The 61,196-nt window shown below is 39.4% G+C and overlaps 3 protein-coding genes across 3 annotated transcripts; 2 read left to right on the top strand and 1 right to left on the bottom strand.

Annotated features, from left to right (window-relative positions):
* The first annotated feature begins 2,385 nt into the window (after positions 1–2,385).
* On the top strand, positions 2,386–17,437 carry LOC149298773 (rab GDP dissociation inhibitor beta-like). Its single transcript, XM_089487191.1, has 11 exons — positions 2,386–2,430; positions 8,799–8,906; positions 9,685–9,784; positions 10,436–10,570; positions 10,893–11,091; positions 11,620–11,751; positions 12,860–12,959; positions 13,672–13,843; positions 16,304–16,448; positions 16,806–16,860; positions 17,288–17,437. The coding sequence occupies exons 1-11, from the start codon at positions 2,386–2,388 to the stop codon at positions 17,435–17,437; spliced, it is 1,341 nt and encodes a 446-aa protein (XP_089343317.1).
* Positions 17,438–18,734: 1,297 nt separating this feature from the next.
* Positions 18,735–45,632, bottom strand: LOC149298772 (protein TASOR 2-like). The gene is made up of 16 exons (XM_089487086.1): positions 45,547–45,632; positions 42,663–42,763; positions 41,982–42,085; positions 38,830–38,902; positions 37,569–38,261; positions 37,074–37,265; positions 34,015–34,942; positions 33,526–33,913; positions 32,159–33,055; positions 31,328–31,702; positions 30,590–30,712; positions 27,608–29,881; positions 26,748–26,873; positions 25,840–25,993; positions 23,745–23,856; positions 18,735–18,762 (listed from the first exon to the last, which is right to left on the bottom strand). Exons 1-16 carry the CDS (start codon positions 45,630–45,632, stop codon positions 18,735–18,737), a joined length of 6,654 nt encoding a protein of 2,217 aa, XP_089343212.1.
* A 5,819-nt stretch (positions 45,633–51,451) lies between these two features.
* LOC149298771 (ankyrin repeat and SOCS box protein 13-like) lies at positions 51,452–57,740 on the top strand. The gene is made up of 6 exons (XM_089487085.1): positions 51,452–51,518; positions 54,388–54,575; positions 55,123–55,273; positions 55,867–56,001; positions 56,815–57,006; positions 57,613–57,740. The coding sequence occupies exons 1-6, from the start codon at positions 51,452–51,454 to the stop codon at positions 57,738–57,740; spliced, it is 861 nt and encodes a 286-aa protein (XP_089343211.1).
* Positions 57,741–61,196: the final 3,456 nt, after the last annotated feature.

The following is a 61,196-nucleotide window of genomic DNA, read 5'->3' as shown; positions in this document are numbered from 1 at the left end:
GTCACACGACACCCCAATATGTGTTCAGCAACATCTCCTGAGTACAGTGATACCCCACATGCATGGGTTTGTCATTTTTGGGGGGAACTAAAAGGCCACATTTGGTACGTGTGCATTTTTCTAATTGGAAATTAGATGTGTGGCCATCCTTCCCCCCGTGTTATTTAGGACATTGTTGAATCCTGCCAATTCAATTTACCCCATCAAATCATACATTTTTTAAAAGTAGACACCCCATGGGCATTTAATATGCCAGTATTTTAACTCTTTCCATGCGAGAATTGTTTTAAGCTAATGTGCTAATTTTAGGACTTGCTCACAAAAATATATTTTTTATATATATATTTTAATTTTTTTTTGCCTTTTTTAAAACATTTTTAAGATTTTTTTTCAACTTGAAGGTTCCCCTGATAGTGACATCAGAGGGAAATTATTTTTACATTTTACTGTTTTTTTACTATTTTTTTTCTAATGATTATTAATTTTATTTTATTTTTAATTTATTTTTTTCTAATCACACTGTGATTAGAAAGCTGGGCTCCATTGACATGCAGTACCTGTATTCAACCTGCAAGTGGAGCCAGAGTTCTCTAGAGGGTCAGGAGACCGTCTAGCGAACTTTTTGGTCTTTATTATTTTTTTTCCCGGGTCGCCGCCATCTTGCTGATGGCGAAGATCACCGGCAGCTGCGGCTGTGACCGCTCTCCGGAGCGGTCACAGTCCATCAAGAGGTAAGTGTTTGGTGTCGCTGGATGCCTCCTGATCGAGGCATTCCAGCGACACCATTTAAGTTTAAGGAGGTGATCGTTGATCGCCTCCTAAACGCTTTTAAAACGGGCGTCCGCCGCCATACATTGTATGGCGGATGTTGACGCCCCGGGGAGGGGCCAGACATGGCCCCTGATTCCGATCCTGGCGTTGCTGAATGCCTCCAGGTCGAGGCATTACAGCAACGCCGTTTGGGTAAAAAAATCGATCACGGATCTATTTTTTTTACCCGTTTTAACAAATGACGGTCCTGGCACGTCATTTGTCGTTAACGACATGTTTTTCCGTGACGTGCCCGGACCGGCAATTGTCATCAAGGGGTTAAGGGACAGTTGATCAAATATACATTAATACACACAGATAAATCAGGAATTTTACATTTGCCTGTATATTTACAGTATGTTGCACTGCGTGGTGGGGAAAGTGTTAATACCAGCCTGTGCTGATTTTAATTCTTTGTGCAGAAACTGATGGCATCTCAACAATACCGACACCTATTATTTATGTTTTGATGGAGTGCCATCAAATTCTGTAGTGCTGTACAACGGGAACTACCACTTTAACTATATCAAGAATGGATGTGAGGACCGCAACGATAACTGCGCGCTAACTCGTAGCCTACAAGCCGGCGGTATGAAAGCGATGACCGCTGTGCTATAGCTCAGAGTAGTCGCTGTACCCTGAAATAAAATACGTATGGGAGCCCGATTTGCAATAGATTGTTGCTAGTAAACAAAAATACAACTGTTGGGCCCTCTCTGCAAATCCTTACCTTGAGATCATCACTTGGCAGCGATCATGTCAACAGGGCTGGGCTGGGTTTTTCTATAGATCGGTTCTGGGACTGGGACTGGGACAAGGTTCTACTACCATGGAAACAAACAATGTGTAGCTATTGATCTTTCCCTGATAGGAAGGGCATTCAGTATTACATATTGTACACATTGTGTGTGTGTGTATGTATATATATATATATATATATATACATACACACACATACACATTTTTATTACATATTTAAGCAGCTGAATGATGTGTTTTTACTCTGTATGTATTAATAGATTTTGTCCTCTCGAGCGCCAGCAGCGGGTAGTATAACGATTATTCAGTGCACCCATTTGTATTACACGATTTGTATTACTGTGATTTGTATTCGGATCAGATAGCTATTTTATCAATAAACAAAATCTGCCATGGAGAGCCCTGTCGCTGACACTGTCATCAATCTTATTACGGAACCGCCCCGGTATCGCGTTTAACCAATCACAACCCGCCAACTTTGCTGTCTGTAATCCTGTAGGTCAGAAGAGACCGTACCGTCCCCACCCATCGTTTTTATGCTAGAAGAGTCACATGACCCTATTCCGCTGCCAACCAGCGAGCTCTGAAAGAAAGGTGACGTAACCAGTTAGACCATTCTCGCAACATTCGCTGCTGTGTGCTGATTGGTTGAGTGAAGCTTCAGGCTTGTCCGTGCCACAAGGAGGCGGTCCGTACGTGCGCGCTCCTATCCGCTCTTTCTCCTGTCAGCGCTTCCGTGTCTGCCACACGCGCATTATTGGAGCGCGCTCCCGGTTTTCTTCCCGTTGACACCCGAATTACCTGCACCCAGGCACCATGAATGAGGAATACGATGTGATCGTGCTGGGTACCGGCCTGACGGTGAGAATAAGACATTTTCCTACGGCTTCTTGTGCAGGCCACACCCCCGCCTTCTGCTGAAACCTTTGACGGAGAGAAGCCGCCTGATCGCGGCCTAAATCCTGGGGACACTCCCTGCGTGGCCCTACGGTCTAGAATTCGTTATTGTCTTCACTGTGTATAGGGCAGAATAATGCTTTCGCCTTGCTTTTTAGTAACACAAACCGTAGCGATGTATTGATATTTTATTTAATATTATTGACGGACGTGCAAGGTGTAGGTTTATCTATCTCACGCCAGAACCTTTCATGAATCATTCTAGGAGGTGTGTGTGTATATATATATATATATATATATATATATATATATATATATATATAATATGTGTGTGTGTGTAATATACACATAGTGTGTATGTGGTTCCAAAATAATACCTGTTTGTTGGACTAACATTGCATTTAGAAGATGGGCTTTCAAGGATATCATCCAGCATAAAGCATTACTGCATAAAGGGAGGCTAATGCTCCGAAGAGCTCGTCTCTTAAATGCAATAATCCAATAAAAATAATTTTGCACTGCTATACTCATTGGGGGTTTGTATCTACACTACTGAACTAACATGGCTATAAATGTGTGTGGGTATATATACATATATAGTTTCTCTTCACCCTCTCTCAGTTTAGAATAGCTTTGAAAAACAATAGCCGGATCGCTGATACAAGTAGCCGGGTTTTATACAGGTTTGCTCCGGGCATCATATATACTTTAATGCATATGATGCAATCCCCCATGTGCGTCTCCTTTTTCCTCCCACGTAGAAGGTATTTTCGCTGGACGTGGGATACGGACCATCAGTCAGCTCCAGCACTGGCTCGCAGGTGACTTCCTAGGAGTTCGTTCCTACCGCCGATTAGTAAGCAGCCAATCTTTACAGTTAAATGAAGGAGGCGTTCCCCTGCAGCTTTTGAGCTGCAGCTTCTCCCTTAAGTAATTGTATTCATTTCCAGCCTTCCCCCCCTTTAATTGGCTTCACTTAACCTGTATAAACTTATTAGAAGCCACCTACATCCTCTTTTAGTTTGCCATGTTTTACCTCACTACCTTGATTTGTTTAGGGAGGAATATATAAACTTAATTTGCATCTGATTAGACTAATCATGTGCGGTGCTGGCGTTGTAAGATAATATGTTTACATAGTAATGTGGTTTATTAAGGATAGCAAACGAAGAGAGATAATCTGCATATTACACTCATAGCCAAGGTGCCCAGACTGGGGAACCACAGGAAAAAAGAGCAGCTCAAACTTATCGAAGAGAAATATGGAATCAACACAGAAAATAAAAACCTACATTGCTTTTAGTAGTGTGTTTCCAGGACTGCGTAAAACTCGGTGACACTGCTACGTTTTAACGTGACAGTCTCTTATTAAAGGACATCCTGCTCGGTTTTCTGGTTCTCATTCTATCTCTCTGATCGCACGCTTGGTGTGTCTGTTTGGTGTACCCCACCGCTCCTTCTGTTCTCTCTATACGCTGCCTTCATCTTGTGCTTCGCATTACGGTGCCATCTTGGTTGCTCTCCTTCCATTGTGTTACTACTTGCCTACCTTTGTTCCAACTGGGTGTCTTCTTGATTCCCCAAACTCAATCGCTCTAAAACCGAGCTTCTAATCTCCAGCACTGATTGCCCGGGTGTCGCAGTGACGTCCCTCTCTCATATACAAACCTTCCCAAGGGCTGACCCTGTCCTTTTGGAATAGCCTACGCTGGCTTATCGTACTACCCCTAGTGTCCAGCTAACCCCACTCCTCCATCCTACCTCAGCCTCGCTTCTACTGTCCCATGTCTCCCACCATCCGCTCTTATTCCTCCGCCAGTCTGTAAATATGTCCAGTAAATATAGTTTATTTCACATCTTCTGTGATATACCCCACCCCTTTTTGTTTCTACTTATGTCTAGATTACCCATTGTACAGCACTACAGGATATGATGGTGCTATATAAAGAGATCCAAATAGCGGAAGTTACCCCATTCTGTATAAAGGGCTGTAACGTTTCAGTGAAATGTCTCCTGAGGGTTGCCGGGGTGTGAAGCGAAAGTCCTTGTTTAATTTGCATATATATCGCAGTTGCTTGGTACTTTGCTCTGAATTTGTCTCCGTGTCTAATTTTGTTCTCCTCAATAGCCGGTTACTCCAGCCACTATATGCACTCCAATCAGTATTGTAGCTCAGCGTTTAACCCCTTCTTTATATTGTTTTTTCAAGGACGGATAGGGCTTCCCCTTAATACTATTTTTAGATGTATAATCCAACATTTAGTATGAATAATAAATACAATAACAAATATTGGAAGACAGAAAAACCTTTTTTGTAATATTTTACTAAGAGAATGCCCCCCCCCCCAAACCAAAATATATTGATGTATTAAAAAAAATAAAACCTGGCATGCATAGGTGAGGCTTGATTCTCATTTGGGGCTGTTTCACCAGCTCAAAATATCCCCACAAAAGAAAGACGACAACCCAAGGTATATCGACTAGTTGGTTACCCATCCCTGGCAAAAAGAGACTTAACGTTAACTTCTAATTTCATCAAACGTTCTATGCTTTTTAGGATATTTTTTATTTATCACAATAGTACAGGTAGTACAGGTCTTCTAAAAATTCAATCCTTTGCATTTTCCTGTTAAGTTTCCCAATACTACTTTTGAAGGTTATGGTAAATTTTCTTTGAGGTTTTTGCAGCCGAAAGTCAGCGTATTTCGCCTAATTAATTTGGTAATAAATCATTCATATCTCGGCAGCCTGTCACAACATTTACACGGCTTCTACATTTGGTGGAACGCGATTTAAGTAGCGTTACAAAAGAATAACTGAAACAGGGAAATAGTTTATTGAAAATACTTTGCATCGTATTCTCCTGGCCATTCTCACATAAAACCAACTCTAATTGCGTATTTGAGAAAAAAAAAATTATTAAAATAAAGTATTTTATTTTTTCTGCACGCGGGGATGGAAGCCTCTTGCTCAGCCGATCGAAGGCGTACTGGAACGGGAGGTGTACTGAGCATGTGCAGGAAGCACGCCGTGGTATAATCTCTGCTTTTAATTGATGAAGGCGAGGAAGTGGTTAAATGAGCCAGATGTCTCAGACAGAACTCTAAAAACAATGACTGCCGTAACATGGACTCCAATATACATACATACATGCATGCATGACAATAGCACTGGGGAGCGTCCTTAATTTATTTCCCCCCTTTTTTTTTTTTGTTTTTTTGTGCAAATACTGTAAGCGGTTTGTGACTTTTTTGGTTTCCCAGATTAGGTTTTTTGATTTACAAATCTGAGCGCGGCTACAAAAGCAGATCTGTACTAGAAATGTGTTTGTGGCTGCAGCCCCGCAGGGTGTTAATACAATGGCTGTCCTGTAAATATAAGGGCTTGCTTTGTCTTGACGCCCCATACGATGGAAGATAGAATGCGATCCAGAGAGAGAACCCATAGCACTTCACAATACTAAGCGTGCAAATCCTGCATCCCGTGATTACTTCTTCGCAATGTTAAATTAACGGGCAGCCATTTTTCCTCCTTCTGCTCTGTAATCTTAACAGTTTGGCAGTCTATATAGAATCCATGCATGGTCCAATCCATTATATAGTTTTCTTCTCTCAAGAGACTGTGTATTCACTGTGGCTTAATTCACTGAGCCAGGGCACTTAATAACTAAGCAGTGCTTTCCACGTCAAACCTCAGCATGTCTGTCCCTTTAACTTCCCGCGTCTGTCTGGGAGTCTAATCCGTTCTGTTGAGTCTCTGTTTCCTTCCCTTTCTCCATCCTGTTTTTACCACTGCACTATGCAAGGTTCTTTGTCTATGGCTGTTAGTGCTTCGCTAGTGTCTTCCTGATCAGGATTCAGACCTAAACTACAAAAGTCTTAAATCACCCACTCACTTTATTATAACCCTTTTTATTTTCTTTTTAAGTAAACAAAAATGTTCATGAAAGGCAGGTTATTATGTTTACCAGTCCTCCATATAACCAAATACACCTGACAAGAGAAAAAAGTGCTTTGCGTGTTTTCAGGTGTGGCTTTTCTTTTTGGATCGTGTTCTGGATCATACGTGTCTGTGTGAGCAGGGACGGTGTGGAAGTACTTAGCTGCTCGCTTGTCAGAAGGTCCTTTGACTATTCTGCATGTTAATACCTTGCTGGCTCTGCTATAAGTATACGCTGTGCTTGATAGTTATTTATAAGCCCCTTGCCTGTCGTCATTTTAATCAGTATGGTTTTTGTGACCTTTTTTGGCTTAATTTAGTTTCTTGACCTTTCGTTTCGGACTAAAACCGGAGGGCTTTCTACTTTTGGAAATTAAATTCATTGTCACTCTCATTTGCTCCTTCATGAGCTCTCTGAACGTCTCCCTACCTTCTCTGCCGCAACGCTTCTACCCTTTTGCCGAAGTAACCTCGTGGTTCTTTTTCTGTGTGTGTATATGGATGTAATATATTATTTTTATCTTGCTTTTAAAGTAGCCATGGTTATTAAACAAGTGTTATTCTCTAAAATCCATTGTCTATCACCACCTGTTCACCATGCATGGTTAGGCCAAGTTACCGTCATAATGGCTATCCGATACTCCGTAAGTTCATGTAATTGGAAGGACTTCTTGTTACCAGCTGCATGGTTACTGCACAATTGTAGCGTATAAGGAATAAAATGTGTTCTGTACATAGTATACATTTATAAGCATTTTCTTGTATTAACTTTAGGCTAGGTTTCCATTTGGTTTTTGTTTGCTAAAAACGCCTATAAAAACGCCAATAGCGCCACCTGGCGTTTTTTTTGTGAAAAACGGCTGCAGCCAGATGTTAGCTGTAATTCAATAGGAAATCGCAAAATGCCATTTCCACTTGGCGTTTTTCTGTTTGGCGTTTTTTCAGTCCTCCTTGGCGTTTTTCGGCTTTTTTGGGCTCTGTGGCAGTTTTTCAAAACTGCAGCATGTTCACACTCTGGCGTTTTTTGCAAGAAATCTTGGCTTTTTTTCTCCAATAGAAGTCTATGGGAGAGAAAAAACGCCATGAAAAAGCCATGTGGGTTTATTGCCTTGGCGTTTTTTATGGCGTTTTTTCCACAGTTACAATGCAGAGGATGGACCCAGTATCTGTGTGTCCTACGAGAAATAGGCTGAAAACAAACAGTTTCACACAAAACAAAGTCCTGGACTGGTTCATATTGAATTTTACACCATTTGGAACAAACATGCCATTACAAACAAACATACGCGACCGGATCCTGCGTGCCAAAAGCAACAGCAAACAATTTGCACCATCATTTGGGGCCAATCTTCCCAGAGGAGCAGACATTCGGAATAAAGCATGCCTTACAAACCACAGAAAAGTGACAAAAGGGTCTACCAAGTAAATGACATCAGGAGAGGGCAGATACTTGCCATTTATCCTAATCCCTTTTAGCTGGGTGAAACTTCTAACTTGTAAAGGCTGGAAAAACTGCCTAAGGTCAAAAAAAGCAATTTCCACAGAAAGGCTAAAACGCCAGAAAAAACTCCAGAAAAAAACGCCAAAACGCAGGAAAATGCAGTGGCAGTTTTCTTGGCGTTTTTCATCAAGAAAAAAAACGCCGGACAAAAACCCAAGTGGAAACCTAGCCTCATGGTGGTAAATAACTTTTGATTAGTCATCCAAATGCTTTTTTGTTCAGTAAATGCAGTGATCCAGCACATCTGCCTCTGTTAAATATTTCCAGGTTTTGTTGCAAGATGCTGGCTGAGGATAAAATGTAACCGATGTGTTTATCTGAGCCAGTGTTGAATGTTAAACGACAGGTTTCTGAAATTAAACTTCACAGATCTGCAGGCTGCCATTGTTTTCAGTTTCGTGATATTTTGGGCGGCTTTCCCTGCACAAGCACCACATTGAGCTGATTCTATATGGCAGTCCGTCTGAGTGATTAACAACGAGCCGTTCTTTTGTGTACCACAGGCAGTATGATAAGGAGTCTTGGGTAAAAGAGCTAGAAAGCATACAGAAGGCGAATGTGCACCTTCCTGAAACCGTTCTATTATGTACACACTAGCGCTGTTTAAAATAAAAACAAAAACACCATACTTCCAAAGTCGTTCAACATGACACGCTAGACGTTTTATCCTTTTGCTTATGTTCCTTTAACTATTAACCTTAAATATGTGACTGGAAAAGTAGACCCCTAGAACCAACCATGTGTCTGATAAATGGTGGCACTTTAGGGCTCCCTCTCCACAATCTCTAAAAGCATTTATAGAGGGGAAATTCTATAATGGGCTTTCGATTGACTTCTTCCGGTAGAATTTATAACCTTTTTATTGCTTTTTTTTTTTTTTTTTCCCATGTAGGAATGCATCCTATCTGGGATAATGTCTGTGAATGGCAAGAAGGTGCTACACATGGATCGCAACTGTTACTACGGAGGAGACAGTGCTTCCATTACACCTCTAGAAGATGTATGTATTTGGGTATTTCTGGGGCTCACAATCCCAAATCTGTTTAAGCTTGTGTAGTTAGATTGTTCATTTCTAGTTATTCATAAACTTTAATTTTTTTAATACAATAGTATGTATCATGCATTGGATTAACTTTTTTTCTAAAAGCTCTCTTTGGTTTGCACCCCTCCCTCGAAGTAAATATTAAAAACTATTTGCACTTGCGTGTTAATGACTGGTTAGACACATTGACCGCAATGCTGGCATTCATTATATAAGCTGGCTTATTTGACTATTGGCACCACAAACTCCTAAGGTGACACTTCTGCAAATCTTACTTTCAATACAAGATTAATTTTTTTAAAGAATTTTAGTGCCTCTAACTCCTTCAGGACCGGCGTTCACGTACTGCGTCTTCCCTTGAAGACAGCAGTTTTATTTAAATATTTTAATTCCGTGCTCGTGATTTGCTTCAAAGCGATCACATGCACGGAATTGAGTGGGGAAATCCAGCGGTCCGTAGCAGCCGCCCCTCGCGATCCCAGCGTTCGTAGCGACGCTGGATCGCGCATCATCGATGACGTACCTGGTACATCTCGGTGTGGCGGTGACGTATGTCCCAGTCTTGAAGGGGTTAAACATTTTGTAAATATAAAAGGTATGTTTACCAAGCAAGTTAGTGGGTTTTTTTGGTTTTTTTACGCTGTTGGTCTTGATCAGTGTTTGACACATGTCGAGTTCTCTTCTGCACATGGTAACTATACAGTGCTAATAGATTTGTAACTGTTTTTGTATTCAGCTGTACAAAAGGTTTAACATCCCTGGAACTCCCCCAGAAAGCATGGGGCGTGGGAGAGACTGGAACGTGGATCTTATTCCTAAATTTCTTATGGCTAATGGTATGTATCATAATTTGACTTATTGCACATGTCCTCTATTGTCATCTGTTATGTTGGTTGTATTCTGTTTAAACTCCTAATGACCAGTAACTTGGCAGACACGTCTTGCAAAAACAGTCAGTTAACGACTAATGACATGCCTGGCATGTTATGGCATTAAAGAAGCTTAGAAAGCGATTTAAGATCTTTCTTTGCTGTGTTGCTGTAATGCTTCAGTCACAAGTGCTAAAATCAGCAGTGTATCTTCCCAAAAATCTTGGCATGGAAAGAGTTAAGATACTAGCATGTGAAATACCCAAGGGGTGTCTACTTTAAAAATGAATAAATAAAAATGTATTGTTTGATAGGGTATATTGAATTGGCCTGGGTTCCAGATAAGGTATGGGCACAGACTGACCAGATGAAAAAGAAAAAAAAAAAAAAGCACACCTCCCAAATTTAGCCCCAGGGGACCTGGATCTTCCTCTCCGGCTGCCGGTGGACGTCTGTACGCAGACCAAATGCCAACACCACTGAGCAATAGATGAGGGAAAATACTTCCAGACTCTCCCAACGAGTTTTCTTTTTTTTTTTTTTTTTTTGCTTTAGAATATTTCTTAACTTAAGTATATATTTTTTTAAATGATTTGATATTCTTCTCCTGTTTTCCAGGTCAGTTAGTGAAGATGTTGCTTTACACAGAAGTTACTCGCTACCTGGACTTCAAAGTCATCGAGGGAAGTTTTGTCTATAAAGGTGGAAAAATCTATAAGGTGCCTTCAACCGAGGCAGAAGCTCTGGCATCCAGTAAGTCATTTTAAAGCATTGATTTAAGAACATTCTCCAGTTTCTATCTGGACATACTAAAACCCTTTAACATCTACAATATACATTTCTATTTGCTAAATGTAATCTTTCATATACGATGAAGGTTAGTTGGTTAAACACTTATGGTAAGTGTGCTTTTTTTATGCTGGTTAATGACACTATTAAAACTTTTTGTTTATGGGGCTAATTATTTATTGGTAGAAGCAATTTCTGTATATATTCTCAGAAATGTGAGCTCATATGATACATACAAATAAGACTCCATCTTCACTGTGACTAATTTCTAATCATCTGTACCCAGGTCTGATGGGTTTGTTTGAGAAGCGACGGTTTAGGAAGTTCCTCAGCTATGTTGCCAGCTTTGATGAGAATGATTCCAAGACACTGGAAGGAGTTGACCCCAAGAAAACCACCATGCGGGAGGTGTACAAAAAGTTTGACCTGGGGCAAGATGTTATTGATTTTACTGGTCATGCGCTGGCCCTCTACAGGACAGATGAGTGAGTTGAAGGGTTTATGCAGTATACATTTATTACTGTTCAGTTATCTAATATATAAATACAAAAAAGCCAACATGTTTCATACTGGTATTAAAAGCAGGTGTTTAAGTTGTGGGGTTTGGCTTAATGGACAGATACCAACCCAAGTAAGGGAGATTGTTTCATGCATGCGATGATTAAATATTTTATATACTTCTATGTGCTGTAGCCTCAGCCTACATTTGAAACATACAAAATGCAAGAACGCGTTGTAAGGGAATTCTCACAATGGAGAAGTTTAGCATGAATGTGTATGAGCAGCAACCATGTTTTTAACAGATCTCCTGCTTAGCCGTAGTCCCTGCTGCGACTACACAATCGCTCTTCTCTGCATTGTCACAATTGGCACTTCAGGAAGGGAATGGCTAACCACTCTGTCGTGGCACTTGCCACCAGGCTTGCATTTTTTTTTTTTATGTCATTATAGTACATCCTAAATAGTATTAAGTGAGATTCCACTTTTATATTTACATTTTTTTTCTTCCCCAGGTATTTGGATCAGCCTTGTCTTGAGTCTATTAACAGGATAAAGCTTTACAGTGAATCTCTTGCTCGATATGGCAAAAGCCCTTACCTTTATCCACTCTATGGCCTTGGAGAGCTGCCGCAAGGGTTTGCAAGGTAACGCAGAACAGAATTACCGTATTGGCTCGAATATAGGCCGCCCCCGTATATAGGCCGCACCCTAAAAGTTGGGTGCTTTTTTAAAGAAAAAGTTTTTTTAATAGACATTCTGCCACTCTGTCTTCCCCCCCCCCCCCCGAGATATGCTGCCACTCTGTCCTTTCCCCCCCGAGATATGCTGCCACTGTCCTTCCCCCTTCCCCCCCCCCCCCCCCCACCTTACCAGAGCAGAATCCCCGGGTGTCTTGCGGGGCCGGCGGGGGACATCTACGCAATACGCGTATACAACTTCCGGTGCCGGCACATCCCGCAAGAGACACCCGGGAGTCTGCTCTGGTAAGTCTTTGGGGCAGAGGTAAAATGCATCGTGCGGGCGTTCACCGGCTGTGGCGATGCGCATAAACAGCCTCCGCTGCCGGCACGTCTGCACAATCTCCCTTGCCAGGACTCCCTCCGTGGGAATTCCCGGCAAGGGAGATTGTTAAAGCACATCGTGCAGACGTGCCGGCAGCGGAGGCTGTTTACGCACATCGCTGCTGCCGGTGAACGTCTGCGAGATGGGCTTAGACAACCTCCCGTACCGGCACTCCCCCCATTGAAAGTGCTGGCAGGGGAGGCTGTCTGAGCGTATCAGAGAGTAGGATGCAGGTCCCCTGCACCGCTGCGGGGGATCTGTATCCTAACCCTGCTGCCTGCCCGGCGCCCGGAACTGCATGTCCCGGGCGTCGGGCGCTAGACCCCAAATATAGGCCGCACCCCCACTTTCAAGACTTAAAGTGGGAGGAAAAAGTGCGGCCTATATTCGAGCCAATACGGTACATTCTTTGCGTGTCACTGTTATATAATGTTACTACTTGGTTCTGATCTGTTCCATTCTATTTCTCATTCTGTATTAACTGCTAGTGCTACTTTTACCGGAAAGGCTATTTCACTTATCCTACATTGTTTTACATGCCCTTAACTCTTTTAGATAAGGCACATTCAGTCTTAGGGAGAGTAATTTCATAGTTTTCTCTGGACTTCTTTATGAATGACCAATAGTTTCTTTCTTGCGGTTGGCTCTTGCGTATCACTAGTGACCGGAGCCTGTCATGTTATTTTGCAGACTAAGTGCTATTTATGGAGGGACCTATATGCTAAATAAACCAATAGAGGAACTGGTGATGGAAAAGGGCAAAATTGTTGGTGTAAAATCTGAAGGAGAGGTAAGAAATTTTCTCTGCTTATCGTGTATATTTTCAGTCATAGATTTTAGTCACTAAAATGTAACTTGGGCCGGAAGACATTCCGTGTCAAGTTATTCCGTGGAGCTTATAATGCTCCTTGGGGATCAATATACAACTTTGCTTCAAAGAAATGCAACTGCTAGAGCTTTACTTCTGTATGTTGAATTATATAGCTATACTTCTATCCCGACAACGGTATAATTACAGTACTGTAAATTCTGACATGAACCCCCCCCCCCGTGTAGCATTGAAGAGGTTTCCTTTACGGGAAATGGCCAAAAGCCTAGATTTTATGGCTTTACATGCCAAAGATGAATAGTAAGAAAGGGTGCGGTATGGAGATGACTAATGGGTTTGATGCCATTGCAATACTTTCCTGGCATTTTTCTGAACACATTTCTAGAGTTTATTTTTGGTTTGTCTTTTTTAGGAAGATTCTTGTCTTGTGCAGAGTGTGATAAATAACCTTGACATTGGATGTACCCTACTTGAGTTAGTATTCCTCTAGATGGGCAAAATCAATCCCTGAATAGGTTACCTGCTATGGGAGAAAAATTACCCCCTAGACTTGTGACAAGGCCATCTCTGAGATCTAACAAGTATTCTACCTAGGACAATGTTGGACTGCATCTCACAATACCCACCAGCTTTGTAATAAAGGTATAATGCTTGTACCTTTTTTTTTTTTCAGATTGCGCGCTGCAAGCAACTCATCTGCGACCCTAGTTATATTCCCGATCGAGTCTCTAAAGTGGGTCAAGTTATCCGTGTAATCTGTATCCTGAGTCACCCAATAAAGAACACTAATGATGCCAATTCTTGCCAGATCATCATTCCTCAGAATCAGGTCAACAGGAAGTCTGGTGAGTACAGCGCTTTTCTTTTTTAACCCCTTAACGACAATTGCCGGTCCTGGCACGACACGGAAAAGCATGTGCTTTACGACAATTGACGTGCCAGGACCGGCACGTCTTTAAACAGGTGCAGAAAGCGATCTGTTTTCGCTTTCTGCACCCAAAAAACGTTGCTGAATGCCTCGACCTCGAGGCATTCAGCAACGCCGCGATCGGAACGAAGGGGCCATCTCCACGGCCTGTTTTAAAAGCGTCGATCGCCTCCTAAACTTAAATGGTGTCGCTGGAATGCCTCGATCAGGAGGCATCCAGCGACACCAAACACTTACCTTTCGATGGGCTGTGACCGCTCCGGAGAGCGGTCACAGCCGCAGCTGCCGATGATCTTCGCCATCAAGCAAGATGGCCGCTGCGCTGTAACAGGAACCAACAAATTTTAAAAGTTCGCTAGATGGTCCAGACCATCTAGAGAACTTTGGCTCCACTTGCAGGTTGAATACAGGTACTGCATTCACCATGCAAGTCAATGGAACCCAGCTTTCTAATCACAGTGTGATTAGTAAAAATAAATTAAAAAATAAAATAAAATTAATAATAATTAGAAAAAAAATAGTAAAAAACTAGTAAAATGTAAAAATCATTTCCCACTGATGTCACTATCAGGGGAACCTCCAAGTTGAAAAAAAATGTTAACATTTTTTTAAAAAAAAGACGAAAAAAAAATTATATATATATATATATATATATATATATATATATATATATATATATATATATATAAAAAATATATATTTTTGTGAGCAAGTCCTAAAATTAGCATATTAGCTTAAAACAATTCTCGCATGGAAAGAGTTAAAATACTGGCATATTAAATGCCCGTGGGGTGTCTACTTTTAAAAAAGGTATGATTTGATGGGGTAAATTGAATTGGCCAGGTTCAACAACGTCCCAATTAACACCGGGGGAAGGATGGCCACACACCTAATTTCCAATTAGAAAAATGCACACGTACCAAATGTGGCCTTTTAGTTCCCACAAAAATGACAAACCCATGCATGTGGGATATCACTGCACTCAGGAGATGTTGCTGAACACATTATGGGGTGTCGTGTGACAGCGGCATATACCAGGAGCTGTAAATTCATACATAAAGTAGGTGTGTGTGGGAAAAATACACACACAAAAATACTACTGCAAACTTTGAAAACATGCTGGTGGTAAAATGTGTGCATGCAAAGAGTTAAATTACCAGCATTTAAAATACCCTGTGGTGTCTAGTTTTGAAAAATATATGGTTTTGTTGGGCACACTGAAATGGCCTGGCTCAAAGATGTACCAAATAGGGCATGGGCAGTGGATCCCCAAATGCCAAAGTTCAACATTGAAAAATGCGCATGCCCCAAATGTGGCCCTTTTGCCCCCAAACGGCCAGGCAAAATCATTCATGTGAGGTATCGCTGTACTCAGGAGATGTTGCTGAACACATATTGGGGTGTTTAGTGACATATACGAGAACTTTTTAATTCATACCTGAAGTAAAATGTGTGTGGAAAACCAAATGCAAAAAAATGACTACCACAAAGTTTGACAAAAACTGGTGGTAGATATGGTGCATGGAAATAGTTAAAATACTAGCATTTGGAATACCCTGGGCTGTCTAGTTTTCAAAAATATATGATTTGATGGGGTAAATTGCATTGGCCGGGTTCAAAGATACCCGAAATGGCACATGGGGGGAAGAATTACCAGATTTGGAAAAAATGGCTTTGAAATAGCAAAACGCTACCTGTACTTATTGCCCCATAATGTGTAGAAAAAAGCAAAAAAACATAAAAACATTGGGTATTTCTAAACTCAGGACAAATAGTAGAATCTATTTAGCAGGTTTTTTCATTACCTTTTATAGATGAGTAAAAGATTTTTCAACTAAAAGTTAGAAACAGTCATTTTTTTCTAAATTTTTCACCATATTTTATACTTTTTTTAATAGTAAATAATATGATATAATCAAAACAATGTCATCTAAAGAAAGCCCTTCTTGTCCTGAAAAAAACAATATCTAATGTGTGTGGGTTCAGTAAACGGGAAAGAAGAAAATTACAGCTAAACACGAGCAGCGCAGAAATGTTAAAAAGGCCATTGTCACGAAGGGTACAAAAAGTAAAATCAGCCTTTGTCACGAAGGGGTTAAGTCAGATTGCTGTATATACTTTTAGACTCGTACAAAATATAACACTTCACAAATTAAAAAAAAAAAAAATCCATACAAAAATAAGGATCTATTTTTGTAATGCATTTAAAATCTTGATTTCTAATATTTTTGTATTTTTTAAATATCCAGTACAATGCACATGTTAAAGTATTAACAAAAGTCCTAAAAAGCACCAGTTTATTGTGACTGCCTTAGTGATCAGAACATCTGTCATATATTCTTTCCTATGTCATTTTCTGTTTGTTTTACATCTGAAGATATCTATGTGTGCATGATTTCATATGCACATAACGTGGCTGCACAAGGAAAATACATTGCTATTGCCAGCACTACTGTTGAAACAAATGACCCTGAGAAAGAAATCAGGCCCGCTCTGGAGCTCCTTGAACCCATCGAACAGAAGTAAGTGAAAGCTTTTATTAACCACTGGGAATTGCTTACGGCGTCTTCTTAGCCTTCTCGCGTTCTTCTTGATGATCTTCAATCTGCTATTGTTAGACTGGAATTGTCACATCCCAGATTATATCCAGTGCCAATTTTTATATCTATATACTAGAAATAACGTGTTTTTTCTTTCCGTGTCTAATATGGGCAATGGATCTGTTTCTAAAAAGCTGCTATCTGGGTTGCTTTGTAATTTTGTTATAATGTTAAGAGGGATAATTCTGGTGTATATTTTAATAGGGCTTTTTTATAATAATAATAAAAAAAAAATTTTATGAACAAGATTTATGTACCTTTTTTTTTTTTCTTCTTTAGATTTGTTAGCATTAGTGACATGTATGCGCCTACTGATTTGGGAACGGAAAGCCAGGTCAGTATGAGATGTTCATTTTTATTGATTTTGTTTCAAGCATGAATGCAAGTGGTGATCTAGTCTACTTACTACGCTTTCAGTGACATTGGAAATGTAATCCAATTTCAGGGTAATAAAATAGTTCTTTGATACTGTAATTAGCGGTTGGCACATTATGCTGTGTTCCTGTTTTCCGTTTGTAAGCCTGTTCACTTTACATCTGTCAAACTCTTAATGCTTGCTTTTTTTCTCTTATTTGGGTGGTTTTGACTCTCAAGAGGTTGGATATAAATGCTGATGATTTGTTCTTGATCATACAGCTAGCTTCACATAAAGTGCTTGTTACGTTCTAGATCCCCTTCCCAGGCCGTTGCGTTTTAGTCCTCTACGCATCATTATTGAAAAATAATTTTCTTTTTCTGTCTATTTTTTACGTACACCACAGATCTTCATTTCACGCACTTACGACCCCACCACCCACTTTGAAACCACCTGCAACGACATCAAGGATATCTACAAGAGGATGATGGGTTCTGAATTTGACTTTGAAGAGATGAAGCGCAAGAAAAGCGATATCTTTGGGGAAGATCAGTGAAGATTTGCATTAAGTTGAAGTAAATTCTGAATCTGCTACAAACATGTATTTCAGGAATTTAGGAACACTGTATGAAAATTCATTAATGTAAGGCGTGCTTTTTGTAAAACCATTTGAAACCCCCAAGTATTGCACTGTTAAATGCTCCTTTTTTCTGAGACATGCTTGGATTTACTTTTCTCATTTAAGGGGAGGCTGCTGTCCCAAATTATCTATTATTTTTGCTTACCAATAGTTGGTATCTAGAGAAAGCTTAGAATGATTCCGGATTGATCCAAAGTGATTATCATGCAATGAAATACATTAATACACTATAGGCATTTTATCTTTTTGTATTTTAATTTAGCATTCACTTTGGTTATCTCCATAATGAAGGTCTCTTTTGTTTAAGCCAGTCCATCATTCTAATAGTTTATAACGCATTATGTTATGGGCAGTATCTTTCTTGCTGCTTTTTTCCTTTTGTGTATACATGACACTTTGAGACCAGCTAGGAAAGTTGAGCTGTATACATCTTTGTTTTAATATAATAAATTAACAGTCAATAGTATTAATGCAGGCGTGACTTTTATGCATTTCTGTATTCCCCCTCACCACTTCATCAAAGGACCAAACAGAAGTGCAGTATCTGACAGAGCCGTACCCCTTGAAGTGTTGCTTAATAGGGTTGAAAATGATGTACTGCAAAGTAAAGCCAAATTATGGAAACTAATGCCGTGCTTGTGTTTTTGTGTTTAAAAAAAAAAAAAAAAAAAAAGCAATGCGCTTTCATGACTTGTTTATGAAATTCATTGTGCGACATTAAAACATCTGTCAGTTATATTAAAGGACAATCCTCTGCTTAGTCATTTTATATATAACCCGATGTGAAAAGTGGATAACAGTATCGGCTCAAGCAAAAAGGTTTTTTTTTTAATCGTGATATTTTATTAGTGCAAAATACGTAGTCAAATAAGACTCAAACAAATTCCCATCGGCCGAGACCTGAGGCTTCTGTAACATATCTTTTATGACACCGTATGCTGCTTCTACCTACAAGCTGGAGATCGATTCAAACAAGACCGCTTTTTCTAAAGCCTTCATCAAGACATACCAGCTTCTGTTAGATAATTAAGAAAAAAATCTTTAGGTAATGCTTGCTTATATCAAAATAAGACTTGCACAATTCTCAGAAGACCCTAAGTTTGATTTTAACACATTTGTCACTAAATGCATTAAAAACTACATTTTGTGTACGTTCAATGCCCAAACCCATCCTAGAAATAATTGTTGCCCTTAACATACAGAACCTTCCCTTTTAAGCATATTTTTCAGCTTCTATGTGACTAAAGTTATAGAAAAGATTATAGAAACAGAAGGCGTTAACATGCTTGCTTTGACATTCTCGAGCCATTGTTTTGTTAGACGGGTGCCTCTTTAACAGACAAATATTCTATATTTTTGGGGATGTGTGCTAAGAGAAGGCTTATCCGTGTAGTAAGGAAACCTTATGTTAAATGCCCCCTATATATAATCTGTATAATGTTGGGGGGGAAAGTTTGAGGTTAGTGTGGCAAAAGTTAGAACCAAATTAAGCACCCTTAAACCCCCAGGGGATAGATTCCCCTCTTTTTCCCATGACACACGTAGAGCTGCAGCAACTCTTGATATGAACCCCAAACGAGTTGCCCCCCTCACCCCACCTGTGTGCCGAGACGAGCAGATGAAAGGGATTGAAAGCACTTAGAGAGAGGAATGCTCAGGAGTGTGAAAGACCAGTCGAGGTACAGCAAAATGCACAAAGGTGAGCAACAAGCCCGAACAAAATGTCTTCAAGGGTCTTGAAGGGGGTATAAATACTCAAGGACCCTGCCCCTAAATATAAGCTGAAAACCGCCTTTACATTTGTGTAGATAGAAAGTTGAGATGCATTCACCCTCACTTCGCTATTCATTATAATGGACCAACACTGGTTGTTTAGCCGACCCTGTATAATGGTGAGGAGACCGACATCTCACTGGTTTGATTATGCATTATAAAGGGCCAGCATCACATCGAACCTCATGATCTATATTACCCCTTTCCTCTGTAGTTTTGTCTCTTGAATTGAGTAATTTTTCACAAATTGACTGGATTAACTTAATTGAGATCAACTTGGGGAGGCTACATGCCCAGGCACCACTCATCTTTATAGTTTTTTCCGCATCCCTATCCTTATGGGCATGAAACACTGGTTGACTGGCCCAAATCAGCGTACCTCTGACTTGACGAAAGCAATTGACAAATAAGCACGCGGAATTCCTGCTACATTTTACAAGCTTCTACATCAGGTGTACATTTCCCCATCCAGCAATTCCCTTACATTTTGGTGCCCCAATGCACCTACAAAAGCGCCGATTGGGTACACTGCCTGTGCCAAGGTGCCACCATCCAGACCTTCTGGCGATCTGGGTGGCGATACGCAATGAAAGATCTAAAACTCAAATTCCCTTTTACATGTTTATAATTTTGAGAATCACACGGGATATTCTTAAACAGGCCCCACTTAGACAAATCCTTATAGCCGCGCTCTAAAGATGATCTTGCATCATTGGACAGAAACCCTCAGGCCCCCCTAGGTCTCTCTTTACAGCAAAGTCGCTCTTTTCTTTTTCATATTTTGTGGCTCTCTGTTAAGTCTCACCCAGAGAGTAAAAGAAATTATTTTAAAAACCTGGCAACTACATCACTCCTTGCCACAAGGCTTTAGGTTAAACTGGTGTTTCAGAACTCTCCTTGCAACTTCTACAGGACTCTTCTGGGCTATGCGCCCCCCAATTTTACTTGTACGTTGGTGGACTTTGTTGACAGAGGTACAGTGGACTGACCTATATCAGAGATGCATTTCTTGATTTGCGGACTTGGACAAACGACTGGCTCTTGGCATCTTTGTTTTTTCCTTTGTCTCTACATGATACAATGATCGCAAAGTGATATCAAGGGATGATGGAAATAACATGAACATTTGCATGAAATGCTGTCACCACGCCTTAGACTGAAAGATGGAAGTTAGCCCAGAGATTAAAGAAAAAAGTAACTTTAAGTGATAAAAAGGCTCAGCAGAGACATTTATTACATAACGAAGATAAGCCTTAGTGTTTTATTTATAAAATTGTTTTACTAAATAAGGAAATGACACTAATAATTGTCCCACAACTTTCATTATATAATTTCCTGTACAGAAAAAAAAAAGGGAAAAAACACTGGTATCTGAAATAGAATTCCTTATATTCCATTTACAAAATATAACAACGCTGCCTTCTAATATACAATAGCTTTCATATCCTGCTTTAAAGCTGTTTAGAATAGATTAACGTTGTATAAAAAAAACAGCAAGCATAGATTTACATTTTAAACAAAAATAAACCCTTTGCAAAAAAAAAACTATAACCCAATAATCTAACAGTAAATAATTTAGCTACTAAAAAATAACATTTTCCTCTTTAAGAGAATGGGTTGTTGTACGAATTTCAAGTTCTGTCACTGCTGCGTGAGTTCAGATTGTGTGTGTCTGTTACCCATCGTTTCTGCGTGTCTTTTGCTATGGACTTGGTAGCTGCACATAAATTGCCGACAACTCTTTGAACCATTGAGAATAATAGAATTAAGCAAAAAATGGATAAACAAAAAAACACACACACACAAAACTGTTCAACCCAGCATTGTGTATCTTCATCATTGAGAAATCAAAGAGAATCTTTAATGCTTCACCATCTGGAAAAGAACAAGAAGTAATTGTTGATAACGCGGTCATATACAGCAAAACAATGTATACGTCAGTAGCTTTTATGGAAGCCTTTTGGAAAAGTATTTAAAATACAAAAAAATCAGATTTCATTTTCTGTACTTTGTACAGCAGAATAATAGACCTTTTACGATTATTATTATTATTTTAAGAGCATACAATTTTAGTAAGGTGGGTTGAGGTGAGATGAATTTTTTTTTTCTCAATTCTCCGTTTATTGATACACCGATTATCAACGATACGTGTGAAAAATACATATAATACGGAATGGAGGACTAAAGTACAAGATAGTTGCATGGCCACAAGCATCTGCAGGTAAGAAGTCAAATACATGTACCATCGCAGGGCATAACATAATGAGGTGCAATACCGTGTAGATCAATACATTCCATACATCACATGGATCATGAGACGAAAAATTGTACAACGTAGAGAATCAGTTCCATATGCGATAATCATCAAAACCAAGATAATAAAACAAAACAAGCCAAACCGGGGGAGAATATGTAGAGAGCATAAAAACCATAAAAGAAACGGTAAATACCATGCCGTCGAATATAAGGCCACGTGTGTGTGTGTGTGTGTGTGTGTGTGTGTGTGTGTGTGTGTGTGTAACGTGTAAAAGAATAAACACATTCAGTAATAGACCTATACATAAATGAGGTATAGGGGAGGAGTATGCCACCTAAGTTGTTAGCGGACAACTAGAAGCGCCAAAAATGGTTCGAAAGCCTGGGGATGATACAAAGTCATGCCACTAAAACCATCTCAGATTGTGTTGATGTCCTTTAACCCTGGAGGACCACAGCAATTCCTCCATTTGAGCCAAGCCTTCAAGAGTGGAGGATTGGGGGACTGCCAAAACTGCAGTATAACTGCTTTTGCCGCATTGAGTAAGTGAATTGTTATAGAGCGTTTGTAGGCGGCGTGTGGAAGGGGATTAAGATGTAGAAGCACGGTTTCAGGTGTGTACTGCATGTAAGGAGCACAAACTAACTCTATGACCTTCCAGACTGTACGCCAAAAAGTTTGGATCATGGGGCAAGACCACCAAAGGTGGTAAAGGGTTCCCTCACCAACCCCACACCGCCAAATTAATCATTTTAACTCACTGACATTATGACAGACCAATCCTGGGGAATTTCACCAGTAAGGGATTTTTACAGGCCATGTTGGATCCAGAGAGGTAACTTAATAGGTTTGATCTTATCTGATATATTTCAATGCAGCCCCCCCCATATAATACACTTTATAGCCAATACCTACATATCAGATCTAGACGGTTCCCCGGGTTAATAACTCACACTTTGTCTGTTGCAACCCAACAATATAGCTAAAACATTAAAATAATTGGAGCTGCAGAACGAAGGCATGTGTTACAGTATGTATACGCACATCTCATAATGAAACACACATAGTATAATTGCAGCACATGAAAAAGGCCATAAAATTGTAAAAAGCCACATTATACATGGACGGACTGCTCCAGTGTAGCAGAGTCTGAATATTCCTTTATACCTTGTCTAGGCAATGCCAAAAAAAAGTACCGTATTGGCTCGAATATAGGCCGCACTTTTTTCCCCCATTTTAAGTCTTTAAAGTGGGGGTGCAGCCTATATTCGGGGTCTAGCGCCCGACGCCCGGGACATGCAGTCCCGGGCGCCGGGCAGGCAGCGGGGTTAGGATACAGATCCCCCGCAGCGGTGCAGGGGACCTGCATCCTACTCCCCGATACGCTCAGACAGCCTCCCCTGCCAGCACTTTCCACGGGGGGGGGGGGGGGGGGGGGATGTGCCGGCACGGGAGGTTGTCTAAGCGCATCGTGCGGACCGTCCGCACGATGCGTTTTACCTCTGCACCTGCACCCGAAGTTGTATATGTGTATTGCGTAGATGTCCCCCGCCGGCCCCGCAAGACACCCGGGAGTCTGCTCTGGTAAATCGGGGGGGGAGGGGCAGAGGAGGACAGTGGCAGCATATCTCGGGGGGGCAGAAGGACAGTGGCAGCATATCTCGGGGGGAGGGGGAAGGGGACGGAGGACAGTGGCAGTATATCTTGGGGACGGAGGACAGTGGCAGCATATCTTGGGGACGGAGGACAGTGGCAGCATATCTTGGGGACGGAGGACAGTGGCAGCATATCTCGGGGAGGGAGGACAGTGGCAGCATATCTCGGGGAGGGAGGACAGTGACAGCATATCTCGGGGGGGGGGGACAGAGTGGTAGCATGTTTTTTTGGTGCTTTTTTAAAGAAAAAAACTCTCTCTTTAAAAAAGCACCAAACTTTTAGGGTGCGGCCTATATACGGGGGCGGCCTATATCTGAGCCAATACGGTAAGTACGAGTGGGTAGAGTAGTGTTTGGCAAAATTATATTCAAGTCTTTGCTTGGGTTGCATGTGACACTGAATAAAATGCCTATGAACTGTAACTAGTACCTGGTTATCAGACAATGTGTGGCATGTCTAGCCATTCCATACAATCCCTTTTACGAATAATATGTAGCGTATATGCAGCAGACGCTGATGGGGCTTTAAGTTACTCACCAGAAAGCATGAAGCTGTGCATCCAGTTTCTGGATTCTTCGGAGGAAGGTGTCAACCTCAAACACCAAGATTCCATTGTGCTCCAACTCCTCTACGATCGGGCAATGCTTGTCTACACAAAGAAACCAAAATCCATTACTTTCCAAGAACAGAGAAACAGATATATTGTCAATAATGTTTTTTTCTATCCCATTCCTAATAGAACAAGGTTTCTTCAGTGAAAGTTGGCACGTTGCCGACAGTACTGTTGTCTGCCATGGGGAGAGATGCACTCAGGTACAGACTGGTAACCAAGTGCCTTTTCAGTCATTCCTTAAACATGCAGAAATCTGAAAATAATTATTTTGTAAATATGTTGGATACAAAGGAGGGAACTTATAGGAACTTATAAAAAATGCTGTTCTAGAGTAAAAAAGAAGTCTGGGTGAATGTTGGTGATATATGCGTGTATTCTATAAGGGGAACTAATAATTGTTTTATGGTTTGGTGAAAGTGGTCAAGAGATCAGGAAAGTTAAGTTTAAGATAACATCACCTGTCAAATACACTGCAAGCCTTGAATGGATACGCTGACCCTGGAGATTAAGCATACAGCTAAGATTCTCCGTATGGCCATTTAACCGCGAGTCACACTGGTGATAAGGCAGAATTTCAACATTGTTCATTGTTTTGTGCAATTTCAGCACCCGCATCTTCATCTGAGAAACAGATTCCTCTCTGTTGAAACAAAACTTCACCTGGTCAGTACCTGAGCAGTTTCTTATAGCAAAAAGCTGGACAAACTACAGTTTTCCTTTCTCAATAAGTCTATATGCAACACAATGTAAAAAAACCAAAACAATATTACAAACAACTAATAGAATAACCTGGATATTGCGAGACAGGAGCTATTATTACGCTTTGGAGTGAAAGTTATACTATAAGAAGATGATACAGGACTATGCATAGGGCACGTGGTCATGCATTTAGACTGGAAGGAAGGAGATTTAGTCTAAGGCAGAGGAAAGGGTTTTTTTACAGTAAGGACAATAAGGATGTGGAATTCTCTGCCTGCAGAGGTAGTTTTATCAGAGTCTGTACAGACGTTTAAACAGCAACTGGATGGATACTTGCAAAAACATAATATTCAGGCATATAATTTTTAAGTTATGGGGAAATAGCTTCTTGATGCAAGGAGAGATCTGACTGCCATTCTGGGGTCAAGAAGGATTTTTTCCCCCCTAGTTTGTGCAAAATTGGAAAGAGCCACAAAGTGGATTGTTTTGCCTTCTTTTGGATCAACAGCAATTAACAGATATGGGAAAGGCTGAACTTGATAGACGCATGTCTTTTTTCAGCCAATATAAGTATGCAATACCTTCGCTAAACAGACAGACTGGAAACACACCCAAACCATCTTCTAATCCTTACTACATCTTGCAGCCATGTTAAGGCCAACCAGTCTGTGCCATTCAGGGGGCTTAACAGAAGAAGCACGTTATTCCTTTAATGAGACTTTGGATGCTCCGACATGTCAGGAAGTATAATCTCTCTACCGATGCCGTCTTACACATACTCCATTTTTTTTTTTTCAATCCATTTAAATACCAGTGGGGTGTTCTCTGGTTCAAGTTAGAACAGAAAAAGGTGCATGAAGACACGGGGATAGATTGTTACCTTTTATCTTCTTTCAGTTTTCTCTTCTCTCTAAAATGAATGAGCCACTTCCAAGGAGACGTTTGGTTCAACTTCTCCAGCACTGCAGCAACTTCTTTTAGTGTCCCTAAATATGTAAATAAATACAGAGGCCTCTGTTAATTGTGTAACATTTCATTATTGTTACTTTTTTTGTTTTCACCTTTATACCAGCTTTTCATGATGTCATGGTGCAAAATTAAATCTTAAACTCAGCACACAGGAAAATGTGTTCACCACAGGGTGACCATCAGCAGGGCTCACTCTTAATCAGACGAGAAACCTATTTCTGCTCCCCTATGCCTTATTGTGTAATACTGAGTATTCAGTAAGTATGAAGAGGAAGATAATAAACTTCATTGTTTAAAGAATATTATTGGTGTTATCTGCGGAGAAAGCACGAAAATTAAAAAAAGACTAACCTAAGGACATTGTTTCCAAAACAGATTGATCAGAAACCACAAATCCACCATCTTGCAACAATTTCTCATACAGAGAATCTGTCATGTCTTCTGGGCTGTCGACACCAGCGAACGATACGTTTGGGAGAAGCTTTAGCTGTAGCAAGCAAGGAATCTGCAGAGATGCACAGAAACACCATTACTGCACACAAATTTAGACAGAGATCACTCTAACGGCCATGAGTTTTCTATTGTAATGTGTATTCATCACATTAAACCAACCACCAGTCTTCTAGAAACTCAGTTATAGAACGAAAAATCTATAGAAATGCTGGTTATCCAGAGGCTAAGCTAAGGACTTTATATTCACACGTTACATCAGAACAGTTTGACATCCTACCCCACACATTAACATCATTTATTAATAGGAGTAGGGCATTGGGCAGGCCCTGAATGGTGAAGACAGTGTGGGAACACAGACTCCTAGACCTCTATAATGCACTGGTATACCACCCCTGTTTTCTAAATACCGTATCGTGTGTCCATGCCAGCATAAGTCCACACAACGGACTTATGCTGGCATGGACACAAGGATATATGTACAAACGTATTGTCTATGTCTCCAGAGTTATTGGGCTCTAGTAAGGTTTTAGAGAGGCACTCATCAAGTACAAACCACCACTGCTAAATGTGATTATGGTACAAAGTATGAAAAATGTTACTGCCATAGCAACCAAATGGAATGGTCCAACAAAATACTGTTTGTTGGGATAGTAGAAGGCCATTCTTAAAGCTGCATGGGAATAACTTGATCCCCATGGTTTCCTGCGGGGATCTGGCATCATTGTTAACAAACTGTTACAGTTTAGATTTCCAAGTATAAAATCCTGTGAATTTCAGATAGCGATATTAAAATTCACTTTGCATACCTTGTGAATATGAGAAGATATATCTTCATTCCTTATAACAATCAGTAGATTATCCGAGTCGGCATGCTTACTGTTACAGAAGTGCTGCAAATTCACCGTGGTGTAGCCTTTCTCCTCCAACAAACTCTGTGGAAATATCCGCACCAAATACTTAAAGCTTTATCTTAAGATGAAACGTGACACCTTTTGACTCTGGAATACCTGGCCAATTTTAATACTTTTCCTACTTTATCTAGGGAAACCTAGGTTAAACTATTCAAAAATGCATAATTTAAAGCAAACCATTCATCACATTACATCACGTGAAATAATGGTTCAGACCAAATAATAAAAGTTTCTGAAAACAGACTTACAGTTTTATCTTAGCATGTAAGGATTGTGGCCAAATTATTACATTCCCTGTTACAAAAGAAGATGCTGACCTAATTTTAGGTTGCCAAAATTCCATCCCTGGGCAATAGGAATTTTCCAGTAAAAATAAAATAAAAATATCAGAAAAACAGATAAACATTCTTCTTAAGAGTTGCAAAGCACTGAAGTTCCTACCTACCTATAGAGGAGATTTCCACAGGTACTCTGTAAACATTTCAGAAAAACAGATTGCCTTTTGGTACACATTGAACTCTTGTTCCAGGAGTTTCTGTGACAGTCCATGAAGAATTTTCTGCCCACCATTATGGCATGATTGTCAAAAAAAACCTTAAAATTATTTATTTCCCTCCACTACAATCAGTGAAATTGCTTGGGTAGGTGGACCTTGGTTTGTCAGGTTATATTTCCATATCATACACATACAATTATGCACACAAAAATAATTGTTGAACCTAAGCAAAATAAAAGTTAGTTAATATTTTAGTTACCTTTGTCGTAGAGAAGAAGGGGTCATCATTGGTTTCATGGATGTAAAACCCAAGATTCCTTCTGTTACATTCTTTTGCAACACTCTGTAACTTATAATGGAGACTGCTACAGACATCTGCAATTATGTTCCTAACAGCTGGAGGTTTTTGGTAAACCGGAACAAGTGTCTTTCTTGAATGTAGGAACGCATCTGCCAGCTCTCTGTTCTCTGTACACCCCATCGCAGAGTTACCCAAACTAACCCTGCTCATCTTTAACCGATGAGACTGAACACATTCCTTAAGTATCCCTGAAATGTCACTGTTAGATTTTGCAAATCCGTTATCATACTTTAACCGTCTGAAGTGGAAAGGTGACCATGTCCGGCATGTTCTGACTTGGGTACCTGAAGTTCTACTGTAGTATGCAGGTCTGTCCACTAGTTCTTCTTCATCCCTTGTGTGTGGATAATAGGTGCTTGGATGCCCTCTGTCATGTCTTCTTTGGTCTCTTCTCCTGCTTGAACAATGTATTGTAATGAGGAGGGGACTGGCTTTCTTGACAGGCCTGGAATAACCAGGAGTCCTCCTTGACCCAAAGATTGTATGACAAGGAGTTTCATTGTAAACATTTTCAACGTGGGCATTTCGTAAAACCCCTTTCAACCTATGAATAAAACGCAAGTGCTCCATATCAAGAGTGTTTTGTGTGAGGTCATCTGAAATAATCCCTCGATTGAAAAATAAACTGTCCAGGGTAGACTTGCCAGAAACGCATGTGTCCCTGTGTGCTGTATGTAAGGCTGTATTGGTGTCTTTTGCATTGTGAGTAATAGTGAAATTTCTATAACTCCTAGAGCAGCGATAATCTGAGCGTCTGTGGTACCTTCTTGAGTACTCATCTGTGTCCCACACAGATTGAGAATCACGCTGGTTTCCTAAACACTTTGGCTTTTTTGCATAGGTAGGTTCATATATATATATATTTTCAGTTGGTGAACTTGGACACAAAGTATCAAGTTCCCTAGGAGGTGTCATCCTAATTGTCCCCCCTGGGTCATTTCTATCCTCTTGATGATCCTCATAATGTTTGATAAACGTTATGTCCTTATGTGAAGTTTCCGACCAGTGTTCATATTGTTCCTTGCTTATACTTGCAGCGCTAGCTATGAAGCAAATATCCGAATGTTCCTGGATAATATTTTGTGCCATACTCTCGCAACATAGTCCTTGGGTTGGAGATGTGCCTTTATTTTGATCAGGCACCTCAGATGCGTCTGCGGGAGACTGTGATTCCTCAGGTGTACTGCTGTCTAGGATAATCACCTCACACGTGTTGCCGTCGATTGCATTGTCTCTATCGGGACTTGTACAGCCAGCAGACACGTCAGTGATGTCAGAATAACATTTATCACTATGAACTTCAGTCAGTTCTTCATTACTATCTTTCAGGTTGAATACTTCCGTGTGCTTATCTTCAACTATTTTTTCAGCCAACTCAATCGCTGCATTTTCATCGTGTTTAGCATATACTGGATGTGCATCATCCAGCATCACAGCGTTTAATATGATATTTTCACTTGGTGCTGTTGCCGTTGATCCACAGCTGCTACTCATTTCTGCACAACTGGTATCTAGTGGCCCATGACGGTCATGGGAATCAGAAATATTCTCCTTCAGATTGGAATCTACCGTACTGCTGACATCTTTCACTAAGCCATTGTCGAAGCAGGGTTCTTCGGTTAATGTATTAACGTCAGACTTTTCACTTCCAACACAAATTCCATTGTCTGATTTACCACTCTCAATAACGTCAACCTTTACCTGACAGAATGCATCCACCTGACCACTATTTGGTAGAACATCAGGTAGCTTTGATTCTTCGTTTAAACAGTACACCTGGACTTCACATTCATTATCTGTGAACACTTCTTCGTTTGACACATTTCCATAATTTCTTTGATAACAGACAGTTCTAAGCTTTGAGGTGTTGTCCGAGATCAAAGCAGCATCTCCTTGTGATTCTAGTCCATCATGACACATTACTTTCTCAGCTAGCTCAGCCTCCCTCTCCATAGCCTTCACACAGTGAACATCATTACTAACGTTTTCGACAGGAGATGCTTTAGATTCAAGCTTATTTAACGGGTCACTTTCACCATTGTCCATTATTTCCATGGAATTTACATTTTCCTTCTCCACGCTTGAAGTGTTTAACCCAGATATCTCAGGGCACAGAAGCTCCAAAGAGGTCTCAACTGATATTTCAGGCTCTTCTCTTGTTACTCTATCCATCTGTAATGTAAGCACACAGAAGCATTGAAAAGATGTAACTAAGAACAAATGTTTTATGCATCAAGTCTGGTTTTTATAATTTCTATGCTCTGATGAAGACACACTGTGTTAGGATTGAAACATCAACTATGATGATGAAATATTTGCATGTAAACAGAATATTGTAAGGGTATTCATTCTGTGCATTTATGAATCCCCATTCTTTTACTGGACTACTCTTTTCCAACTAAGAAGTGCGCTAGTTCCACAGAGATACCCTTTTTGGTATGGGTTAGGATCCAGGTGCCTCGCAGCATAGCTGCGATGCGCTCAGACAACCTCGCTTGCTGCCAACACGTCCGCTGGGGCTTCTATGGTGGAGCACCAGAAGGTTATGTCACGCCGGTGCTCCGTTATAGAAGCCCTGGCGGAAGTGCCGGCAGCAGCGGCATACCAGGGGGCATAAAGCATAACAGGGGGGCAGGGGCAGAGCCTTAAAATGGTTTTGTTTTTCCATATTTCTGTTAGATAGATACCAATGTTAAAATACATGTATTCCCGTTCATTTGGTAAAGTACTGTTTCAGCATAAAATATTTTTTTTTTTTTTAAATAGCACCAAACTTTAAGGGTGTGGCCTATAATCGAGCCAATACAGTATATATTTAGTTATTTTTTCCATCATGGTTACCCTAGTGGAATAAAAAACTGTTCCATCTCTTGCACATACCGAATAATCATTGACACTATTACTTGGCTTATCCTCATTTGAGGTAGATGCAAGGGGTTCCACATCCTTCTCAGAGATCCCAGATTTCTCACTGTTCTGAACTTCTTTTATCCACGCACTTTCCTATTAAGCATTTAGAAGAAATATTATTACATATCAGCACTGCTATGAGCAAAAAGTATGTATTAAGTTATCTTCCCTTTAATTATACTTAAGAATCAGCAATGTCTTGCTACATTCTGGTGTATGAATCATAAACTGTTTTACTTCAAGGAAATACCGTTCAGCTTTGCAAATTGATATTAGGAAAGATCCGATTTAACAGCTGGTTTCCTTATTGAATCAGGGTTAATTTACTTATCTAAATTTTCTTAGAAAAGGCAAAAAGCAGATGATTTGGGGGTAAGGCACATGGAATGTCACCCAGTTCTAAATTAATTTATGTATAAAAATAAATAAATAAAAAAAGACATGTATAAACCTTGAGAAAAGTGTTTTGGGATAACTCATCTTGAGCAAATCCCAAAGTAAATTGTCAAAATGCTACTTTTAGCAAACATGCAAAAATATTCATTTATCCATTAATGGATTTGTAGATTGACTTTTGTGAGATGGACTTGCAGTACTTTTGTCTTTCTATTTACAGTTCTACAGATGCATCAAACTACCTAACGGACATATCCCACCAGAGGATTCGACATGTAACTAAACAAAAAAATATAGAAAATGCTTTTTCACCTCCTGTTTCTCTTCTGCAAAACTTTTCGTTTGGACTGCGATAATGGATTGTCCCATAAAGTCATTGTGATTTTCCTGGGGCCCAATGGAGTCCTCTGCACAATTATCACATGCTTTCCCGTTCGGGTTAAAGTCTATTCCATCTTGTCCAGAAGCCTTAGCTTTTTTCTGTGCAACAGACAAGGCAGGCTCCTCGCTTTCACACAGAGAAGCCCCTTTGTGAATGTTAGGTGCGTCCATTTTTATAGTCTCAGATGATTCTGAATTTGCAGCAACGTTGTCACTAAGATTTAAGTCACCATTTTCCCCACTACCTTCTTCAGTATCCTCTTTAGTAACGATTGTCATATGGGACTCTCCTTGTTTAGTTGATATCTGTAAAGAGAAGTTGTATATACTATAGATATATATATACATATATATATACACACACTCGCAATTTTTAGTATTTGTTAGCTTGCACTCATACATACATTCAGCTAGTATGCAACAATTAGCTTCCATAGGATTTGGTCACAGTTGCCTGCCAAACTCTATGGTATGTTTCAACTTTTGAATGACCGTTTCCAACTATAGCCCCCAATAGGATACATTAGGCGTGCAATATGGGTGCAGACGTATGCAAGAAGTAAGTTGTGTAACTTATTTAAACATGTACAGTACATCTATGTTTTGCACTCTGTGGTCAAGCTCTGAAAATGTCTTTGTATGTTTGGTGTATAGGTCAAGATTTTTTTATTTATTTATTTACTTTGACTTTCTGCAAACAACATTTGCTTTCCAAATTTTTGTTACTTAAAATCAGGCTACACCAATAAGGAGTATGCTTACCTTTCCAGTAACCATAGAAACAATATCAAAAGAGTTAATGTCGCTCCCATTTTCAGCTTTGCCATCGCTTTTCGAAAAGTTACTGGCAAAGGGGGATATATCCAATGGTTCACGAACGACATCACTCAAAGAACTGGAACGACTAACAGTATAGTTGGAATCAATCCCATTCTCCAAGTCCATCTTTGAACTGGTTTTACAGACAGACTGGTTAGTTGCCGCTGCATTATTCTTAGTGTTCCATAATGAGACATCTTGAGCGTCATGCTTCCCATCAGTGTTTATGTCTATGTTTACTTTACATAAAGGCTCAACCTCACATTCAGTTGAAGGTGGATATTCATTGTCATTTCCTGATTCGGCCTTGTCCTTTTCATTTTGGGATACTAAAGATTCTGAGTTTTTGACATTCTCTTCTACGTGTACCAGAGTTTTGCTCTTAGATGAATGAGCGGCCGTAACAGCTTTGTCTAGTTCATAATCTTCATCAACCGGTAAAGATAGTCTCGTAGTTTTGAGGTCCCCATCAGCACTCTTACCCACATCCGGTAAAGGTAGATTATTGATATCAGGTACGTTCTTACATTTAGGAGAACCCGAGTAGCAGTTAAGCCTCTCCAATTGTGTTTCATGTCCATCAGACAGAAAAGCAGCTTTTGTCATGCTGATACGTGGCTTGCTCTTATTTGGACCTTTTAAAAGTACAACCTCAGCTTTGTGCAGATTCTGCAGACTAGAGATATTGATGTCTTCCTCGGCGGCCGACTCTTTATTGTCATGAACTGCATTTGTATTTAAAGCTGCTAAATGACCCGTTTGACAAGTGCTCTTCTGCTGCAACTTACGTGAACTGACAAACGTTTTTGGACACTCTTGTGGGCTTTTATCTGAATCCACCTAAGAGAGATTTGGCGTCAATTTTGTAAAGATAAATAAGACCAGTCTACAGAATGCATTAAAGGATTGTTGGGTTATTTTTCTTAATTATTAAATCTGAAATACAGCATGTAAAACATTGTAAAAATAAAAAAAAATCAGTCTACTGAATGCATTAAAAATAGTTGGTTTTATTTTAATTATTAATAAACTCAATTTTTAATTATATTTGAAATACGACACGCATCTCCACTTTATTGGGATAGACAACATACGTAAGGCATCAATTTAGGGGACTCTAATAGGGTTTTTGACAAGATCTTTCCTGTGTCTATAGGTTAGTGTCCTTCGGCACCCACACCTTTCAATATCATAGAACTTTTTTTTTTTACTGTTGGGATTCTGGATCTTCCAATTTTATCCCAATGATCCTTTCCTTTATACAACAGCGCAAAGATATTCAAAACACCAGCAAATGAAAAGTACCTCACCTGTTGTAGTACACCGCCAACATCACTTAACTCTTTCTTTAACGAAATCCTTTGTTTCTTTGCACCAGATTTGCGTGCAGTATGTGCCAGTGACCTTCCTTTCTTGACTTTATTTATTTTACCGAGAGGAAAGTTTACATTGGGATCCAGAGAACCTGCTTTAGGTGTCTGCCCAACTTCAACTGTTCCTAACTCCACATATTTATACAAGTCAAACGTGTCTACGATGGTATTAATAGACACATATTTGGCAGGGTTGCTGTGTTCCACCACTTTCCGTGAACTGCTGTTTAATTGCTTGTTAGACTTGCTGTAAAAAAGCGCTAACCACATATGAAGGATTATTTTCACGTCCTCCACCTTCTCCTTTAAGTAAGTATTCCATGGTCTGTAAATGTACATAAATAATATAATGAAACCATTATTATAAAGAAATCTTCCATGTGGACTGTATACCATATACATACAGAAATGCAGAAATAAACTTACCCATGCAGAGCTCGATTTATAGTCTTCTCCAAGGAATCACTTGTAAATTTGCTGTCCGACTCAAAATTATATTCTGCTTCCCAGTTGAAGGTAATCAGTAACTTATCCCCATTTTGCAACACAGTCCGTGATTCTTTATTAACAACGGAGGACAGATCCCGATTATCGTTGGTTAGACATACAACTTCGCTAGGGAAATGCAAGTTTCTGGGAGGATTGGGCACAATCTCTGCAGAAGGCTCATTCGACTCTACTGGGCTTGGGCTGGCAAATGTTTCTTCTAGAGGAAGCTGGGAGTATGAATGCTCAAGACAAATCTTGCTTGTGACGCTATTACACTTCTGTGCCTTGGCAAGTGGATCATGAACGTTTGATAAGATGTGTTTTTCACCACTTTCCACACTGGGCAGTAAAGTGCCGGTCACCTGGCTGGCATCACAGTTTTCAGGCTGGTCTTGTTTGGTCTCCAACGCCAACTCACGTTCCAAGGGTGGTGTAAGATGAGGAGGACTGCAAGGCACTGGAGTTGTGAAAGTCGTTCCTGGATTACTTTTGTGAACACCAGCTATTTCACTTTCCAGGTTGTCTTTTTTTTCTGCCAACATATGCTCTGATAAAACACCGTTCTCTTGGTCAGTGAGTATACTAGATAAACTGATGGTGTTCAAAGCCAAGTCAGCCAAGAGGTTTAAAGCATGCGACTCATACATGTTAATCCTCTTTTCAAAGATATTTGCTGTTGGAGAATCAGGAGAACGTAATGACGTCCTGGTGTTTTGCTCAGGTGCATCCTTTAAATCGTTAGATGAGTTGCATGGCTCACGTTTCAATTTTCTCGGCTTAGACTTTTTAGAATTCAGCGCTACCTCTGCGGGTTTTCTTGGGCTTTCCGACTTGGTATTAGACACAGACAGTTCATTTTCATTAGCTAAGTAGGGAATTGGAAAAGAAAAGATTTACAGCAAAACCCCCAACACATTTTAAATGAATGTAAATTTTTTCACAGCGCCACTTAATATAATTATACTTAGCTAGTGGAAAAATCTCAAATATTTGGTATTTATTTTGATTTTGGTATACTCGCGTACAATTTTAACATTTGTTTTGCTGTTTCTAGGACTGAAAACTAGACATTTTCAAAATCTGAAGAGTTGGGACTATAGCCTTGGCACTTAAGTGTAAACGTAAAGCTTCTACCTATAACGCAAGTTTCGGATGTAGACGTAAACACGCACGACTTCTGTTGGGTAGCAGTGGATGGTTTTGTTGTTTGGGTTAATCAATAAAAAGAGGAGCAGTCTGAGTGCCACTATGTATGGGAAACGCGGTGGTCACATAGGGTCCACACTAACAACCAAGTTGGTTGACAATGAGAGGAAGAGGTATCTACAGCAGTCTCAGCTAGGCCTAGCAGTTGAACACCAAAGTGTTAGTGGCATCATTTTTGGTTGCTATTTTTTAAACCTGCAACCCAAATTAATTAAGAGATGTAACTTTTTTGTTGTTGTAAGTTACGATAAACTACGGCTCGGTGAATCTGTAGTGTTTGGTGGCTGCTGGTATGTCTTTTTGTTCAAACAGACATAAGTGTATTGATTGCTTTTATGTAAATGCGTGCGTTGGAGTTACATATTTCCTCTAATCAAGTTGAATCATCTGCTGGAACGGAAAGTCCTTGTTTGAGAGCACGGTGTTCTGGAGAACTTGCATTCTATATGGGTTCATCTACATTCATTGGCTTCTATTGGTAGAACAGCGTCAGAGACCACATACGCATGAACTTCGTGAATCAATTTGCACATTATTCCAATTACCGTATTTGCTCGATTATAAGACGACCCCCCAAAATCTGAATATTAATTTAGGAAAAAAGAAAAAGCCTGAATATAAGACGACCATATAGGAAAAAAGTTTTACAAGTAAATGTTAATTCATGTAAACTATGTGAACAATTGTTTGAGAAAAATATTTTTGTTTTATTTCCTTTTTTTACAACCTGCCCCCCCAGGTATGCACATCAGCCCCCTGGCTTGCCACTCTGCCCCAGAAATGCCTTATACCCCCTATATGCCACTGTGCCCCATGATATGCCTTTTAACCCTCTAAATGCCACTGTGCCCCATGATATGCCTTTTGACCCCATATGTGCCACTCTGCCTCCAGAATTGCCTTATACCCCTATATGCCACTCTGGCATTTAGGGGGTTAAAAGGCATATTACGGGGCAGAGTGGCATATAGGGAGGTATAAGGCATTTCAGGAGGCAGAGTGGAGTATAGAGGGTTAAAAGGCATTTCACAGAGCACTCTGCCTCCAGAAATGCCTTATGCCCCCCCGTTTAACACTCCCTTCCCCTCTCTCCTCCAAACTTACCGGTGCTTCTGAGTCCCCGGTGCTTAGTCCGGGCAGCGTGTAGAGCTCTACGTGATTCGCGTACACAACTTGCGGAAGTTGTGTACGCGTAGAGCTCTACACGCTGCCCGGACTAAGCACCGGGGACTCAGAAGCACCGGTAAGTTGCGGGGAAGGCTCCAGGTGCCCTGCATCTGACTCCCTGGTGCTTAGTCCGGGCAGCGAGTAGAGCTCTACCCGATTCCCGTAGACAACGTCCGCTGCACGCTGCCCAGACTAAGCACCGGTAAGTGGGGGGGCATAACACAGGAGGATCCAGGTCCCCTGCATCGCTGCAGGGGATCTGGATCTTAGTCTCATAATCAGACCTATTTGAGGTCTGATTATAAGACGACCCTGATTATAAGACGAGGGGTATTTTTCAGAGCATTTGCTCTGGGGAAAAAACCTCATCTTATAATCGAGCAAATACGGTAATTGGACATTAGAACTGTTATTTAATATTAGGCAGATTTTGGATTGCTAGATTATCTATGAGAAAAATACAGTATAACAAATAACCTGGTATAGAATTAGATGGCTATATAAATGTTTGTTATGCAAGGCACATCATAGTATTATTCCAAGACTATTAGATAAATACTTAAATAGTTTTTGGCTCGTAGGTCCACTGTAACCAAAAATGTTATAAGAATTTGACATGTTACCAAGTTGTGAAGCCTTGCGTTTTTGAGGTCTAGCAGACGCAGTAGGTTGGTCTTGATGTCCTGTTCTTTTTCGTGTTTGTGCTGGCATTATCCTGGAAGGGAGCTCGTTTTTTCTCCTCTTTTCAGAAGCTGTTGTCTCTGTGAGTATGTCCTGTTTTTCCTGCACAAACTCAGCAGTAAGTGTTTCAGCTCCTGAAAGAACATAGGGATGAGTTTTTTAATACCAAAAATTCTTAGGCATACACCGATATCACAAAGGCATTTAGATCTCTGTTTAGGGCTGCAGGCAACACTGATATTAAAAGGTCAAAGATATCAACACAGTCCCAGATAGACACTCAATTATAAGTAGCAGAAAGGCTCACAGATTAGGCAAATATTTGATGCAAAATACAACTATTATATTAAAATTAGACCACATTGGTTACAGAGACCAAAGATGTCCACCATCAGATAAACTGTGGTTAAAAAGACATTAACCTGAAAAAAACATACCTCTTTTTCTTCTCTGTGAGTAGTCTACACTGGCAAGCTTAACCATTGTTTTGCTTGTAGTGCTGGCAGATTTTTCAGCGTCCTCTCTTCCCTCAGAGCGCAACAGAGTTGTGTTCTGTAAACTTTTACTTATGCCTTTTTTAGATTGGATTTCTACGCTTGCTTTCTTTTTGCTTTGGTGCAAGTGTCCTTTTCCCTTTGGTACATCCGCAATTTCAGCTTCAACTTTAATATCGGCTTCTAAAGACAGCTTAGATTCTAAGGCGTCGTTAACACCTGCAGCCCTAGAGACAGTATTATCATTAGAGTTGGACAGTTTTTCTGTAACAAGCGTATATGCTTTTAGCAGTGAAATACAGAAATTAACAGGGGATGAAAAGTAAGACTTCAGTTGGGCAAAGGCCGTTGGTTTGCACTTTTCCTGTGCACAGTCGCTTGTTTCATCACTGGGGAAATTATTTAAAAGAGGTGGAGTGTCCCCAAGATGTCTTTCAATCTCTAGAAGGGTGTCCTTTTTCCTCTGGGGAAGGGCATGCCTTTTAAAATATCGTTCTACCAAGGCATCCGGATAATGTTCATTCTCATGATGTGAATGGCTCGCCTCCCTAATGGCATACTGAAGACCTGGCAACAGTCTTGTTACTTTTAGAGAAAGTTCTTTTTTGGTAAACTTATTTTCACATTCTTCTCTTTCTGTAACAAGAAATAAAGGTATAGAAAATAAACTGATGCAATCTTTGCTTTTGTGTATGTAGATTCTAACAAAGTGTACTTTACTCTTTAGGTGTGAAAACAAAAAAATCCTGTCTTCTATGTCAACAATTCAGCTTCAAGCACCCAATCAGTGGCAACAAAATAGCACCATGGGAGGGGCACTGTAGCATCTCTTGAAGAAGGAAATTAATTATTATCATTTTTAATAGGTTGAAGAATGCATATTAAAGTACCTTCTTTGATGGTGAAGCTGCATGGGACACTGGAGTGTCTATTTAAACATACATCATTTTTAGTACACATACCCAAGCGTAAACTATACAACTGATGCGGAGTAATATTTATCCCCCCCCCCGCCCAACGTAAAACAAAAAATGGTTTACATTTATTTACCTGTCTTGCCTAATGACTGTGTACGAGGAAATAAAAACAGGGCGCAGAGACTGGAGGTATGGCTCTGACTCAGATCTGCAACAGATTTAAAAAGGCGTATGTTTTATGAAAGTCCAATTATTTTTTTATTACTTTATCTCAACAAAACAATTACCTTTGCTGGAATGGAATACAGTGGCTGGCATCAAAATGAGAAACCCTTGGTCATTTATGAACTTGATGACTGCCTACAAGTAGACAAATAAAAAAAAAACAATTTTAATGCTCCCTATGCATTTAACAGTTCATGGATTTTAAAAACAACAAATCAATTTTTGGACCAACCAGGGTGACACTTGGCTTTGCCAGGGCTCGACTGCCAATGATATCTGCAACGTGCCTAGGAAATGTTGAAGGGGCCATGTTCTCAAAGCCTTCCATTAGTATCTCATATTGAATACGCAAGTTTTGCATAAAAGGACTCGCTTAAAAATAAATTTGCATTATGCCTTTAACACAGTGAAGTTTATTGCTCTAAATGGCTCTCCAGTTCATCTCTATGGTAGAACAGATTGCCTGTCTTCTAAAGATAGGCCGATCTCTACGAGGTTAGGGGGAAGAAGTGTATGTATGTGCATACTGTAGCATCGGTCTGTGTGTATATGTATATATAGTGCTAAAGTCGGTATGTCTACTGTATTGTAGTGCCAGACAGTGTGTATGTGTGCAGAGTGTGTGGTTTTATATATGTATGTTGTTGGATAGTGTGTGCAGCATTAGTGTGTATGGTGTATGTTACAGTATGACATTAGCATTAGTGCATATGTCAGATTATAGTATAAGGTATGTAAGCATGCATGTTACCATAATGTGCTACTGTTTGTGAGAATACAACGTTAGCATGTTTGTGTCTGTTACTGTATGGTGCTAGTGTGTGTGTAAGTGTAAGAATAATGGTTAAACATACAGGCTTGCGTCTGCTGTACTGTACAAAACGATGCAGCACTGAAGAAAAGGTGCGTTTCATATCGTATTGCCCCAATAAACATCCTGTAACTACAGTCCAAAGGGTAATATATAAAAATAAATTCATGATTGGGGAAGAAAAACAAAAGCTGGATACTAGCTCCAAACCATATTTGTCAACCCTGTTCTAACTGTGTAAGTAGGCTCCGCTCCAGCATATCAGTCTGGCTCCTAAATTCTGCAACCCTTAATGCATTTAAGTGAGACTCATTGAGTGCTGATCTCGTGGAGAAAAGCGTAGACATAATATCTAGTAATTTTATACACAGGCTGTCCAAAAAGGACTGATAAAACTACATACATTATATACACTGCACAGTAAGAGTGTATAATGCACTACTATAATAATGCATTAATCTGTAAATTAGTTATATATTTATATCATAGAAATAAGATAAAAAGAAAGCAAAGTAAAACTGAACAACATATGCAAAATGATAAAAAATGCAAAGGGTTACAGAGCATATGTATTTTCACTTTCCATTTGAAACTGAAAGTGAAATCTAGATCTGTTACACAAAAGAAAGGGGTTTCAGAGGATTCATTGCTCTGATGTTTGGGGAAAAGAGAACATACAAGAGGGTTACTGTCGAAAAAAAAGATGTTTCCTGATTTTGTAACTCTTCACTTAATTTATACGCCTCTTCCTATGGATGTATCAAGAAACTAGACTCTTGGATCTGTACGGCCACCATTTGATCTGAAGAACCATGGAAGGACGGCTAAATATCTAGATGTAAGTGGTTTGAAGATCAGACACAGAACATGTTTACTGCAAGGAGATCTTGGCAAACTGGTCTATTATTAATAAATAAATAAAAAAATAGGTTAGAGTCTAGATTTCAGCAAGGTACTTGACACTCATAGATGAAGATTTATTGCAGTGTGAGTTTGGATGTTGAAATAGTTTTAATGTGTAAAGCAAGGTTTGAGTAACAGGAGGCAGAAAGTTTTTATTATTTTACATGCAAAATGGGACATAGTTGTGTTGCGTTTATTGTACATATGTGAAGTTGTGGAGTAGATTTTATGCACTGTAATCTGCAATTTTGCGTGGCCACACATAGGTCTGAGATAGTGAATACATAAAGAACATGAATAAGGTTTCTAGTATTGCATGCTTCTTATGTGACCGTTTAACAGTTCTTATCGGAAAGCGCTTAACAGTTTCACTTTCTGTTTCTGAGCTCATCCCAGATACACTAATTGAACTACCGATAGTTTCGTTTTAACTCAGTATGCATTCAACAGATGTAAGTCCATCCAAAAAGAAAGAAAAAAAAGTTAACCCCTCCATGACTAGGGCTTTTCATGCACTTTGTTTTTTTGCCATTATTCCTATTTTTCCATATTTAGCAGACCATACTTTTTTGTTTTGGATGGCCACGCGACTCTTTAATATTACCCTATTTTTAATTTCTAACCAGTTTGGATGGTTTTTTTTGTTTAATTATGTTTCTAGTTGTGAGGCATTATGGCATATTGGTTATAGATTTTATTATTTGTGATTTCTTAATTCTTCTTTTGTGGCATTGCTCCCAACATGGCTAGAGATCACCTTGGTGATCTCTCTTGTATCTTGTGGAAATTTCTTCCCTGCTAGATCTACCCTGGCAGAGCGCAGATGTCGAGTGCTGAAGCATGGTGTGTGTAAAATCACTTCATCACACACTACCACTGGACTCTGGCGCAGCAGAAACGCGTTCTCTGGGGCAATGAATCGTGCTTCACTATACAGAAGTCCAATGGATCTGGATTTGGTGGACACCAGGTGAACGATACCTACCAGAATGGATCCACTGTAAAGTTTGGTGGAGAAGGAATTGTGGTCTGGGCCTTTTTTTAGGGTTTGGACTAGCCCTCCACTAAAGAACATGTTCATGCTACAGCATACAAAAACATTTTAGACAATTGTATGGTACCAACTTTGTGGCACCAGGGAAGGCCCTTTCCTGTTTCAGCATGACTGTGCCCCTGTTTACAAAGCAAAGCCCATAAAGACATGGGTTGACAAGTTTGGTGTGGAAGAACTCAAGTGGTCTGCACAGAGCACTGACCTCAACTCCATGTTTGGGATGAATTAGAACGCATATTGCGAGCCAGGTCATCTAACATCTGTGCTTGACCTCACAAACGCTCATAGGAAAGCAGGAACAAAATGTCCTACATTACCACGTGTGCAGGCTCATTGATAAGGAAATCATTGATAAGGATACTAAAAAAAAAAAAAAGTAGCTACGACCCTTTGCCCGGACAAAAATCATAATTCACTACTGTCAAAACAGGTAATATTACCCTTACCAGGTCTTTATCTTGCATCCATATTTGTAACTTGCCTAACCAACTTCCAGAGACACTAGAGGTCAACACTTGATAAAAGCTGTAGTAGACATTTTCACAACATACTAAAGAGAAAGAAAAATTACCACATGAAATTAAGGCATACTATCAGTTTTTAAACATTTTTTTTAATATAATTTATGTATATATGTATGTATGATCTATAGCTGTAGTTATTAATGCCATTTAGTTATGATCAAACATGATAAGTCTAACATTCCCTAGAAAAAAATATTTTTTCATTAAATAAGGTTTTCAAGAGTGTATTAGGTTTGACTTCAAAAAGCATAATGGAGAGAAAGTTTAACATACAAGAAGTGGCGAGCGTGCTGAGTGTGTCACTGGGCTGCCTTGCATAATAGATGGGTAAATTCACTAGGTTAAAACTGAAACGCATGCTGATAAATACACCCCCCAATCTGTTATGACAAAGTTTGAACTTAATGGACTTAACTGGCAATGCGTTAGCACAGATCTGTATCTGGCCCGATGTGTTAATACAGGTTAATAAAATAGGAGATAATATTACGATTAGCTTGATATACAATTTCAGTTATAATATTGTATATTATATATATATATACACACACACATACATATATATATACATATATATATTAATATTTGTATACACACATTTACCTTCCTGCCCTGTGAAATCTGTGTTCTCAAATATGCCCTGTGGTAATTTTTTTCTCAGGTCATGCAATCTGATTACTTCTTTAATATGAAGCTTCGCTGACCTGCATGTGTAAAAAAAAGAATAGATATAAAGTGTTATCATATGTTACCATCTGTATGGTTCTTAGTGAGCAATTTAAGGGGAGGATTGGTCCTTTGGAGCAAAAGAATGCAGTTAAAGTGAGAAAGCTGTGAGTGAGAAGGTAAGCAAGTGTGTGAGTGAGAAGGTAAGCAAGTGTGTGAGTGAGAAGGTAAGCAAGTGTGTGAGTGAGAAGGTGAGTGTGTATGGTACACTGCATTTAAGTTAAAAATATATACAAGTTTAATTACATTTCAGATTTTAGAATGCACACAAATCTTCTGCCATGCTTATTGCCACAGGCCAGATGTAATGAGCATACAAGATATTGAAAGCACAGACAAAGGAAGTTGGTAAACGTATACCGGTAGTTTAGATATATAGACATGGATTCAAGAAATATGTCAGTGCTCCGCGCATACAAAAAAAAACAAACTAAAATACTTGCGTTACTGAAGTATATTTCATATGCAATAAGGAATCATCGTTTCATATAATATAATATACTGTATTACTGCAAGAGTATACTTTCTATTGCGTGTTTTAAATACACAGAAACAATGTAATGGATATTATGGAGACAACACAACATGCGTGCTGTCAAGAGATCACAGGATTCTTTGATATCTCAGCTTGGGTAAAAAGAGCTCAATCAAAATATCTCAAATTCATAATAATGTTCAAGCAATAATTTTGTCTTTCATTTTGTATTAAATAAGGTTAAGTAAACGGGTATTATTTGAACTCATTACTGGACAGTGGTCTTCTGAAAGGGCCCTATACGATGTTTTATTTAAAAGTTATATTGAATTATATAGCTATACCTTCTTATCCCATTTGATCCCTCACTCACCTGTATTCCAGAAAAGTGCAACTGACCAGTTTTATTTGTGAGTAACTAACAGAAACAGATTTAATTTTGAGATGTAAAACTTTTTTTCATGTTGTTTTCCATTCACTTAGTTAACCCACATATGCAATCAAAATTATTGTTTTCACTTTAAATGCATTAGGCATTTCAAATAGTTTAACTAGATTCAAGAAAAGCTCAATACACACATCCAAGAAGCAGAGGAGAAGAAACACAATTTGCGTGTTAGACTTTTTAAGTTGATAAGAACCATTGGTAAATTAATAAAAATATCTCACCCCAAATACTTACACCAGCGCTGGAATACAGTAACTGGAAGGTGACTGGAGTGCTATATCACACACTAGTTGGTCCTGGATGTATAACTGTCCTTTCCATGCAGTGTACAACACTACTCAGAAACATAAGAATAAATGGATGAATATAGCATGATAAATGTAGAAGCAGGTTAAGTGAGAAACATAGCAACAGTTCATTTTGCCTACCTTTGTCATGCAGCTGCAGCCTGCTAAAGAAAAATATGGAGAGGATTAGGTCAAGGACAATAAAAAAGTAATTGACAGACACCAATCTTAAAAGGGAAGTTCCAGCCCACCCCACCACCCCCACAAAAAAAACTTATATATTCCTGATGACCTTCAAATATACTACTTTGGTGAATTATATCAATTCGATGTTACATGGCAATGAAAATCACTATTTGATTTAGGGTGTCCTAAATAATGTAATTTTTTATGCTATTGTGTTATGACAAAAAATTAAGGTGAGAAAAATGGTATGAAGTCTACATGAAAGTAATCCCACTTCAACAAGAGGAAATGCAAAACCAAAGCAATGCTTACCTGAATATTTGGCATTTAAAAAAAATAGGATTCAACGTAAAGTATATAAACATATTTATAGAAATAAAAGTATAGTATAATCATTTTATATTGGTGTACTGCAGGCAGATGCAATCCCAGGAGTAGACTAACAAAAATCTATGGAATTACTTACGCATTAGACGCTTGGTTTTCTGGCATGTTACATCTAAGGCTGTGGCATGGAGAAGCTACAGTTATACATAAGAAGTTTCTTGTTCGTTGTAGACATTCATTTTGATGTTCCTACCCATAACACAATACTAAAAGAAGAAAAAATTGTTATTATAAGATTAGCATTTTCATTGTAAATGAGGGGTCGACAAGTTTTTTCCTTCACCAATAATGTTTTTATGTTCATTTATTACCCCCTGGTCTGCAGTTAAAATATATTTATTGGGACAATACAACATAAAACACACCTTTCTCCAGTGCTGAAGTTAACCCTTTCACGACAAGGGGTATTTTGTGCCATAAAGACTCAAGCTTGTATGTTTCACCATTATTCTTACAATTATACACGCTAACATCTTATGCTCGCAAACACTAACACTGTACAGTAACACACGCTAACATTTTACACTCATGTACACCTATGCTAACACCATATACTAATACCATACTGTAACATACACAACACCATACCCAAAACCCAAGTGGTTTCTAGTCGTCATGGCGACCAGGCCCCTGGAGTTTGTTGAGCCCTGTTGTAAGTAACAAAAAAATGATGAACCAGTGCACAGTGAGCTGGGGTTATCATATTGCCATAATTTGGACACTATACCTTTTTAATTATGTTTTTTTCTGTACTTTGAGTGGTTCAAATAACATGTTTTTGGGGTTACAGGGTGAACATGTCTGTGTTAAGGTATATAGTTTCTCTGTGCCTTGCAGGGAAAGCGACAGTGAGCCTGTGGGCTGTTTGTTCCCTTAACCCTTTTCACACCTATGTTCCCCTACCATCACATTAGAACTGGCAGGTAGCAGCCCTGCAAGTCAGTGACAGTCACTATGAAGCTAGCTCGCAACTATTACTTCAGGGCTTGAGAAACCCCGGGCGCCAGGTCACCATGGCGATTAGAACCCACTTCCTGGCGCCAAGGGTTTTGCAGGGTTGTCATCGTTGTTAACTCAGCAGCCTATGCTTTGCTGTGGGGCGCGGTGTAGTGCCTGCCATGAGGCTCCCAAAGGGGTGACTTAATGCACGCCATTCGCCTCACCATGCCCCCGCAGGAAAGCATAGGGTGCCGGGTTAACGATGGCAGAAGATAGGCAGCAGCATGGCTGGTCTCCACAAGGTTGGGGGAGTCGTGTATGTGAGTGTGTGTATACTATAGTGTCAGTCAGTATGTATATGTGTATATGTATAGTGCTACAGTCAGTGTATGTATACTGTCGTTTCAGAGTCAGTGAGTATGTGTATATTATAGTGTCAGAGTTGATGTGTATATGTATAGTGCTGGAGTCAGTCTGCGAGTGTTGTATATGTGTATATATGTATAGTGGTAGAGTCAGTGTGTGTGTGCGTGTAAATGTATAGGACCAGAGTTAGTATGTCCGCTGTATTGTAGTGCCAGAGTCAGTGTGTATGTGCAATTTTATATATGTATAGTGTTAGCCAGTGTGTGTATGTGTATAAGAGCGTGGTGCTAGCATGTATGATGTTGTTTATGTTACAGTATGGCATTAGCATGAGTGTGTATGTCAGCATATAGTGTTAGAGTGTGTGCATTAGTGTAGGGTGTCAGAATGTGTGTACATGAGCGTAGAATGTTAGAGTGTGTGTTACTGTAAGGTGTTATTGTGTGTAAAAGTATGTTAGTGTATGGCAACAAACCCCGGGTGCCAGGTTTAGTAATATATGAAAATAAAATATGATTGGGGGGGGGGGTAGTTGGCTCCTAACTGTATTACTTTGGGCCAAACAAAATCCATGTATGCTTGTTTTGTGTTAACAGAAAACATATGAGTTGCCAATCTCACTACAGCAAAAAATAAAATTAAAAACACCCTCTTGATAGCGGTCTCTCCAAGAAATAAAAGAAGAATGAGCATACATAAACCGTAAAGTATGTATAAAAATTCCATAAACTCATTACACTCTGCTGAGGTCTAAACAAATATTTGTATGTTTAAGGCGCTAGACAGAGAAGTATTTCAGTTATTTTTAAGATATCCCAATTGCAAACAAAATTCTGATAATTTACAAACCTTGTAACAATCTCATGGCCCAAACCCAAAGTGTATTCATCTTAATAAAAAACCCATGAAGGCTAACCTGACCTTGCCCAAAATCGAATCCCGTCTGATAAACTAGGCAGGCGACAGGCAGGCAATTAAAGACTGCTACAAAAAAAAATTGGCATCAAAGAGAAAAAAGGCAGCAAATGGAGGATAAAAAAGTAGCAGAAGCCATTCCCAGGCTAGCAAATCTAGTCATCAGAGCGGTCTAACAAAAAGAATTAAACAACACGCATAAAACATGCTACGTCTGCTGCGTCACTAATAATTATACTGATACAACATGAAATGCGGAAGCAAAACCTCTCAAACATCTGATGAATTCCAGCACCTCTGTAACAAAAATGACTTTATGAGATGTATCCACTGGTTTCAACCATGAATCCGCTGTACCTGTACCGTTGGTCTAGAACTGGTGTTCTAAATAAACATTGGGGTTTATTCACATAAGGGAGTGTTGACAGGAGAGTTGTGTTTCCGCTCATTGACTTCATTATATACTATTCTTTCATGGGGTTGATGTGACTCATCTTGAAATCTATACATGTATGAGAGTTTTGATAGTAACAGCAGGTAAACTAACTACTTGCCATTTAAACGATTCTTATGTGAAATATGTTATGTTATAAACCTCAAAGTCTTTGTTAGCGGATATTAGGATTTTTTTTCAGCCCCAAACGTTTTCGAAATCAGAGGCACACACGTGGCTTATTTGGGTGTCAGATTCCCGGATTTCATGATCCTGCAGAGCATCACGCTTCTTGGTTATTGCTCATTCGAGGTTGCGCTGTTAGCGAAAGCAGCTACATTGTTTGCTTTGGCCTATGGTTGGGCGGTCATTGGCAGTAGCATATGGGAAACAGCCGGTCCCCTGTGCCGAGCGCATTTTTTTAACCGTTACCAAAATATAAAGGATATACAAAGCCGATGGCAATCACAATTAATAAACATAGAGACAAAAAATTATGAAGAAGGCCATTCGTGGAGTACAGTCCACATATACCCTGTTCCCACTAGGTACTTTGAATATATCAACCCAAGTAACACCCTTTCACTGCTAAAACTATGCGACGGTCACAATTATATCTAAGCCACATTTACAAACTGAATAGACAACTTTTAAAAGAAGCATAGAAATGATCCAGCCTTTAGTCCTTGTTATTCTAGACACCCAGGAGGCTATTGGTGGAAGTGCAAGTAAAACACTTGAAAAGGTGGAGATAGTAGCCTAAAATGAGATCAAAACAGGGAAATTTAGCCCTGTACTTGCCATCCCTCCCCTGTATACGTCATGCCAATTATATGTTAAATCTTCATCAGTACCGACCTGTCAGATATTTCCATATTCACAAATGACCCCACCATCGCCTAAAACCTACACACGACTATGCTAAAAACATTTCCTATATAAACGACAATCAATATTTGTGATTTAAAAAAACAAAAACAAACTATAGAATCAGATAAAAGAGTTATTCGGGAACTTTATAGTCTACCCATAATTCCCAATGATTATAAAATAAGCTGTTTTAATCCTAGAAAGGCTATCTCGTTTACACATGTCTTATTGTCCTGTGCAGTAGAAATCAAACAATGCTTTAGTGGTAAAGAGGGCAGATTTGATTCTACATATTGATTGGAAAAAAAAAACATGTATGCTCTGAATAAGTTGCTACTTATTGTCCTTTTGGTAGCAACTGTAATCGTGATGATGCAAACAAATGTCTGCCAAGGTGAAATACCGTCATCACTTACAAAGCATGGAGACACAAGGCGTAATCGAGCAATCCTTCTTCCCTTTCTGTCTGAGGTTTCCAGCCACTGCTTCTCTCAGTATATGATGGGCTGCGCGTGATAGGTGTTTGAGCGCAGCCACGCGTACAGAGCTGGGCTTTCACTGTCACTAGTACAAGAGCAAGTAGGCGAACCAGATCAATGATCAAAACGAGAACACATGAACCAAATACGCTGGTAGGATCCTGGGACAGACAGAGTATTGCTCAATACTCTGAACTTACACGTAAACAATGACCAGCGATACATCCACACCGGTGCCAGCGAAGCCACTCAGTACCGATTTCACGAAACTTACGGTACCGCCGCGCTCTCCGTAATGCTCATTCCTCACCCCATCTTCTTATTTTTATTTAGCATTCAAGGCCGTTTACTGTTCTTTTTACAACCACACGCATTTGCGGGCAAGAAATTGTGTCCCTCGGACCCCGTCTCTGCCGTACGGCAGCTCCTGGCTAGTAAGTAAGGCAGACGTCAGCCGACAAGTAAAGGAACGGTCACTCGGTTCGTTTACTCACCTTCATACGCAAGAAATCCCCCAACCGCAGGAAAATGTCTGACGCGCACCCAGCACTTACTCCAGGGGCGCTCTCAACCCCGGAAGTCATTCCAGAAAAGAAAAAAAGAGAAAGTGAAAACTCACCCGGAAGGAGAATGTTTGTGGGTTTCTAGTGTCAGGTTACAGCACTTTCGCATTTCCGTCAGTCCCCACACATTGTAGTACGTGCAACGTTTTATTTGAGTTACACATACAGTGATATTATATGAACTAGCAAAATATTTATTAGTGGCATATCTCACAACATATAAAAAAATACCAATCGGTAAAGGGAACATACATGCTTTACATGTTTCACACACAAGGGGTGCTGTGTTTGAAGGACGAATCTAAATAAAAGCAGTGTAAATATATGCATTAAAGCTTCACACGCTGCGGTGCTTATTCATGTGTCTATGACCGATCACTTAAAAGATAATAAAACATTTATAAGTAGGGTGCATATATGTCTTAGAGCTTTCATGATCTTGTATGCTTAATCATAGGCCTATAGAACCAAGTTATCCCTGGTACTTTCTGGCTACCCAGAGCCCACCATTGTGGGATGCGGGTAGGAGCGGAACACGCTATTTTTCTTGGGGAAGTGGGCAGGGAGTGGGGTATGCCACAACGGCGCTCCCACGACCCAGACTTTCCCCTTAATGACCCGGAGAAGCGGTGCTTCCCAGTACTCCCAACCATCATCATAATCAAGCAATCTGAATAATCAACAGCTTCAACACATCATCGGAACCAGATCAACTCATCCCCATCCAAGCAGTCCTCTCCTGATGTCTCAATTCCCCCTCAACCACCAACTAGATTGTAAGCTCGCAAGAGCAGGGCCCTCTCCTTTGCACCAGTTTGTTATTGTATGTGTTATTGTCTGTGTTTCTAAATTGTTCTTCTGACTGTAACAGTGCTGCAGAATCTGCTGGCGCTTTATAAATAAATGTAATATAATGTAATTCCTCTGGACATAAGGATGCATATTCTGGACCTGAGACGTACTGTACCATTTTTATTGAGGTATTCTGTATAAGTTTGCACCAGTAGGAAGAATAGATAGGTGTAGATCATTCACTTATTTCCCATCTTCACTGCTGCATCACTCTTCTTGTTGGAAGTACAGGAGGAAAGTTTATTTCAAAGAAGGAGCAATTCAATGTTTCTATATTCAATCTTCAATCCTGCTGCTAGGGTGAAGGCATTAGGAGCAGATGTGTTCCCTCAATGACTGTGTATGTGCTCTGCCGTCTGCAACGCATTCTGCAGTGCCGCTTGCTCTTTCCTCAAAAAAAGGACATCAATGAAACAAACATTGTCTTCTGATGCCATAGATGATTTATAGTTGCACTAACCACCAAATGGAGAGCAGCTGTTGCAACTTCCTCACTTAACTATTCACAATTAAGAGCCAACAGATATAGGTTCCCTCCACCAAAGACTGAGCTGGCCCTGTGTGATGCATAATTCAATGGGTAAAGAAATCTCACTGATTTCACTACACATTTTGCAGGGCCAGACAGACTCTTCCTGCAGCAGAAGTTCATTGGGATTGGAAATTCATTCGTAAATTTAGTGAATAGACCCCAGTGAGCGAAAGCACTAGGACCACATGTTCAAGTGTGACTGGCCACTATTTTGCATAGCATTCCTGTGTACATTGGCTCTTTATTAATAAAGGCTAATAATAAAGTAATAAAAACTGTAAGCAAAAGATAGACTTCGTAAACGTTACTAATAGCAGACTTTAGAGTTTACGTATTGCTCAGGTTGATAGGAAGGTTAATAAATGCAAACACATCAGATACACAGCATTAGTGTGTGTGTGTGGGGGGGGACTAAATCAATGTAAACGTGATCTACTGCTAAAGAAACATATGCTCTGACGTTTATAAACCAATTTGAGGTCCATCATCAGATGTTCACCGATGTGGCATAGCCTAGTTGCCATGGAAACGGATCTCGACCGTACACTCATAGCCTGAAATCATATATAGCCTGGGCTAGATGCGTCGTTATTTGAACATGGCTATTTAGTAGATTTAAAACCCATCAACATTCCAACCTCCACGTTACATTCAAACAGTATGATTGCTTCGTATACTACAGCAGGGCATAATCCCCCACCCTCAGATATAACCATCGCCGGAAAGCAGACGGGATTCTATTACCGTATTGCTGCTGTTGCCTCCGGGCCCGACAACAGCACAGTGCACCGGCAGCACCAGCTGAAACTACTACTCCCGACATGCTTTGCAAGCGGCTCCTGTAACGGTCACGTGGATGATATCATCGATTGTGAAGGAAAACCGGGGCTGTTATTTTTGCGGTGATCACATCTAAGCTTCAGGTTGCGTTGTCATGGAAATAGGTGACCCACCTATAACCACCTCGTCGGCTCTCAGGGGCCCTGTAATTGGAGACATTGGTAAGAGGGTGTTTTAGTTAGAAAACACGGTCGGTGTTATCAGGTACAATTGCTTTGCCTTTGAGCTCACCAAATGTTCCTAAATATTTAGTATCCGACTAAGCAGCTTAAAAATGAGTTCCATAAATGAATACAATATATACCGCTTTTCTTCAGCATGAGTCCCACTCTTTACTATTTAGTCCACCCATGTGAATTATATAATGTGTTTTAAAATTAGGTGGGCTTTCTTTGTGTTCCATGGCATAGATTCTATGATTCTGTAAAGTCACCGTTTGTGCTGAAAGACATAAAAAAATATATAGACCTCAGAGATGTCATCGTGACATCATAAACCGTACAGACTGATCACTAGAAAGATCCCGAAATTTTAAAAAGAAAATCATTTTTAAAAAAATATCAAAATAACGACCTATCTGCCCCTGGAATAAAAACATTATATAACGTGTGTAGGTACAATAAACATAAAAAAGAGTGGTTAAACAAACTTATAATATGTGGCCAGAAAAAAAAAAGCTTGTCATTAGAATGAGAAATGCCTTTGTTGTTAAGAATCTTTTTTTCCCTTCATGAGCAGATTTTCGCAGTATATGCCAGAAAAAATATCAAGGCTTCCTTAACCTAATTGCCTAAATGAAAATGAATTCAATTCAACCGCTTGATTGTTTTTAACAATGAAAGTTGAAAGATTGTTGGCATTAGGCCCAGACAGATACATTTTATAATTGGTAAAGCCATCTGCGCTTCAAATAGTATTATTCAAAGCCGTATTATTAAATAGCTCTAGCTCTCATGTGGTTAGCTCAATTGATTTCTATTTATCATTTAATATTAGGTGTCAGAGACAATCACAGCATTTGCATGTCGAAACTAGCACTTGTAAACCGTTAAAGAGCCTGTAGCAGTTTACGCTGGAACTGATGTTCTATGCCATCCATCATGGTGAACATCATGATGGTGGAGAGTGACATGGGTGCGAAGGGGTTAAATCCTTTTCCCACTAAACTACCAATCTGCCATACATGGGAATCTGCTAGTTTTAAAGGTTTTTGTATAGTACCAGTTTATTAGAGCTTCAGGGATGGTCACATCTTAAAAAAAACCCAAAACACTAAGAATAGTTAATTCTGTTTGAAATAATTGACTACCGTGGGATTTTGTCACTCAGGAATTGGTAGTGTAGGATAGAGCAGATCTCCGTTTAGTACAGAACCCAGGGGCACGGTGCAATTCACTGGGGTTGTATTAAATGTATGCCATCTACACAGTGGTGGCGAATAACTCCGCAGAGCTTCTCATAGAAACAACTCATAAGCAATGTTCCCTCTAATTTTTCTTGGGTGGTGTGCGCAGAAAATTTCTGTTGTGCAAAATTTTCCCCAGAGCCAAAATTTTGTGCGCACAATATGCTTCTACAGTCCATATAAAGTTGATGGAGCTGAAAAAAAATCACATTGCAAGGGGGGTGGAGCTATATATTTCCAACTCCATGGTCTATTTTAAAGGTGAAATTCTTACTGCAAAAGTTAATTATGAGCGAATCACGAGCAGGGTCTCCAGGCTGCATAAAGGATCAATATATATATATGTGTGTGTATATATAATAATTTTTTTTATTGGGAAAAACTGCATAGCTTCTGTCGTTAGGCAGGGGTACAGTATAACACCTATCATTATATACTGAGGCACACATTGACAGTATTGCAGCATAACTGCTATCATTATATACTGAGGCAAATATTGACAGTGGTGCAGCATAACTTATTATATACTGAGGCACTCACTGACGGTGGTACAGCATAACTGCGATCATTATATACTGAGGCAAGCATTCATGGTGGGGCAGCATAACACCTATTACTATAAACTGAGGCACAGCACAACACCTATCGCTATACATTGAGCCAGACATTGCCAATAATGTAGCATAACCCTTATCACTATATACTAAGCTAAACACTGATGTGGTGTAGGCCTACCGCTTCAGTGTCTGGCTTATAAAGGGATGCACCGAAATGAAAATTCTGGACCGAAAATTCAGCATTCACTTGACCGAAACTGAAAATGACCCCCCCTTTAAAAAAACCCACTTTATTAAAAATAACACACCAAAATTGGACAAAAAAAAACTAGCAACAATATTATATATATATATATATATATATATATATAATTGCTAACAGCAATCACACTCCTATCATGCCCAGGCAGCCGGTACATGCTGGAATCTGGGCATCATATTAATGTGATTACAGCCTCCCTATGCCATGCTATCCCCCCCCCACTTACACATCCATGCTATCACACACACACTCATTCACAAACATTCAGCATAAACTACAGCATAACACCCATCACTCTCACACACTTACTAATCCACTCTCACTTAATGTTTTCCTACCCTTTCTCTGTTAGTTACTTTTCCTCCTCCTCTTCGTTCTTCCTCTTGACTCTTCTTCTTCTGTGTCCTGTCCTTCCGGTGCAGTGAAGGTGGTGGGCGGGGCTTCAGTGCTGTGCGCCTGGATATGACATCAAATCCCGACGCACAGCATCAGTTGCTTCGCGCATCGGAAGGGAGCAGGATCGGAGGTCTGTATTAACAGACCTCCCGCTCCCTTGATTGATTTTTAGCCGGTTGGAGGGAGATCCTTGATCTCCCCAACCGAGCTTGCTCCTCCATCGGCGGACATTACTGGACGGACTGCCCGCCCCCCCCAGCTCCCCGTTAGGTACTGTGCGCACAATTGTATGACGTGCGCGCGCACAGCTTAGAGGGAACACTGCTCATAAGTTTCAAAATTACGTTTTCTGCACAATGAATATTATCTTAATATATTTATTCCTGCTTGACGTTTGTTTTCTTAATTAGGCAATTGGGTTGACCGAACACCAATTCATGATGCTTCAAGACATGGCCACACATTACAACTTAAGCAGCTGATCGATACCGGAGTCTGCGTGAACTTGGTGACTGTGGACTCCATAACCCCCTTGCACGAAGCTTGTCTTCAGGGACACATTCAGTGTGTGAAATTGCTGCTTGCTGCAGGAGCCCAGGTTTTGTAACATTATATATTTTGTAATGATATTTACAACACACAGCCACAATTATCCATTTGCATTAACTGGGTTGCCAAGAGCATGTATTGGGCATAATCATAACACATGGTGATTTAGTTTTTGTATATGATACTAAAATAGATAAATATACATGTTCTGTGCTCAAAGCCACTCATTTTAAGATATGTTTCTAATAAATGACTGTACGATCAATCACATTCCTTGTGAATTATACGCCAGTCGAAACTCTCTTCTCTTGTGGACAGATCCGATTAACACACTAGCACTATTTTACTGATAACTTTATGTTTCACTTATACATATTACCATTACTACAAATATTGGCCTGCCCTCTCCTTATAAATTAAACAGATTAAGTCATAGTTTTGTGGCTGTTCGTAGAAAAAGCAGGATTATGAGCAATTTTTTTGCCCCAAGTAATTATAATTTTGCCGTCACTAGCATATTTTTGTAATTCTTTTTAATTTAGTTTCAACTTGCAGTTGCAATGCTTGAATGTATATATATTTCTTGTCTTTATTAGGTGGACGCTAGGAATGTTGATGGAAGTACACCACTTTGTGATGCCTCTGCCTCTGGCAGCTTGGAGTGCATGAAGCTGCTCTTGGATTATGGAGCGAAAGTGAATCCTCCACTTTTTACTGCTTCCCCTCTTCATGAAGCGTGTATGAATGGTATGTGACCCTGGAGTCAAGTTTTTTTTTGTTATTTATTGTAGAGCCATTTATTCCATAATTCGGATAGGTGTGCCATATGCATTTGTTTTGTTTCGCTGAGATTAGCAGTAACATGAATTGTACTGCACCTTACATTTAAACTTTATTCGGAAAGAAAAAAATCACCAAAAAAGGCAAAAAACTTTGCTTTAACATTCAAAATGATTAGGTATGTATTATGCTCTGTTAAAGAAAGTTTGGTTCTTTTTGCACTATGCATACTTTTTTCTTTCAATTTAGAGCACACCATTCTAGGTGCTTTATGGTAGAGTATAGGATTCCCTTTTTCAGGCAGTCTAAGTACTTTTGAACAGAGGCATGTAATGGCCTAGGCAGATGTAGGGGTTGGCTGCCCCTCTCCTGCAAAACCTGGCTCTTAGGTGCGTCGCTGTTAGTGTGCCAGTTGGTACGATTAGCTAATGCCTTGCAATGTTCCCTGCCACAATACAACAATGTTACATGCATTTTATAGGGTGCTAACAGTGAAAAGAAAATACACTGGAACCTCCTCTGTTTTGGGACATATTTGAGTACACTTTAAACTATTCCAGGTAATCCTGAATGTGTGAAATTCTTGATAGAAGCGGGTGCTAATCTAGAAGCTCATGACTGCCACTTTGGGACCGCACTGCATGTAGCCTGTGCCAGGGAGCACCTTGACTGTGCCAAAGCCTTACTCTGTGCAGGTATGTGCGAGACCTTTAACTATGAAGTGAACATGATGACAAGCTCCGTCTCATCTCTGCTCGGTCATTTCAAAGTAAGGCCAACACAGAAAGTAGTGCTAAACAAATAGCTTTGTAACTTTTCTCCTATTTAGTCTTATGTGTTGGCCAGATCTATGTATCATAAATGATGTTTTATTGTAGAAAAATAAAATTGTGATTATAAGGATAATTTCATAATAAAGCAAGAGCTATGAACAAAACGACCTTTGTATCAAATAAATTTGCTTAATTTTATTCAAATACCTAGGAGTATAGAAAAAGTTTGGTCATTTACACAATTTAATTTACAAATAAGCATATATTTAAAAAAAAAAACTGCAAATGATTCTGTTCCCATTCTGAAACTGAGCTCAAAAGCAAGGACTATTTGACATAAAATAAATCACAAAAACATTATGATTTTTTAACACAAATTTACTTTATTATAACTAGTCAACATGAATGCTAGGGCAACTGTTTTCCTCTTATTTTAAAAAAAAATGTTCAGCCTTTTTGTAATCATGTTAATTGTATAGAAACAGTCCATATATATATATATATATATATATATATATATATATATATATATATATAGTGAAATAGTCAAAACTTGCACCACTAGAGAGCCCTTTTTGTGTTCCTTGGTGCTAACTGGTCTTATCCCCATAGCTAGCAATGAAAAAGTCCTGTTGATGATTCTTCTTTTTACTGGTGTGAGAACGCATTAAAAACCTGGTACCAAGTAATATTTACACGTAGCCCCTCCAGATTCTAAATTTGCTGTGTTCTCAGGAGCTAATGTAAATGCAGCAAAACTCCATGAAACAGCCCTTCACCACGCCGCCAAGGCGAAGAACAAGGATCTGATTGAGATGCTTGTTGATTTTGGAGGAAACGTTTATGCCAGAGACAACAGGGGGAAAAGGCCTTCTGATTACACCTGGCCAAACAGCCCCACAGCAAAATGTTTTGAGTACTATGAAAGTAAGTATTGCTTTGGCTGAATTATTATGAATAATGTTTATGTTTCCAGTTAGTCCATTATAGTTTAGTTAATGTTGATCAGGAGCAATATTGTTCTTCGTAATGCTGTGAGCACCAGCTTTACAGATTTTTTTTTAGTATTTGGAATTGTTGAAAGTGTCAATTTTTAGTGATTTGCACACTTATTTTTTAGAAGTGTTTTTTCCTTCGGGTTCTTTTTCTGTTTCTGACATGACATTAAAATTCCATTCCAAGGAAGTTTAAACACATTACAAGTGAGATTACTTGGGTTTCCTCCAGAAAGCCCTTTATAGTTTACACCTACATCTGTCAAAGCTTCGCATTACATCATTGGGCCTGGAAACTACTCGCTGATAGCCTTGTATAGGCAACAGGTCATCGTCATGCCATTCCTGTTACATGGTTCTCTGAAGTTATTTATGTCCTCTGCTTATACGATTCCTAGTCTATCATTTACGATTACAAACAGCAGAAATAACTTCAAATAAATTGCGCTGTTTTAATTATTCTTTTGTGACTGTTTTGATACAGTGTGTGAATACCTGTGTTTTGTCAAAAGTATCTTAAAGTTTTCAACTTCTGCAGGGATGCCCAGAACTTTGGCGCAGCTTTGTCGGATCACAGTCAGGAAAGCCCTTGGACAAAAAGCAATAGAAAACGCCTCCAAATTAAACATACCTCCAAGACTTATCGAGTATATTTCGTATAAATAAACTAATTAAGAGGCTGTCATGGACATCTGTCCTCCCGAACTAGGTAATACATGCACACTTAATGCTGACTTTCAAATGAATATGTTAAACTGTTTTTATATTATTGCTTAAAATAAAGGTTTTAGCTAACCTTATTCCCTTACAGAATAGTTTACATCACATCCTTAACATTAGGAGTACAATTATACAGCTTACCAATTGCTTATAATGTCTTATAATATATGATCAATCATTTCTGTCTGCCTGCCTGGCTAGATTAAATAGATTAAAAACATCTTTCTTGGTTAACTAGGAGAGTCGCAAAACATTATTTGTTGAATTTAAATGTAATGTCTATGTATTTCTATGAGTAACTTCAAGTACTGTTATGGAAACATAGAATTTGATGGCAGATGACAGCCATTTCCCATAAACTATGTATTTTTTCCAGTTGTAAAAACCCCTGACATTTTCTAGGAGTAGGTGTTTACATGCTTTATTCCAAAAATGACTTACCCATTTTGTGATGCATACAATGTGTCTTCCTTGACGTAGAAATATTTGGCCAGCCTTACCGTGTATCCCTTAAAAGCAAACTTGGGCTACTTGCGTTACAATATATCACGAAGAGAGCACGTCCACACCTGCTAATATGTTGTTAATTAGATGAAATGATCAGTTTTAATTATAGTAGTAGATCTTCAGTAGAGATTGCTTATGCACCTTGAACGGATATAACTGGAATCTTGAAGTTTTAAGCAGTTCCCAAGTTGTGCAATCTATGGCAGACACATTATTAAATGAATTATTGGGCTGTCTCAAGGCTTTCAGTAAAATCGGTGTCTCTCTAAATTATTGAATAAATTATTGAATAAATTCAAACACAGATAAGGTAAGTAGGGCCCTAATATACACATTGTAATAAACATACTTCAGTGCTAAGATAACCATCCACAAAAGTACATTGTTTCAGATTGAACATAACTTTGTAAATTATATGTAATCTGTTTTGTTAAACTTAAAACCAAATGAGTCAGGATTGCTACTAATGTTTTCCTTCCCCCCCCCCCCCCCCCCCCAATTCACTTTCAGTCAGCTGTACGTCATAATATAATGGCTGAATAACTCGTGACGGAATACGCCAACTTGGAAGCAATGTATGCACACAACGTATATATGGGTATTTCTAACTCATGTTTGTAAACATGCATTATTGAGGCTCCACATAAGCGCATAACATGTATTTCCTACTAGGTAAAACTGGATCATGGAATAATGTAAAAGGGCAAGTCCCATCATACTTTTAAAGCATTTAGTTATTGTTCTATATTTCTAAGATATATATGTATTTGACGTTGTCATGTAAATATTTATGGCAAAAACAGCAAAATGCTTCTGTATGTATACTCGTTTCGTGTATGGTGTATCTGCTATTATCTTAGGATAGTACGACCCTTAGTGTCCGAAGTCTGGATAGGAAAGGCAACACAGCTGTAGCCAACACTGGGTTTCCAACAGGTAAATCACACTAAGAAAGCAGAAACAAAGGGACACCTATGCAAAACTTTGTGAGTTTTTTCCCCTCTGTTCTGCTTTAGGTAACAAAAGCCTTAGTGCACAGTGCTAGGTACGCTACTGGCAATGTAAGTACATCTACAATAAAAACACAGTGGGGGATTTTCTTTAATCTCATAGTCACTCCTCACATCCATGTTCCTGAAAGTAATATTTACCCAGTAATTTGTAAAATTATTTAATGCTTTAAAGTAAGCAATGTTTTTTTTTGTATGAGTTTTATGTGAATGAAAGAAACTCTTTCCGTGTCTAGTAGACCAACTCTTAACAAGAATACTTTTCTGTTGGATTGGGTTTTTGTTGTGAGCACTTTCATATGACAGACACATAGCTGGAGACTTACAAAAATCTTCAATATTCTGTTTAGTGCTTTTGTATATTGTTTACATCCTTTATCGTATCAAGACACTTTGTGCGATACACGTAACTGATGTATAAACAAAATTATGTCTACAAAGAGACAACTGCTGCTACACTCCTGATGTCACCAATTGTTCTCACTTTTATAACTTGATTATTGTTTCATTAAAGTTAGTGCCACCAAAGGATTGCTGCTTTTATTTTTATATTTAATATCTGTTCTCAAAATATTGTAAATCAACAGATGAGCTGAAAAGAACAGGGTATGAATGAGTTCTATACAGGCAAATTACCATTATGTGAAAAGAATGGATGTGATGTTTAAAGAGACCGCAGCAAAAATTATATCATCATACTTCATGTCTCTTATCTTGCAAAATACGAGCGGGAACCAAATATGTTCAGGAAAGTGGTTAACAAGATCACAAATGTGTCACAATGGGTAGGTCTCTTTTGAACATCAGAAATCAACAAGATAAAAATATGAAAAAAAGGTGTTTAACCCCTTAATGACAATTGCCGGTCCTGGCACGGCACGGAAAAGCATGTGCTTTACGACAATTGACGTGCCAGGACCGGCACGTCTTTAAACGGGTGCAGAAAGCGATCTACTATCGCTTTCTGCACCCAAAAAGCGTTGCTGAATGCCTCGACCTCGAGGCATTCAGCAACGCCGCGATCGGCACGAAGGGGCCATCTCTGGCCCCTCCACAGGGCGTCAACATCCGCCATACTTTGTATGGCGGCGGACGCCCGTTTTAAAAGCGCTTAGGAGGCGATCGACGATCGCCTCCTAAACTTAAATGGTGTCGCTGGAATGCCTCGATCAGGAGGCATCCAGCGACACCAAACACTAACCTTTTGATGGGCTGTGACCGCTCCGGAGAGCGGTCACAGCCGCAGCTGCCGGCAATCTTCGCCATCAAGGAAGATGGCCGCCGTCCTGTAACAGGAACCACAAATTTTAAAAGTTCGCTAGATAGTCCAGACCATCTAGAGAACTTTGGCTCCACTTGCAGGTTGAATACAGGTACTGCATTCACCATGCAAGTCAATGGAGCCCAGCTTTCTAATCACAGTGTGATTAGTAAAAATAAATTAAAAAATAAAATAAAATTAATAATAATTAGAAAAAAATAGTAAAAAAACAGTAAAATGTAAAAATCATTTCCCACTGATGTCACTATCAGGGGAACCTCCAAGTTGAAAAAAAATGTTAAATTTTTTTTTTTTAAAAATAAAAAAAAATATATATATATATATAAAAAATATATTTTTGTGAGCAAGTCCTAAAATTAGCATATTAGCTTAAAACAATTCTCGCATGGAAAGAGTTAAAATACTGGCATATTAAATGCCCGTGGGGTGTCTACTTTTAAAAAATGTATGATTTGATGGGGTAAATTGAATGGGCCAGGTTCAACAACGTCCCAATTAACACGGGGGGAAGGATGGCCACACATCTAATTTCCAATTAGAAAAATGCACACGTACCAAATGTGGCCTTTTAGTTCCCCCAAAAAATGACACACCCATGCATGT

This window comes from Sceloporus occidentalis, unplaced genomic scaffold (genome assembly GCF_023333645.1).
Source record: "Sceloporus occidentalis isolate IW3139 unplaced genomic scaffold, rSceOcc1.0.p SCAF_31, whole genome shotgun sequence".
NCBI lineage: Eukaryota > Metazoa > Chordata > Lepidosauria > Squamata > Phrynosomatidae > Sceloporus > Sceloporus occidentalis.
This window is presented reverse-complemented; position numbering and strand designations above follow the sequence as displayed.

Coding starts and splice junctions, on each gene's coding strand:
- LOC149298773 (XM_089487191.1), top strand. CDS start 2,386: ATGAATGAGGAATACGATGTGATCGTGCTGGGTACCGGCCTGACG. Junction 11,092..11,619: donor GCCCTCTACAGGACAGATGA/GTGAGTTGAAGG, acceptor TTTCTTCCCCAG/GTATTTGGATCAGCCTTGTC. Junction 16,449..16,805: donor CTTGAACCCATCGAACAGAA/GTAAGTGAAAGC, acceptor TTTCTTCTTTAG/ATTTGTTAGCATTAGTGACA.
- LOC149298772 (XM_089487086.1), bottom strand. CDS start 45,632: ATGACAACCCTGCAAAACCCTTGGCGCCAGGAAGTGGGTTCTAATCGC. Junction 42,086..42,662: donor AGATTTCACAGGGCAGGAAG/GTAAATGTGTGT, acceptor CTTTCTCTTTAG/TATGTTGTGAAAATGTCTAC. Junction 34,943..37,073: donor ACGCAAGGCTTCACAACTTG/GTAACATGTCAA, acceptor TTCCCTACTTAG/CTAATGAAAATGAACTGTCT.
- LOC149298771 (XM_089487085.1), top strand. CDS start 51,452: ATGGAAATAGGTGACCCACCTATAACCACCTCGTCGGCTCTCAGGGGC. Junction 54,576..55,122: donor TGCTTGCTGCAGGAGCCCAG/GTTTTGTAACAT, acceptor TGTCTTTATTAG/GTGGACGCTAGGAATGTTGA. Junction 57,007..57,612: donor ATGTTTTGAGTACTATGAAA/GTAAGTATTGCT, acceptor CAACTTCTGCAG/GGATGCCCAGAACTTTGGCG.